The 72,089-nt window shown below is 39.3% G+C and overlaps 1 long non-coding RNA gene across 1 annotated transcript; it reads right to left on the bottom strand.

Moving 5' to 3' along the window:
* Positions 1-28,964: 28,964 nt before the first annotated feature.
* LOC118719969 lies at positions 28,965-48,967 on the bottom strand. Its single transcript, XR_004988326.1, has 3 exons — positions 48,877-48,967; positions 40,643-40,647; positions 28,965-28,993 (listed from the first exon to the last, which is right to left on the bottom strand). It is a non-coding gene; the product is annotated as an uncharacterized LOC118719969 (long non-coding RNA).
* Between the last annotated feature and the right edge of the window lie 23,122 nt (positions 48,968-72,089).

Below are 72,089 nucleotides of genomic sequence, written 5' to 3'. Positions count from 1 at the left end.
ATTGGCCCCCCCCCATGCATACCCTCTCTCCCCAGAGTTTTGTGTCCATTGGTTTTACTTATATGCATATACAAGTCCTTCAGTTGATCTATTATCTCCCCCAGATCTCCCTACCCTCCCTACTGTAATTTGACAGTCTGCTTGTTGCTTTACTGTCTTTATAGCTATCTTTTGGTTCATCAGTTTATAATGCTCTTTATTATCCATAAATGAGTGAGGTCATGTGGTGTTTCTCTTTCATTGACTGGCTTATTTCACTTAGCATGATGTTCTCCAATTCCATCCAGGTTGCTGCAAATGATGAGAATTCCTTCTTTTTTATGGCAGCATAGTATTCCATTGTGTAGATGTACCATGGTTTTTGGATCCAATCATCTGCTGACGGGCACCTAGGCTGTTTCCAAATTCAGGCTATTGTAGATTGTGCTGCTATGAACATAGGGGTGCATATATCCTTTCTGATTGGTATTTCTTGTTTCTTGGGATATATTCCTAGGAGTGGGATTACTGGGTCAAATGGGAGTTCCATTTTCAGTTTTTTGAGGAAACTCCACACTGTTCTCCACAGTGGTTGCACCAGTCTGCATTCCACCAACAGTGCACGAGGGTTCCTTTTTCTCCGCAACCTCGCCAAGACTTGTCATTTGTTGATTTGTTGATGTTGGCCATTCTGACAGGTGTGAGATGGTATTGCATTGTTTTTTTGTTTTTGTTTTTTTAAAATATATTTTATTGATTTTTTACAGAGAGGAAGGGAGAGAGATAGAGAGCTAGAAATGTCGATGAGAGAGAAACATCGACCAGCTGCCTCTTGCACACCCCCTACTGGGGATGTGCCCACAACCAATGTACATGCCCCTGACTGGAATCGAACCTGGGACCTTTCAGTCCATAGACCGACGCTCTACCACTGAGCCAAACCGGTTTCGGCTGCATTGTTGTTTTGATTTGCATCTCTCAGATAATTAGAGACTTTGATCATGTTTTCATGTGCCTTTTGGCCTTCCTTCTGTCTTCTTTTGAAAATAATCTATTTAGGTCCATTGCCCATTTTTTTTAATCGGATCATTCATCTTCCTTTTATTTAGTTGTATAAGCTGTCTGTAGATGTTGGAGATTAAACCTGTATCAGAGGTAACATTTGCAAATATGTTCTTTCACACAGTGGGCTTTCTTATTGTTTTATTTATGGTTTCTTTTGCCATGCAAAAGCTTTTTATTTTGATGTAGTCCCATTTGTTTATTTTCTCTTTAGCTTCCATTGCCCTAGGGGCAGTATCAGTGAAGAAGTTCTTTTGGCATATGTCTGAGATTTTGCTGCCTGTGGATTGCTCTAGTATTTTTATGGTTTCCCGTCTTATGTTTAAGTCCTGTATCCATTCTGAGTTTATTTTTGTGTATGGTGTAAGTTGGTGATCTAGTTTCATTCTTTTGCATGTATCTGTCCAATTTTCCCATCACCATTTATTGAAGAGACTGTCTTGACTCCATTGTATATTCGTGCCTCCTTTGTCAAATATTAATTGAGCATAGTGATTTGGGTTGATATCTGGGTTCTCAATTCTATTCCATTGATCTATATGTCTGTTCTTGTGCCAGTACCAGGCTGTTTTGAGAACAGTGGCTTTGTGATACAGCTTGAAGTCTGGTATTGAGATCCCTCCTACTTTACTCTACTTTATCAGGATTGCTGTGGCTATTCGGGGTCTTTTATTGTTCCAAATGAACTTTTGGAGAGTTCTTTCTAGGTCAGTGAAATATGCCGTTGGTATTTTAATGGGGAGTGCATTGAACCTATAGATTCCTTTAGGAAGTATGGACATTTTGATGATGTTGATTCTACCAATCCATGAACATGGTATGTTCTTCCATCTGTTTACATCTTCCTCTATCTCTTTTTTCAGTGTCGTGTAGTTTTCAGAATATAGATCCTTTACTTCCTTAGTTAAATTAATTCCTAGGTATCTTAACTTTTTTGGTGCGATGGTAAATAGAATTGCTTTTTTAGTCTCTGTTTCAGTAATTTCACTGTTGGTGTATAGAAATGCCATGGATTTCTTGGCATTAATTTTGTATCCTGCTACATTGCCAAATTCATTTATTAAGTCAATTAGTTTTCTAATGGAGTCTTTTGTTTTTTTTTATGTACAATATCATGTCATCTGCAAATAAGAATAACTTTATTTCTTGTTTTCCAATTTGGATGCCTTTTATTTCCTCTTCTTGTCTAATTGTAATGGCTAGTACTTCCATTGCAAACAGGAGTGCGAGAGTGGGCATCCCTGTCTTGTTCCTGTTCTTAGAGGGAATGGTTTTAGTTTTTGCCCATTGAGTATGATGTTGGCTGTGGGTTTATCATATATAGCTTTTATTATGTTGAGGTATGATCCTTGTACACCCACCTTGTTGAGAGTTTTTATCAGGAAAGGGTATTGGATTTTATCAAATGATTTTTCTGCATCAATTGATATGACTATATGATTTTTATCTTTCATTTTGTTTATGTGATGTATCACGTTTATTGATTTGCAGATATTGCATCATCCTTGCATTCCTGGAATAAATCCTACTTGGTCATGGTGTATGATCTTTGTGATGTTCTGCTGGAGCGTATTTGCTAAAATTTTGTTGAGGATTTTGGCATCTATATTCATGAGGGATATTGGTCTGTAATTCTCTTTCATTGAGTTGTCTTTATCTGGTTTTGGTATTAGGGTGATGCTGGCTTCATAGAAGGAGTTTGGAAGTGTTCCTTCCTCTTGGATTTTTTGGAATAGTCTGAGGAGGATAGGTTTTAGTTCTTCCTTGAATGTTTGGTAAAACTCTTCTGTGAAGCCATCTGGCCCTGGGTTTTTGTTTGCTGGAAGCTTTTTGATGACTGTTTCAATTTCTTCCCAAGTCACTGGTCTATTGAGATTTTTAGATTCTTCCTGATTTAGTTTGGAAGTTTGTATTTTTCTAGGAATATGTCCATTTCCTCCAGGTTGTTCAGTTTGTTGGAATAGAGTTGTTCATAGTATTTTGTAACAATCCTTTGTATTTCAGCAGGGTCTGTTGTTATTTCACCTCTTTCTGTTCTGATTTTGTTTATCTGAGTCCTCTCTCTTTGTTTCTTGGTAAGCCTGGCTAGAGGTTCATCTATATATCTTGTTTATCCTTTCAAAGAACCAGCTCTTGGTTTTGTTGATCTTATGTATTGTTTTTTTGGTCTCTATGTCGTTTATCTGATTTTTGTTATTTCTTTCCTTCTGCTTACACTGGGCTTTTCTTGTTGCTCTTTTTCTAACTCTTTGAGTTGTAGAGTTAGATAATTTGTTATCATTTTTTCTTGTTTTTTTTTTTTTTTTTTTTTTTTTTTTTTTTTTTTTTTTTTTTTTGCAATAGGGATATGAACTTCCCTCTCAAAACTGCTTTTTCTGTGTCCCATAGATTTTGGATTGTTGTGTTTTCATTGTCATTTGTTTACAGGATGTTTTTAATTTCTTCCTTGATTTCTCTGGTAACCCAGTCCTTGTTTAATAACATGCTGTTTAGTCTTCATGTGTTTGATTTCTTTGGATTATTTTTATTGTAGTTAATTTCCAGTTTTATGCCACTATGATCTGAGAAGATACTTGATATGATTTCTATCTTCTTGAACTTGAAGAGACTTTGCCTATGTCCCAAAATGTGGTCTATCTTTGAGAATGTCCCATGCGCACTTGAGAAGAATGTATATTCTGTGGCTTTGGGGTGGAATGTTCTGAAGATGTCGATTAATTCCATCTGGTCTAGTGAGTCATTTAGGATTGATATTTCTTTGCTGATTTTTTTGTTTAGATGATTTGTCCAAGGGTGACAGTGGGGTATTAAAATCTCCTACTATGACTGTTTTGCTATTAATCTCTCCCTTAATGTCCTCCAGCAGTTTTTATTTTTAATGTATTTGGGTGCATATATATTTACCAGGGTTATTTCTTCTTGTTGGATTGCTCCCTTTAGTATTATGAAGTGGCCTTCATTATTGTTATGTCCTTCACTCTGAGATCTAATTTGTCAGATAAAAGTATTGCTACCCCAGCTTTTTTTTCATTTCCATTCTCCTGGAAAACCTTTTTCCATCCCTTCATCCTCAGTCTGTGTGCATCTTTTTTTCTGAAATGGGTTTCTTGTAGACAACAGATATATGGGTCTTGTTTTTTTTTTAATCTAATCTGTTACCTTATGTCTTTTGATTGGAGCATTTAATCCATTTACATTTAAAGATATTATTGATACAATAGATACTCATTTGATGCCATTTTTATTCTATACCCCTGTGTTCCTTCTTTGCTTCCTATTTCTTTATTTTTACAGTAGTCCCTTTAGCATTTCTTGCATTGCTGGTTTGGTGGAGATAAATCCCTTTAGTCTTTTTTTTGTCTGTGAAGCTCCTGATTACACCTTCAATTTTGATTGATCACTTTGCTGGGTATAGTATTCTTGGATTCAGACCCTTCCTTTGCCTGACTTTGTATATATCATTTCATTCCCTTCTGGCCTGATGAGTTTCTGTTGAGAAATCAGTTGCTAGTCTGATGGAGGTTCCTTTATGTAACTTTCTGTCTCTCTCTGGCTGCTTTTAAGATTCTTACTTTGTCATTGTTGTTTGCCAATTTAATTATAATGTGCCTTGGAGACTGTCTTCTGGGATTCATTTTGCTTGGGACTCTGTGAGCATCTTGGATTTGTGTGGGTTTTTTCTTCTCTATCTCAGGAAAGTTTTCTGTCATTATTTCTTGAAATACGTTTTCCATGTCTTCCTCAGTTTCCTTTCCTTCTGGAACCCCTATTATTCTAATATTGTCTTGTTTTGTATTGTCCCAAAATTCCCTTAGGCTCTCCTTCTGCTTTTTATTTTTTTTCCCAGAAGCTGCTCTAATTGGGTATTTTTTTCCATCTTGTCTTCTAGCTCAATGATGCGGTCCTCTGCTTCTTCTAGTCTACTCTTGATGCTTTCTATTGAGTTCTTCATAGTAGCGATGCCATTTTCATCTCTTCTTGGCTCATCTTCATTTCCTCTTGGTTCTTCTTCAATTCCTCTTGGTTCTTCTTCATTTCCTCTTGTTTCTTATTCATATCATCAAATTTCTCTTCCATTCTTTTTAGCCATCCTATGATCATTACTCTGAATTTTTGCTCTGGTAGGTTGCTTGCCTCTAACTTGTTTACTTCCTTTTCTGGTGATGCCTGCTTTTCTTTCATGTGCGGGCTATTTCTTTGTCTCCCCATGGCATGGTCTCTCTTTTCAGGATGTCTGGTTATGTGGTATTCCTTCTCCTTTCCGTGGGTGATTGAAGAACTCCCTTGAATACATGTGTTTGCGCCGATTGAGGCTTCACAGCTGCTCGATGGTCTCCTCTGCTGTGGGTTTTCCAGGCCTCAGAGAAGATCCTCCTTTCCTGGTAAGATGGCGCAGCCTTCCCTCTGAGCCCGTAGCTCTGGGAGAGGTCTCCTCCACTGCAGTGCTGGCTGTTTGGTCAGGAAATCCTGTCCAACGGACCCCTCCTTACCTTTCTTTAGAGTTCTGCTACCCCTTAGCTGCCAATCAATATTCCCTGAGCGACTCAGATGCTGCTTCTATCTGTTCTGGGACCAGGGTCAGAACAAGTCTATCTGTTCGGCCGCCATCTTGTTTGTCTGATCTCTTTTGCCCATTTTTTTGAGTGGATTGTTTATCTTCCTTTTGTTAAGGTATATAAGTTCCCTATAAATTTTGGAGATTAAACCCTTATCTGAAATAGCATTGGCAAATATGTTCTCTCATTCAGTGGGCTTTCTTGTTGTTTTGTTGATGGTTTCTTTTGCTTTGCCTTTTATTTTGATGTAGTCCCATTTGTTTATTTTCTCTTTAGTTTCCATTGCCCTAGGAGCTGTATAAGTAAATATATTGCTATGAAGATGTATGATATTTTTGCTGCCTATGGAGTCTTCTAAGATTTTTATGGTTTCCTATCTTACATTTAAGTCCTTTAACCATTTTGAGTTTGTTTTTATGTATGGTGTAAGTTGGTGATCTAGTTTCATTTTTTTTGCATGTATCTGACAAAATTTCCCAGCACCATTTATTCAAGAGACTGTGTTGACACCATTGTATCTTTTTGCCTCCTTTGACAAATATTAATTGAGCATAATGGCTTTGGGTGTATTTCTAGGTTCTCTGTTCTGTTCCATTGGTCTGTATATCTGTTCTTGTGCCAGTACAAGATAATTTTGAGAACAGTAGCTTTCAATGTCCTTTAGTTTTTTTAGTACATTTTTTTTTTACCTCCTTGGTTAAGTTTATTCCTAGGTATCTTATTCCTCCTCTATCCCCCATGGTAAATTTCTGGGTTTTCATTTTGTATCCTGCTACTTTACCAAATTCATTTATTTTTAAAAATCTATTTATTTTTATTGATTTCAGAGAAGGGAGAGTTGTAGAGGGATAGAAACATCAATGATAAAAAAGAATCATTGATTGGCTCCCTCTTGCATGCCACACACTGGGGATCAAGCCCACAAGACGGGCATGTGCCCCGACTGGGACTCAAACTGGGACCTCCTGGTTCATAGCTTAACCACTGAGCTAAGCCAACTGGGCTGAATTTATTTATTAAATCTCACTTAATTGGGCCATGTTTTGTGTCCATTCAGTTACCCTATGTCTTTTGATTGCAACATTCAATCCATTTACATTTAATTTTATTATTGATGGAAATTTATTCATTGCCATTTTAATCCTTTATGCCTATGTTTCTCTCTCTAGTTCTTGTTCTCATTACAACATCCTTTTAGCATATCTTGCAGCACTGGCTTTGTACTGATATACTCCGCTGGCCTCTTTTTGTATGAGAAGCTCTTATTTCACCATCTGTTTTGAAAGATAGCCTTGCTGGGTATAGTAGTCTTGGTTTTAGAGCCTTGCTTTCCATTACCTTGAATACTTCATGCCATTCCCTTCTGTTCTGCCGAGTTTCTGATAAAAAATCAGCTGTCTTGTGGGAGCTCCTTTGTATGTAACAAATTTATTTTTCTCTTGCTTCCTTTAATGTTCTCTCTTTTTCTTTAATCTTTATCATTTAAATTATGATGTGTCTAGGCATGGGTCTGTTTGTGTTCTTCTTGCTTGGGACTCTCTGTGCCTCCTGAACTTGTGTGACATTTTCCTTCACCAGGTTAGAGAAGGGAAGTTTTCTGTCATGGTTTCTTCATATGTTCTCTATTCCTTTTTAACTTTATTCCCCTTCTGGCACTCTGAGATGTGAATATTGTTACATTTCATGTTGTTCCACAACTCCCTTAAGCTGTTCTGAGATTTTTACTTGTTTTTTCCTTTTGGTTCTCTGATTGAGTGATTTTTTTTTTCTATTCTGTTTTCTAATTCAGTGGGTCCTCAACTTCTCCTAATCTGCTGTGTATTCCTTCCAAGTTGTTATTTATTAGTGCTATTATCATTATTTCTGACTGGTCTTTTTTTAATAATTACTATATCTTTTCTCATGCTGTTGAGCATGTTTCCCATCATTATTCTAAACTATATCTGATAAATTTCTTTTTTAAATAGATATTTATTGTTCAGATTATTACAGGTGTTCCTCTTTTTTTTTCCCCTCCATAGCGCCCCTACACCTGATTACCCACCCCACCCCATGCTCTTACCCCCCGCCACTATCTTCATCTGTAGGTGTAAGATTTTTATCCAATCTCTTTCCATACTCCTTAGACCACATTCCCCCTAAAAATTGTCAGTCCACTCCCTTTCTATGTCCCTGATTCTATTATATTCACCAGTCCATTCTGTTCTTCAGATTTTTTATATACTTGATTTTTAGATTTACTTGTTGATAGGTATGTATTTGATGTCATTTTGTTGTCCATAATTTTTATTTTTACCTTTTTCTTCTTCTTCCTCTTCTTAAAGAATACCCTTTAACATTTCATGTAATCCTGGTTTGGTAGTAATGAACTCCTATAGCTTTTTCTTGTCTGTGAAGCTCTTTATCTGACCTTCAATTCTGAATGATAGCTTTGCTGGGTAGAGTAATCTCTGTTGTAAGTTCTTGCTGTTCATTACTTTGAATATTTCTTGCCACTCACTTCTGGCCTGTACAGTTTCTGTTGAGAAATCAGTTGACAGTCATATGGGTACTCCCTTGTAGGTAACTAACTGTTTTTCTCTTGCTGCTTTCAATATTCTCTGTCTTTTGCTCTTGGCATTTTAATTATGATGTGTCTTGGTGTGGTCCTGTTTGGATTCCTCTTGTTTAGGGTTCTGTGTGCTTCCTGAACATGTAAGTCTATTTCTTGCACCAGGTGGGGGAAGTTTTCTGTCATTATTTCTTCTAATAGGTTTTCCATATTTTGCTCTCTTTCTTCTTCTGGCACCCCCAAAATTCGGATGTTGGTACACTTAAAGTTGTCCCAGAGGCTCCTTACATTATCTTCATATCTTTGGATTCTTTTTTTTTCTGGTTGGGTGTTTTTTGTTTCCTCATATTTCAGATCTTTGGTTTGATTCTTGGGGTATGTTGATCTACAGTTGAGTTTCTGTATATTCTTTATTTCAGACAGTGTATGCCTAATATTTGACTGGTCCTTTTCCATTTTTTTTTTTAATTCTCATTAAGGTCCTTGAAGGTTTCACTAAGCTCCTTGGAAGTCTCATCAAGTTTCCCAACGGTTTTTAGAAGATTCTTGAGTAACCTTATAAATGTGGTTTTGAACTCTATGTTGTCCAGTAGTTTGCTTTCCTCCATTTCTTTCATTAGTGACATGTTTCTGTGTCTCTACATTTTGGCTGCTTACTTGTGTTGATGGAGTGGCTTTGTGTGGTAGGTGACCTATAGGGGCCAATAGCTCAGCCTCCCCAATCACTTGAGTGGACGCTCTTGATACACCCCTTTGTGGGCTGAGTGCAAAGTCTTGGTGTAGTTAAGCCTTGATTGCTGTTGGTATACTGGGAGGAATTGACCTCCAGGTAAATTGGCTGTGAGGACCTGCTGTTTTTATAATGGAAGAACTGCTACACTGTGGAGACACACTTATGGTGCAGGACTTGTTTCAGTGGGGCTTTGGTGCTCACTGAGTCTGCCTCTTGAATGTGTCCCTTATGGATGTGAGGAGTTGAAATTTGGTGTCTCACACTGACCACTAGGTACACTGGCTTCTGGATCTCCAATGGGGTGCAGGCCAGCTACTGTCTGAGGCCATCCTGCAGGAGCTACAGTTTTCTCCTCTTTGGGGTTTGGAGGCTTTACAGCTGTCTTACCTGGGTTGCAAGTTTGCTAGGTTAAGCTGCAATAGGGAAGGCCATTCATATGCAAAAGCCACTGCTTGATGCTAGGTTGGGTTTGTAGGTTGTGTGGGGCAGGTCTCAAGATGTCACCAGGCTAGGGTATGGCAAACAGCAATGGCTGCCTGCCAGCAGTACTGGCGCCTCCAACTGTATCCCCATGTCCTGTGCTCCAGAACAGCAAACAATTATTTCTGCGTGCAGCTCTGTAAACAAGCCACCCTCAATTTCTGACCTGATGGCAGACAGTCCAGCTTCTCCCAGTAGGAGTTTGGATCTCCTGCATCTCCCCAGAAACTGGATTTCAGAGAAATCAGGAGCTTGTCTCCCTTCGGGTTGAAGAAAGCAATGCCTGCTGCCAGCCTGGTTGACCCATGCCTCCGTACCTCAGCTTTTCAGCGCTTGTGCACTGAATGCTTTTTTCTCTTTCCTTCTAGTTGTAGAACTTCCACTCAGCCAACTTTCCCGTGATTCTGGGTGATAGACATTTTGTCTTATAGTTGTAGTTTTGAAATTGTTGTGCAAGGCAGCAATTTAGGTGTTTACCCATGTCACCATCTTGGATCCTTCCTGATAAATTTCTTATATCCATTTCATTTAGCTCTTCTTATGTAGTATTCTTTTGTTCTTTTATCTGGGGCTTGTTTTTTATTTCCCCATTTTGGCTGTCTGTTTGGGTTTTTGTCTATGTATTAGGTAGATCTGAATCCCACAGAACACCTATTATATTATAAAATATTAGGCCAATCCACCAAGCCTGGGATATTTAGAAGCTCTAACTAATACATAGAAATAAACACAGGGAGGCTGCCAAAATGAGGACACAAGGAAACACATTCCAAATTAAATAATAAAACTCCCAGTCTCTAGTGCAGGACAAAGTCAGACTCTGTTTATAACTCACCCTGCATACCCTATTTGGAACTATAAATAATCTTCAGCCTATGTCTCCCTTTTATGGTGATGGCTATGTTTGGAAAGGGCCAAGGTTATCTTCCTAATCTCTGATTTTATTCTCTGCTTTATCAATGTCACTCTCAGTAATAAAACCTTCATTTCATATAATGTATTCTTTACTTCTGACTGGTTCCATTTCATGTTTCCTAGTTCCATCTTTATGTTTTCTGTCTCTGTTGAAATTATCAGTAACTTCAACTACTCTTATTCTAAATTCATTGATCATCTTTATGACCAGTATTTTGAACTCTACATCTGATAGATTGTTTGTCTCCATTTTGTTTAATTCTTTTTTTCAGGAGTTTTGTTTGGGATATGTTTCCTTGTCTCCTCATTTTGGCAGCCTTCTTGTGTTTATTTCTATGTATTAGTCAGAGTTCCTAAATCTCCAGGGCTTGGTAGATTGGCCTAATATAATAGGTGTTCTGTGGGGTCCAGTGGCACAGCCTCCTTGATCACTCAAGCTGGGCACTGTGTACACCCTTTTGTTGCATTTGAACCTTGATTGATTTTGGTATGTCATCGGGAGGGACTTATACTCAGGTCTATCAGCTGAAAGTACTGGCTGTGACCACCACCTACTGTGAATGATGAACCCACAGAACAGGACTTACTCAGAAGGGCTCTGATGCCCATTGAGTCCACTCCTTGAGTGTGTCACTTGTGGAGGTGATTGGTGGTGCTTGGATGTGGTTTGAAGATGAACATTAGGTATGCTGTCTCTGGAGCCTCCCAGGAGATTCAGAACATGACCAGCTTGCCTCCTTAATTCTGCTTGGGGCCACCTGATATGAGCTACAAAGTGAACTGCAGATGGCTGCTACTTTTGCTGAGCTTGAAGGTGTTCAGGCAAGACCAAGCTGTGAGTTAAGTCTAGATGCTGCTAATGCCAGGCCTAAGGCCACTTACCAATAGGTACAGGGCTAGCTGAGGTAATATACTGCTCATTTTAGGAAAGTCTGAAGCATGAGCCAAGACAGGCTATTGGTGTGGAAAAGTCATTTTAAACTACTTGGGTGGGCCCACTAGTTGGGTGTTGCAGGTTCTCAGGGAATCACCAGGTAGGCAAACATTGTGAGCCAGTTGGGTAGAGACTCATACATGGCATTAGCTTGCCAGTTCTGTTGGGGGTGAGCTCAGAAAAGGACCAATGGTCTCTGTCAGCACCTATGTCTTGGAGAAGGCTGTGCCCAAGCTCTTGCCATGATACCAGACTCCCCATATGTCCTTGGGTCCTTTCAAACTTCTGCTCCAGCAATGGAGCTCAAAGGGAGTGAGTCTAAATAAGTACATGAGTGGGGCCTTTAAGAGGAACTCCTGGGGCTCCATCTGCCCTCCATCTCACTCAACCTCAATGCCTGCAGGTTTTTATAGCTAAAAGTTATGAAGACTTCTCTTCCTGGCACTGGAACCCTGGTCTCAGATTCCCTGCTTGGGGCTGGGACTGTCGCTCTTCAGGGGAAATTGCCAAAGTCAAGATATCTTTCCTGATTTTTATCTGCCACAAGTGGGTGTGGGAACAGCCAGTTCGAAGTCTCTTCCCTTCCAGGCAGTCTAGATATGGCTTCTTCATTAATTCCATAGTTTTAGGACTTTCATTCAGGTGGTTTTGATTAATGGTTGTTCTGTAGTTTAATTATAATTTTTCTGTGGTTGTGGGATGAGGTGAGTATTGTTTACCTATGCCATCATCTTGATAATAAGTGACCTCATTTCTTGTTTCTCCATCCTCCTTTCCTATGCTGTTTCTTACTCAAAATATTGTATAAGTTCTTGTAAATTTTTTGAGAGAGAAATTTGAGTAACTCCAAGATAATTTGGGACCCTGTAAAGTTTTAAAATTCCAGGGCAGGGGATTATTTCTATTGAAGATCTAGTTGCAAACTCCAACTTTTATAACTGTAGCTAAATTTGCCACAGTGACAGCATCTTCCAGGTACATTTCTATGTGTTTTATCTGTTCATGGGCTAATGAAGTGCTGTTTTTAAAACTGCCTTAGCTATTGGAGCTCTCTGAAGGTAAAGTGAAAACATTCATTTGACTTGAAAATGAAGTTCCAAGACCTGGGTTTATTGTTACTCTGTCACTTTTGGTGTATTCTGGGAGAGAGCGAGTCACTTAAAATTTTCTGTACCTCAGTTTTCCAATTTATAGTTAACTAGAGGCCTGGTGCATGAAATTCATGCACTGGGGGTATGTGTATCTCAGCCCAGCCTACACCCTCTCCAATCTGGGACCCCTGTGGGATCGGGCCTAAACTGGCAGTAAGACATCCCTCTCACAATCTGGACCTGCTGGCTCTTAACCACTCTCCTGCCTGGCTGCCTGATTGCCCTAATCACTCTGCTTGCCAGCCTGATAGCCCCCTGACCACTCCCCTGCTGGCATGCTTGACACCTAACTGCTCCCCTGCCAGCCCAATCATCCCCAATGCCCTCCTCTGCAGGCCTGGTTGCCCCCAACTGCCCTCCATTGCCGGCCATCTTGTGACAATGTGGGAGCTGCCATCTTGTGATGACGTGGAGGTAGCCATCTAGTGACGCCAGGGCATGAGGGTCAATTTGCATATTATGTCTTTATTATATAGATGATGGTGAAGGGTTAATAACCATCACTATGTCACTTCACTGGGAATCAGAGTGAGATAATGCATGTGAAAATGCTTGTGAACTGGAAATAGCCGTAAAAACAATCTCATAGTTATTTCCTAGTATTATGGGAAATCCCCCAGGGACCTATTCAGCAGCTGTTTCTGACATTTTCCCTTTATCTCTTCAGGGACCAACTATCATTCAAGACAAGAAGGGAAACTTACTTAAACATTTTATTTTGGAGCCTAATCCTTTAACCTAGCTTCACCACCCATACTTTCAAAAAATACATGCAGGATTAGATTTTGTCCAAAAATTGGAAGCAAATAAAGCATGTTTTTAATGTTTCCAACTCCCCTTTATCTTTTAACTAGAAGACCAGTGCACAAAATTTGTGCATGGATAGAGTCTCTAGGCCTGGCCAGTGATCAGGGCTGATCAGATTCCCTGCCTCTCCACCTCCTTTTTCCCTCACTCCCTCAGTGCCCTGCCACTGCTGCTGGTCACCTGTCATGTTCCGCACTGCCCCTGATAGTCAGCGCACATCATAATGAGCAATCGAACTCCCGGTCTCCTGGTTGAACTCCAGAGGGGACACTTTGCATATTAGCCATATATATATATATATATATATATATATATATATATATATATATATATATTTGTTTCCTCTTTATATTTTTACTTTTTAGCATCCAGTATCCAAAGAGAGTAGAGGATAGCAGAAGAAACTTTTCTGAGATGTTGTATGAACTAATGGCTAGTAATGTAAACTCTGGAGGTAAATAGATCTGATCTGAATCTTGGTTCCAACACTTACTAGTTGTGATTGTGGACAAGATATCCAATTTCTTAGCTACTTATATTTCTGGACTGAAAAATTTGGCCAATAATTACACTACTTTATGGGGTTGTTATAAGGCTTAAATGCAATAGTGCCTTGCACAAATTATGTTTTCAATAAATATAACTTTATTTTTATTCACACTATGGTTGTGCTCACTCAGATTTATTTATATTTTAAAGTTACCAAACAGGAAATAGACACTGTCCCAAAGAACAACTTTGGGTTGGAGCGTTAAAGATTCATTCTAATTGTAACAAAAAATAAGCAAATGAACAAATGTATAAATAAATAAGTATATATATTTCAGACAAATATGCTTTTAAAAATTTCCCACATCTTAGCCTTGCTGATTTGGTGGTTTGTATAAATTAGCCCTTAGGCAATATTGGGCACAAATTTGAACAAACACAAAATATTTATTTTTTTCAATGGTATTTCCACACTTTTTCCAATCCATATCTTTTTGGTGATTTTAAAAAACATTTGCCTACAGATGATCAGAATGCTTTATTAGATATTGGTTATCTCCTAATACATATGAGTAAACCTGTTCTTTCCAGAGTGCTCTAAACACTGAATGTTTGGTGCCTAGATTGGCTGGTCAAGGCTTTGACCTTGACTAAAACAATCTTACAAAAATAGAGATTTTCCCCCCGCTATTCAGAAAATAGAACATATGGGATGTATCTCATAGGGCTAAGCTGGATCCCTAGATGTATAATAGATATGGTATGAATCAAAAAGCTTTGCTTAAAATCATGATTTTTAGCATGGAACACACTTCTATGGATCAACCTCAAATTCACTTTGTCATTTTACAAATTTCCTTTGATTCCATTAAATTGTACCTGACAATACATTTCTCAACCAGTGAGAAAAAATTTTAGCAAAGTTGTGAAAAGGGACAAATATGTGGTTATTGGTCAGTTGAACATTTTCTTATACAAGAAATATACTTAATAGTATGAGAAGGAAATGCTTATCTGGTGTTCGCATACTCAAACTGATCACACCTTTGTCACATTTATTAACACACAGTATAAGCTATTGTCTTTTAATTTCTCATTGTTGATCAAATGAGGACTATTAAAAGTACTTAAAATGGTAATATATTATAACATTCTGATATTATTATTTGTTATTAGCTTAGTGCTTGGTTGTGAAATGCTCTTGTTAGAGACTGTTGAATTTGATTTTTTTGTGTGAAGATACTATTGGTATCCTTCCTCCCCTAACATGTTTCTAATGCCCACCTTGATTACTAAATAAAGCATATTCTTAAATCTGCTCTGACTATTCAATCTCAAGGAAGCCTTGAATCCAATATTATTGATATTTAAACAAATAAACAAACAAGAAATCATCAAGAGTAGTCTGAATGGCCAAGACCGGTTTGGCTCAATGGATAGAGCATCGGCCTGCAGACTGAAAGGTCCCAGGTTCGATTCCGGACAAGGGCATGTACCTTGGTTGCGGGCGTATCCCCAGTAGGGGGTGTGCAGGAGACAGCTGATCGATGACTCTCTCTCATCGATGTTTCTAACTCTCTATCTCTCTCCCTTCCTCTCTGTACAAAATCAATAAAATATTGAATATATTTAAAAAAAGAGTAGTCTAAATGGTACCTTGTTTCCCCAAAAATAAGACAGTGTCTTATATTAATTTTTGCTCCTAAAGATGCCGTAGGTCTTATTTTCAGGGGATGTCTTATTTTTCCATGAAAAAGAATACGGTACACATTTATTGTTAAATGAAAATAAAGGAAATTTATTACCTGTATACGGTACGGTAGTACGGTAGTTGTCAACACAAACCAGACAAACTGTGAATCCTATAGTATCAAGAATTTACTCATGTCATCATCTTCTGGAACATCATCATAACAATCCAATTCCTGAATTTCCTGGTGAATTTCTTGTGACTCCATTTCTTTTAGAATCAGTGGACCAAATCTCTCATGTTTAGCCTGGGGGGGGGGCTTATTTTTTGGGGGATACCTTATATTTCACTCAGAAGGAAACCTGTAAGTAGGTCTTATTTTCAGAGGCTGTCTTATTTTCGGGGAAACACGGTAGCTGTGAGAGTTTATCTTTTTGTTCCTGAGATAGCACATTTTACTCATTTTGGGTAAACTGTCAGTTTTAATCAGGAAGTGCTGATAGCATTATATGCAAATAGTCACTCCATGTTGCATAACTGTTACCTTCTTTCAGATTTTAAGAGTGTGTCAGATAGTCTTTTTTTTTTTTCAGATAGTCTTGTACTTAATAGTACTTAGGAGAACCTGTCAGAAGAACATTTTAAACAAAGAAGAAAAGGGTTTAGAATTCTAAAAGTCTCTCTTCCACACTGTGTATGTCTTCTTGGGGTATGGTTTATCTGCCAAACATGTGAAATTAACTCTAAATTTGCCAGTCTAGCAGGGTCAGCCCTGAAGAAAATTAAGGAATAAATGAGTTTTATTTACAAATTCCCTCTCCTCTCCTCTCCTCTCCTCTCCTCTCCTCTCCTCTCCTCTCCTCTCCTCTCCTCTCCTCTCCTCTCCTCTCCTCTCCTCTCCTCTCTCTATTAATCTTTGCTGTCTAGGCATCCAATTCTTCTCTTCTAATGTAGATAAAGTTTCAACTGTTTGAAGGAAAATGGATCTGAGAAATCACTAACATTTCAGTGTAATACATTTAAATTGTTCTTTTCTGAAATGTCTTTATTTTATTTTAGTTGCATGAATTACAAAATATCAATAAGAAAAATAAAATCAATAAAAAAAATCATCCATGATCTCACCACGGTGAATTAATCCACTTTTAACACACACACACACACACACACACACACAAACATATATATATATATATATATATATATATATATATATGTATATATATGTATATATCTTTATTGATTAAGGTGTTATATATGTGTCCTTATTCTCCCGTTATCCCACCATCTCCCCCCCTCATGCCCTCACCTTTTTTTTTTTTTTCATCAAAATGAGATCACATTATTATGGGAACCATGCCAGTTCCCCAGATAGTCAAGGCCAGTGGGAGCACAAAGGCCTTGTTATCAATACACCAGAATGGCCAAAGGCCGCTCTGGGCATGTACCTAAATGAAATGTTCAAGGACTTTGAGCCTGGGAATCCTAATCAGACTAAGATACCATGAGCAGGTGCAAGGACACATGGTGCAGTGTGCCCTTCTGTAGCAAATATGATTGATGAAACTATTGGCACAAAGACTTCTTTGTGTAAATAGTACACATATAATACCTTAATAAAAAAATTAAAATGTAAAAAAAAAAAAGTAGGTTACTGACTAGGTAGTTGGCTGGAGTTGTCTGGAATCGGTTGAGGATGGAGTGAGAAGTCTGCTAGAGAGAGCAGCTAGGATGGAGTGGGTTGTTAATGAAAAAAAACATTGAAACCTGTAAAGAACTTTTGTGAGTTTGTTTGAGCCAAACTGTCGACATATGCCAGGAAGCAGAACCTCAATGGATTGAGATAATGCTCCGAAGAAGGGCGGGTTACATTTCTATTTATACATTGCAGTCAAAGGAGGGACATGGGTGGGTTACATGCAATTCATTGGTGACGGATTAAGGAGGCAGAAGAAAGCAAAGTGATGGGAAACCCCTAGGATTGGCTAAAAAGTAAAATGATGGACGTGTACTTAGGTGAGTGCAGGAACAATTAACATGATAAGTGGTATCTGTCCTGGAGCCCGCCACATTTGGGTGTGCCCCAGGGGCTCCAGAAAAAGGGAAGTTACAAGTTAACCAGACGTCTCACAGACATGTTATCTTAGAGGCAAAAGGGCAAATGGGCTCAGTAAAGAAGATCTAAGTTGATCTTTGTCAGGGAAAATATCAGCTTAGGACATGACTACCTACTATAACCTGTTTGTAGTTAAATATTTAATTTTCAAACCATTTTTTGTGGTATTTCAGGTCTCTGAGTTTGCAAGACTGCCACGCAGGCCTCCCCTGAGCTTGTCAGGTTAGCATGTGCTCTTTTCGTCCACAGGATAAAGACGTCTGCTAGAGAGAGCAGCTGTGCAGGAAAGACAGAAGCTGCTGAACTGGAGATCTCAGATACCACTACAATGTGAGGTGGCAAATCTAGGAGGCAGCGTGTGGCTGCTCAGATAATAGTTGTCGGTACAGAGACTGATGCTGCTTTATGAGAAAGATATACCAGTATATTCACCACTCGATGTCCAACTGCCTGCCTGAATGGACTTTGCTGTGAGGAATGTTCTTGTCTGATGGCTCTATGGCCACTGGCTTCAACAATAAAGACTCATTCTTATACACCTACAACTTCCACATCTCCTTCACCATCTCACAAGACCCTCTGCCATGCTCTGACCAGACTCAGAACAACTCAGAGCACCAGAGCTCAAGCAGAGCTCCTGCTGCGTGCTCTGACAAGCCTAATAATAAAAGCCCAGGGCTGTAACTTGAAACAAATGCTGAGCAACCTGGAAGTCAGTGCTGGGTTGCCATGGCAACCTTCACAGCCAGTGCCACATGCTATGGGATTCACTGGTTGGTTCCCGCCAGCCCACAGGAGACTGACAAGCTGCAGCTGGTGGAATGCAGTGAGCCCAGGCCGAGGTGCCCTGCGATCACGGGGAGAACAGGCCAGGCCCAGTCTCCCTGTGATCACAGGGCGAACAGGCCAGGCTAAGCCTGGCCAAGCTGCCCCGCAATCCCAGGCGAAGAAGCCGCTCTGCTGACCAACCTGCACTAGGGACCTATTCAGGCGCGTGGCTGGGAGTCCGGGGCCTCTAGCCTGCAGCCAGGGAAGTCTTCCTCTCCCCAGAGTTAGGGGCACCAGTGCAGGTCTACCCAATGGCCTAGATCCTGATTGTGGGGGTGAGTTCCTGCAGGCTGGGGTTTGATCCCCACACATTAGCAGTAGGAGAACAGCGCCTTTGTTATTGCTGTGAGTCCGCATTTTAATTGGACAAATGCCCAGCATCCCGGGTGCCAGTGTTGTGGGCGACCCGCGAATGACGACCACCAGTCAGCATCTGGAGCTCTGCCTCCACCGGGTCTTGCCGGCCACAACACCAACTTAGCAAAATCTTTTAGGAGGAGAATTCTGTCTGGGTTTCCTCAAATTCCCTCAGCCCCTACTCACTCCTTTGTAAAGGCACAGAACAAGTGAGGCCCTTAAATAAAAATCAGAAGTCTCCAGCAACGGTGGGCCTCTCTCATCACAGTCATTTGGACTGGATGGCATTTGAGTATTTGTCTAGGCACCATGACAGAGAAACACAAGCTCAAGTCATGATCTCAGCCCTTAAAAAATTTCACAATCTTATTAGAGTGGGTGATAAAAGCACAGTAATAACATTAGAATGTAAGGCAACAATACAGAGAGGAACAGAGGCAATTGCTAGGATGATTTTCCAATAACTAGTACAAAGAGTATGTGTTATGAATTAAATAAAAAAATATGTGTGGAAGTAGCTGCTTCATGAGTATGGCATCCCTTCCTATTTTAAAGGAAGCTGAGTTCCATGTGAACTGTGTACTATGCTATGATATCTGAGACACAGGACAAGGGAGGCCCTAAGTGTACTATGCTTTGATATTTGAGTCATTATTTATTGTTCAATGTGAGTTATTTCTATATGCTTCAGTTTTGTAATAGTTAAATTTCTAGAATAATACATCTTGCTATAAAATATTACTAGAAGATCAAATGATCAGGTGACATTTATTGTTATTTTCTATAAATGAACACAATCTCTGTAGGTCTCCCCATCTGAAATATTCAGATGGGGAGACCTACAGGCTTTATTACAAGTGAGGCTTACTATCACAACCCAAATTTGTTGCTTAGAAAAAAAGCAGGGAGCCAACTGGAAACTGAACCAAATATAAGCCCATGAAGGGCAAATGTAAATTGGATAAGCTTTGCTATTACAAGAGCAAGAAGAAAAAATTCAGATGCAAGAATGAAAACCACATTGCATCCACTCTAAGTAGCTGTTAAAAAAAAAAAGAATGGTATACTATGAAAATACTTAATACAGATTGTAAAAAAAATACAAAAAATACAAAAATACAAAAATACAAAAAAAATACAGAGTAGGTGATATTTCAGTTAATTTTTTTTTTTTAAATGTGAAGAGGTTAGCTAGATAAGAAAACAGTGTAGGGGTCCTGAATTGCAGAGGGTGCAGGTGGGGCTGAGGGACCCCTCTCAATGTACAAATTTTGTGCACCAGGCCTCTAGTTATATATATTGTGTACAACATGTTATTTTCATTTAGCATTGTTTATCAACCTGTTATTTTAATTTATCAATGTATTATTAATTTGTGTTGATAACATTAAATATATTCTTTCTAAGTTTATTTTCATTTAAAATTTTTTTATGGTTCTAAACCATTTGTAGACAACCTGATTTTGGACCATCTACAGAGCAACTTCCTTGCTGTAATACAGTTAGACCTCCATATAAGGTTCATAGGAAAAAACCACCTAAGATAAAAACAAACAAAAAAAATAGAAATGGTATATGTGTTTGTCTGAGGAAAGAACAGGGGAAAGTAACCATTTGTGGAATAATGACTGAATTCCTCTAAATTGGAATCCTGCCCAGGAGGAATGGTATGGCAGTGCTACAGAGCTTGGGTTGGCCTCACAGAGCTGGTACCTCCACGTGCCCCTGCTGTGCACCAGGATATTGTATAGTCAGAGAGCTCTTCCCAGAAAAAAAAGGCAGAAGGGGATGACCCCCTTTCTAGTCACATAGCATAGTGGAGAACTGGATGCTAAACTTCTTTAAATTAAAATTTTATTTTGGGGTCATTGTAGATTCACATGCAGTTGTAAGAAATAATATATAGAGAGGTTGTATACTTTTACCCAGTTTCTCCCAATGGTTACATCTTGCAATACTATAGTACAATATCTCAACCAGGAGATTAACACTGATACAGCCAGATAGAGAACATTTCCATCACCATAAAGATTCATTGTGCCCTTTTATAGCCACATCCACTTTGTTCTTGCCCTCATCCCTCAATCTCAGGCAACCATTAATGTTTTCAACATTTTATAATTTTGTCATTTAGACAATGTTATATAAAGTGATATCATACAGTATGTAAACTTTTGGGAACAGCTTTTTCTAACTCAGCATAATTTCCTGCAATTTCATTGAAGTTGTTTATTAATAGTTCAACCCTTTTTATTGCTGAGTAGTATTTCAATGTTTTGGATGTGCCACAATTTGTTTAAATCATTTACCTGTTGAAGGACATTTTGGTTGTCTCCAGTTTTGGGTTCTTTAAAATAAAGTTGCTATGAACACTTGTGTACCAGTTTCTGTATGGATATAATTGTTCATTTCTGTGGGATACATGGCTTAATGTGGGATAAAACTAGGGAGAATCAACATCTTTACTATGTTTAGTTTTTCAATCTATGAACAAGATAATGTCTCCCCATTTATTTATTTCCAGGAAATTCCATTTAGTTTTAATTAATTCAAATAATCTAATCATTGCATTTGTCAATTATTTGTCGATAATTTCAACAAAGCTGAAAACCACTTACAGTTGCACGTGCCTCGTGGCTAACCACGTGGGACAGCGTGTACGTGGCACACGGGGATCCACACAGAGGCATCGGCACATTTTCCCCGGGAAGGGCCAGGCTCTGAGACCAGATGGTCTCTGTCACCACTGCTCCGCTCCACCTGGTAGCATGAGGCAGCCACAGGCACTATGTACACAAACAGACATGGCTGCATGCCAATAAAACTTTATTTGCAAAATCAGGCAAAGGGCCAGAGTTGGCCTGTGAGCTTAGTTTGCCGACCTCTGCCCCCTAGCTGGAGGATGTTGGGGTGCCCTTGTCGGTTCCCTATTTATTTAGATATTTTTTTTATTTCATCAGCATTTTATTATTTTTAACACATATATCCTATACATGTAATTTTAGATTCACACATAAGTACTTAATTTTGTTTGGAGTAATTATAAATGGTATTGTGTTTTAAAATTTCATTTCAATATATTCATTTTTAATATACTAGAGGCACTGGGGAGAGTCCCCTCAGCTCAGCCTACACCCTCTCTAATCTGTGACCCCTCGGGGGATGTCCGACTGCAGTTTAGGCCCAATCCATAGTATTTTTATGGTTTTCTGTGTTATGTTTAAGTCCTTTGTCCATTTTGAGTTTATTTTTGTGAATGGTGTAAGTTGGTGGTCTAGTTTCACTTTTTGCATGTATCTGTCCAATTTTCCCAACACCATTTATTGAAGAGATTGTCTTGACTTCATTGTATGCTCTCCCCTCCATTGTCGAATATTAATTGGCCATAGTGGTTTGGGTTGACTTCTGGGTTCTCTATTCTATTCCCTTGATCTACATGTCTGTTCTTGTGCCAGTACCAGGCTGTTTTAAGAACAGTGGCTTCGTAATACAGCTTGATATCTGGTATTGAGATCCCACCTACTCTGTTCTTCTTTCTCAAGATTGCTGCAGCTATTCAGGGTCTTTTTTTTTTAATTTTTTTATTCCAGATGAATTTTTGGAGAGTTCATTCTAGGTCTTTGAAATATGCTGTTGGTATTTTAATGGGGAGTGCATTGAATTTATAGATTGCTTTGGGTAGTATTGGCATTTTAATGATGTTGATTCTACCAATCCATGAACACTGTATGTTCTTCCATCTGTTTATGTCTTCCTATATATATTTTTTTCAGTGTCCTGTAGTTTTTTGCATATAGGTCTTTTACCTCCTTAGTTAAGTTTATTCCTAGGTATCTTAATTTTTTTGGTGCAATGGTAAATGGGATTGCTTTTTTAGTCTCTCTTTCTGTAAGTTCAGTATTGGTGTAAAGAAATGCCATAGATTTCTTGGCATTAATTTTGTATCCTGCTACATTGCTGAATTCATTTATTAAATGTAATAATTTGTGGTGCATCTTAAGGGTTTTCTATGTACAGTATCATGTCATCTGCAGATAAGGACAGTTTTACTTCTTCTTTTCTAATTTGGATGCCTTTTATTTATTCTTCTTATCTGATCACAATGGCCAGTACTTCCAGTACTATGTCAAATAGGAGTGGTGATAGTGGCCATCCCTGTCTTGTTTCTATTCTTAGGGGAAATGGTTTTAGTTTTTGTCCATTGAGTATGATGTTGGCTGTAGGTTTGTCATATATGGCTTTTACTATGTAGAGGTATCATCCTTCTATTCCTACCTTGCCAGAATTTTTATCAAAAAAGGATGTTGGATTTTGTCAAATTCTTTTTCTGTGTCAATTTATATGACTATGTGATTTTTTACCTCTCAATTTGTTTATGGGATGTATCACAGTTATTCATTTGTGGATATTGTACCATCCTTGCATACTCAGGATTAGTCCTACTTGGTCATAGTATATGATCTTTCTGATGTACTGCTGGATCCAATTTGCTAGAATTTTGTTGAGGATTTTGGCATCTATGTTCATGAGGGATATTGGCCTGTAATTCTCTTTTATTGTGTTGTCTTTATCTGGTTTTGGGGTTAGGGTGTTGCTGGCTTCATAGAAAGAACTTTGTAGTGTTCCTTCCTCTTGAATTTTTTGGTATAGTCTGAGGAGGATAGGTTTTAGTTTTTCCTTGAATATTTGTTATAACTCCCATGTGAAGCCGTCTGGCTCCAGGCTTTGGTTTGCTGGGAAATTTTTAATCACTGCTTCAATTTCTTTCATAGTTATCGGCCTATTGAGATTTTTAGAATTTTCTGACTGAATTTTGGAAGATTGTGTTTGTCTAGGAATATGTCCATTTTCTCCAGGTTGTCTAGTTTGTTGTAATAGAGTTGTTCATAATATTTTTAAATAATCCTTTGTATTTCTGTGGGGTCTGTTGTTATTTTGCTTCTTTAATTTCTGATTTTGTTTATTTGGGTCTCTCTCTTTGCTTCTTGGTTAGCCTGGATAGAGGTTCATCAATCTTGTTTATCCTTTCAAAGAACCAGCTCTTGGTTTCATTGATTTTTTGTATTTTTTTTATCTCTATGTCATTTATTTCTCCTCTGATATTTATTATCTCCTTCCTTATGCTCACTCTGGACTTTTCTTGTTGCTCTGTTTCAAATTCTTTGATTTGTATTGTTAGATTATTTATTACCATTTTTCTTGTATTTTTAAAGTAGGCCTGTAAAGCTATGAACTTCCCTCTCAGGGCTGCTATCATTGTGTTTCATAGATTTTGGATTGTTGCATTTTTATTGTCATTAGTTTCTGGGATGTTTTTAATTTCTTCTTTGATCTCTTTGGTAACCCAATCATTGTTTAATAGCATGTTATTCAGCTTCCAAATGTTTGAGTTTTTTGGATTGTTTTTTATTGTACTTTATTTCTAATATTATACCATTGTGGTCTGAGAAGCTGCTTGGTGTCATTTCAATTTTCTTGAATTGGGGAGACTTTGCTTGTGACCAAATATGTGGTCTATTTTTTAAAATGTCCCATGTGCACTTGAGAAGGATGCATATTCTGTGGCTTTGGTGAAATGTTTTGAAGATGTCAATCAATTCCATCTGATCTAGTGAGTCATTTAGGATTGTTGTTTCTTTGCTGATTTTTTTTTGTCTTTTTTTTTGTCTAAAGGATTTATCCTGTAGTGTCTGTGGGGTATTAAAGTCCCCTACTATGACTATATTGTTGTTGATCTCTCCCTTGATATCTTCCAGGAGTTTTGTTATGTATTTGGGTGCTCCTGCATTGGATGAATATATGTTTACCATGGTTATATCCTCTTGTTTTATTGATCCCTTTAGTATTATGAAGTGGCCTTCCTATCTCTTGTTATGGCCTTCACTTTTAGGTCTATTTTGTCCGATATAAGTATCACTACCCCTGCTTTTTTTCATTTCCATTTGCCTGAATGATATTTTTCCATCCATTCATTTTCAGTCTGTGTGAGTGTTTTGTTCTGAGGTGGGTCTCTTGTAGTCAGCATATATATGTATATACATATATATATATGTCATTTTTAAAATATTCAGCCACTTGATGTCTTTTGATTGGAGCATTTAGTCCATTTATGTTTAAAGTTATTAAAAAGGTACTTGTTTGTAGTCATTTATATTTTTGTGCCTGTGTTCCTTCTTACCTTTTTATATCTTGTTTTTACAGCATTCCCTTTAGCATTTCTTGCATTGCTGGTGATAAACTCCCTTAACCTTTTTTTGTCTGTGAATTTCCTGATTTCCCCTTCAATTTTGATTGATAGTCTTGCTGGATAGAGTATTCTTTTTTAAAAAAAATTAATTTCTTTATTGATTAAGGTACCACATATTTGTCCTCAATCCCCCATTCTAATCCCCCACCCCCCATTCATGCCCCCACCCCCCTATTGTCCTTGACCACTGGTTAGGCTCATATGTGTGCACATAAGTCCTTTGGTTGATCTCTCCCTTTTATTCCCACCCTCCCATTGAGGTCCAACAGTCTGACCCATGGCTCCTTATCTCTGGGTCTGTTCTTGTTCATCAGTCTATGTTGTTCATCATTTCCCCTAGATGAGTGAGATCATGTCCTACTGGAAATATACTTATAAGAATAAAAAATGAGACAAGCAATAATCATTATGCTGAAAGGCATATGAATCAGTCTGTAATGAGCTTCTTTCTGGGCCACCAGTTCTTTTGAGACCCAATTTCAATGTCAAACAGTTCATTATGTGTACATGTCAGCAATGATATTTCAGTTCTGGATGGTTGGCAAACGGTGGTAATGCAGGTGCAACCCTCTCTGGTTTGGTCCGGGGCAACCTACACAGCTGCTGACTGGTATTATGGTAAGGTGTCATCAGCGACTTCCATCTCTGGACTGCTTCTCTTCTGTCTTCATGGTTGGAGTAGTCCTGTCAATTCCTCTCTGTTGCCAGAATCCACATGGTCTTGGAGTTGTTTTCTGAAAATATACAAACATATCCTTGACCAAAAGTTAATAAAGGAATATTTTCTATAAATTTGACTTGGGATCCTTTTTCATTTTTTGCCCAAATGATTTTCTTCTGGCTTGTTTTGACACCATGTGTGTTTTTCATGGGTGTCTTGCTGATAGCATTACAAATAATTTTCTACATGTAATTTACTTTCAGGATATTTTTCCTTACATGATATTCTTCTACTTCCCCCTTTTTTTGATTTAAATATTAGGAGGCTTTTGGAAATTTTATAATGTAGTCTTGATAGCTTTTAAATTTATTTTTTTGCACTATAATATGACTGCTTTAGGTTCATTTCCTGTTGTGAGATTTTATCCTGAGATGAACTACCAATAAAAATTTTAGTTAACACTTTAGGAACAGCTTTTTGTCAAGTGCAATTAATTTTTCTAGGATATTTACTTATTTCAATTAGCCAATTTAAATTAGCCTGAAAACTTGTCTACTATTTTACTGTCAAATTTATTACTCTAAGACAAGCTTATTTTACCATGTAAATATTAGGGAAAATGATTATTTGCCTTCTTGTGTAGGCCCTGAGCATTCCTGGTGATAGGCTGGATTTAGATATAAAAAACCCACTTCCCCACAGCATGTTTACAAGACAACTCAAACAAGTCTTGTTGTAGTGCGAGGGCAGCTGCTGTCAGCCAAGTCTCTGTCTTTTACCCGGGTCCCGATTTGAGCTGGGCATGGGAGGTTAAGCAGCCATGGGGGCAGGAGACTCCCTCAGCAGGGGTGAGGTTTCAGGCTCTTGCAAAGTTTTTGGGGTGAGGGTCTGTGCCCCACCTCGGTTGACCCCCAAGTTCTTTCCTAATGGCCCCTCTTTGACTGTGCCTGTCTTAGGTTGTTCCTTCCCTGAGGAATCTTACCCATCACTGGCTAACCAGCCATCCTCTGGGGCCAAACAGGTTGATGTGAGGTTCAGTTCTGTCTCCTTGGTATCCTATGGTCCTGTGGCCTCCATGTCCAGCTCCTGCCTTAGGATTCCCATGCCTGCTGGCAGGGCCCCAGCACTGATCACATATCTTGGGGAACCCAGGTTTCTTCTCAAGGGTGGAGAGAATATTCTTGGATTCAGTCCTTTGCTTTGCAATACTTTGTATACCTCCTTCCATTCCCTTCTAGCTTGATGTGTTCTGTTGAGAAATCATTTGATAATATGGTGGGGGAATCCCTTGTAAGTAACTCTGTCTCCCTCTTGCAGCCTTTAAGATTCTCTCTTTGTCATTATATTTGCCATTGAAATTATGACATGTCTTGGTGTGGGTCTTTTGGGATTCAACTTGCTTGGGATTCTGTACTTTCGTAACTTTTTTCTTCCTCATATCTGGGAATTTTTCTGTCATTATTTCTTCAAATAGATTTTTTAATTCTTGCTGCTCTTCTTGTCCTCCTGGAAGCCCTATCATATGTACATTACTTTGTTTTGTGTTGTCCTAAAGCTCCCTTGGGCTCTCCTCCTTCTTTTTAATTTTTTTTCTTCAGTTGCTGTTTAGATTGAGCTTGTTTCTCTACCTTATCTTCTACATCACTAATTCGGTCCTCTGCTTCTTCTAGTCTACTGTTGAAACCTTCCATGGTGTTTTTGATTGTGGCTATACCACTTTTCATTTCTTCCTGATTCTTGCATAGGTTGTTGATTTTCTCATCCATCTGGTGAATGTATTGTACAATCATTACTCTGAATTCCTTTTTCTGTCATGTTGCATGCTTGAATTTCAGTACTATCCTTTCTCGGTGACTTCTCAATTTCTTTCCTCTAGGGATAGTGTCGTCTCCCCATTCTGACTATCACCAGAAAGTTCAAACATTGAATTGCCTGGGCCTGAGCCATGTGCAGTGGAAGCTTCACACCACCTACGTGTCACTGAAGAGCTCTGACACTAAGATGTGTGGATATTGTAGTTTGGTGGGAACCAAGCTCACCCAGAGTCAGCATTACCAGTGCTCAGTGTGGCCTCAGGTGTGCACCTAGAATCAGGGACCCTGCCTGTACGGTGCTGAAACAGGGACCCTGCTGTGGTGTGTGCCAAAAATCAGAGCCTCCTAGCGCATGCCAGGAGTCAGAGTTTCCCTGTGCTTGCACCAAGAATTGAGTATCAGATTCTCTGTTGCTTAGTGTGTCTTAACGCTGAGAATCAGGGTCCCTGTGTGCACATGCACCAAGAATTGGAGTCACTGGCTCTTAGTGTGAATGCACTGAGAGTCAGGGACCCCAGGCACATGCGATAAGAAACAGGATCAAGTAACTGTTACTTAGTGCTGCCTCCTGCCTGGAGAATTGGAGACCCAGTCAGCTTGGGGGACTGGGTTGCAAAGTAGCACTGTGTCAGCAGAAGGTCCGCTCCTGCGCTGCGGAAAACAGATTTCTGTGTGTGCTTGCCCAGAATCAAAATCAGGTGGCACTGCTACCCTGCATGGGCTTCGGGTTTGGTCTCCTGATTGCGTTGCAGGGAACAGATTCCCAGTATCTGTGCACTCCCAGGCTCAAATTCCTGTAGCAGAACTGTGGCTCATGCTAGGGGATGGTCTATCAGTTACTATGGTACTGCCTGGGAACCTGCAGGGAGAGGGATAGGCTCTGTGACTCACAGAAATCTGTGGCCGAGATGTCTGGATTCTTGGAGTCTGTGGGTCTGTAGTTATGCTCTCAGGTCTCTGTCCCCAGTGGCTGCAGGGTCCTGGTTTGTGTCTGAAACGTGATTAGGTGGTGTTGAGGCCACAGTCTTAGTCTCAAGCAGCTCTGTTTCTCAAGGTGGTGTGGTCTCTGTGCCTGCACTGGCCTCCCGGAGTGTCTGCATTGGGAGTGGGGCTCCTTCATCTAAAACTGCCCAGTTTGGAAGCCCATTGGAATATCTGAAGAGTCTAACTGTTCTTAGGTCATTCACACACACACACACACCCCACATGTTCACACACTTCTTTATCACTCCCTCACTCTCTTACACTCTTTCCCTCCCTCCCTTCCTGCCAGTGGCCATCTTCCTTCCTCTAGCAAGTTTTCTAATACTTGCTCCTCTTCTTGTCCTTCTGGCACCCATAATATATGGATATTACTTCATTTCATGTTGTCACAAAGCTCCTTTAAGCTCTCCTCCTGCTTTTTAATTTTTTCCCCCCTGCAATTGCTGTTCAGATTGGATGTGTTTTTCTTCCCTGTCTTCTGACTTGCTAATTTGGTCCTCTTCTTCTTCTAGTCTACTGTTGAAACATTCCATCATTTTTTTTTGTATTTATATCATTCATTTCCTCTTGATTCTTACATAGGTTGTTGATTTTATGACTGGTTTAGAACCTGTATGACCCTTACTTTGAATTCTTTTTCTGACATATTGAATGCCTGCATTTCATTTTGTTCCTTTTTTGGTATTTCCTCCTTTTCTTTCCTTGGGGAGGTTGTTTCTTTGTCTCCCTATTTTCACTTTCTCTTTCTGACCCTGGGCACCCTGCTTGGGGTTTGAGAGGTTGAAGACCCTATCTGGGCAATAGTCCAAAAATCATTAGCCCAGAGCCTGGTTCCTCCTTGAGTCTCATGCCTTTATTGTCTCTGCTCTGAGTTGTATCCCCTTCTCCCATGGATCTGGTCCCTCAGTTGTCTTCTTAAGATGCTCAGGGTGGTGGGAGTGTGTGAACGATTATTCTAGTGTGCCACTCTTTGTGAGGACCCAAAGTCCTCTGGCATACAATTTGCTGTGTAACCTTAGCCCCTATGACAGGTTGGCACCCTAGGTCCCTCTGTTAGTGCACTTGCACCTTGGTCCTGTGGTTCCTGGTTGGGTACATCGGCTTGTCCCAGTTCACCCTGGCAGTGTTCTCCTATGGCCTGGAGTGGGGCATGTACTGGATTGCTCCTGGTAGCCCCTGAAGGATTGTTCCAGGGGCTAGGGAGAAGCAGGTGCAGGTTGCCTTGGGTTGCACAGTCAGAGCTCCCTTGTGGCCCTGAGTAAGGTGGGCACTGGATTGCTCTGGGTTGCCCCTTCTAGTCTGAGGTGGAGCAGGGCAGGTTGTTCTGGGTCACACAGTCCATACTCTCCTATGGCCTAGAGTGGGGAATTGTCTGGGTTGCTCTGGTAGCATGTCCTGGGTCTTGGGGTGGACTGTGTGCTGGGTGTCTCTGGGACAGGCTGTCAGTATGGTTCTGTAATCTGGGGTGGGGGTAGGGAATAGGGAATAGAATGCCCACTGGCTTGCACTCACTGCAGGGTCTTGGAGCCAGATCCTAGGAAGCTGGGTAAAGCAGGCTGGTGAGTAGGCCTGGTGCAGGAGCTCACTCTGGCAAGTGCTCCCTGCAGATGTCTGGGAACCTTCTGGGAGGTATTACACTGCCAGGGCATGGTGGTGGTTCCACATGGGTTATGGCTGGCAAGTGGCATTCTCTAGGTATCCTCTGCCCTTCCTTATTGAAAATTGTCTCCTCAGCTGTGTCTAATTTGTTAATTCAGGGTGTATGTTCTCTGATTTAGTTATACTTCTGACCTGGCCCTAGGAGGAGGTGTGTGGCACTGCTGCCTATTCAACCGCTATTTTTTCAGTCTTGGTATTTTATTTTTTGATGCAATTGTAAATGTGATAGTTTTCTTAATTTCTCTTTCTGACAGTTAATTATTGGTACATAAAATATAACAATTTTTGAATATTAATATAGTATCCTGCTGCTTTACTTAATTTATTTATCAATTCTAATACGTTTTTATTGGCATCTTTAGGGTTCTCTCGAAGTAGTATCATCGTTATTTAATACAGGGTTTCTGTTAGACATAGTTGTAAATAATCTAACTGATGTAATTTCCATACAGGCAAGAGGCAATCAGATGTTTTAATTGGATTAAATGTGTTGTCTATGAGATTATTATAAAAAATTATCATGCAACCAAATTAACAAAATATATATTATTAACTAGAGTTGGGTTGTTTCTGAAGAACCATGACCTTCATCTAATATTAGAGTCATCTACTTTGAAATGATAAGAGTATAAATAGATCATTAGCTATTTGAATTATGCAGTAGAGAGCAAATAAGGAGAATTCCAAGTAAAGGAACATGATTCTAACAGATTAGTCATGAATAGAGAAGAGATATTAGGAAAAGCAATAAGAAATATTCCCAATTTCATTAGAATATTTCTATGCTAGTAATATTCTCTTTAATAATCATGACTGTAGGTTCAAGGCAGTAATTTGGGTTCCAGTTCTTTCAGATATTATTTATAATCTAAGCTAGAGGTCCAATGAAAGAGTTGCAGACAACCCTCCTAACTTTCCTGAAATAATGAGATGGAAAGTTTTAGCATACTATTTATAAGTGCTGCTGACTGATGACATAAATATAGAGGAATGTGAGAAATGTATTTATTTTTGAAAGTCGAAGGTCAATTTTGATTTATTTACCAATGAAGTACAGCATACTCATTTCTGTAGACTGCTCCGCTTTCTCTAATCTTTTCAATGTTTACTGCCTACCCATTTACTGTTTTTGATGATTTCCTCATTGTTTGACTTGACAGTAGCTGATTTCAACATTGGGTGGCCTTAATCCCAGTATAGTGTCTTCTCATTAGGCAACTGGATCCTTGCCTATTTCAGTATGTGGACTTAATATTGGGTGGGGTATATATCCAATTACTCATCAATCTGTGAATATTCTTAATCCCCCCTCTCCCATTTAGTTGCTATTTCTGCATCGAAATTTTATTTTTACACATTTACCCCTTTAACCAAAAGTTATTAAATATTTTTTTAATCCTCAGTCAAGGACATGCTTAGAGAGAGGAAGAGAGAAATGGAGATGGAGATGGAGATGGAGATGGAGATGGAGAGGGAGAGGGAGAGGGAGAGGGAGAGAAGAGAGAGAAGAGATTAATTTGAGATAAAAACATGGATTGGCTGCCCTCCATATGAGCCCATGACTGGGATTGAACCTGAAACCAAGGTATATGCACTGATACAAAATTGAACCATCAATCTTTTGGCAAACAGGATGATGCTCAGCCAACTGAGACATCTGGCTAGGCAGAAGTGAGTGAAATCTTAACATTATGACATGCCAAAGAAATCTTTGCACTATTGATTTAAGAACTTAGTCAAATTATATTTTTAATCTTTATAGTTGAAAGTATTACAGATGTCCCAATTGCCCCACTCCACCCAATTTCCACCCCACCCAGAACTTCATCACAAAATTGAACCATCAATCCTTTGGTGCACAGGATGATGCTCAGCCAACTGAGACATCTGGCCAGGCAGCAGCGAGTGAAATCTTAACATTATGACATGCCAAAGAAATCTTTGCACTATTGATTTAAGAACTTAATCAAATTGTATTTTTAATCTTTATTGTTGAAATTATTACAGATGTCCCAATTGCCCCACTCCACCCAATTTCCACCCCACCCCAGAACTTCATCACCCTATTATCTGTGTCTGTAGATAATGCATATTTTGATTTTTGGATTCAATTATTGATAGCTTTCTATTGCCATTTTATTGTTCATATTCTTGTTCTTGTTATTCTTGTTCTTGTTCTTCAAGAATGACCTTCAGCACTTCAGTTAATACTGGTTTGGTGGTGATGAACTCTAGTTTTTTTTTTTTGTCTGTGAAGTTCATTATCTGATTCTCAATTCTAAATGATAGCTTTTCTGGATAGAGTAATCTTAGTTGTAGGTTCTTGCTATTCATCACTTTGTATATTTCTTGACACTCCCTTCCGGCCTGCATAGTTTCTGTTGAGAAATCAGCTGGCAGTCATATGGATGCTCCCTTGTAGATAACTGTTTTTCTCTTGCTGTTTTTAAGATTCTCTCTTTATCTTTTGCCCTTGAGATTTTAATTATGATGTGTTTTGGTGTGGTCCTCTTTAAATTCCTTTTGTTTGGGATTCTGTGCACTTCCTGGACTTGTAAGTCTATTTCTTTCACCAGGTAAGGGAAGTTTTCTGTCATTATTCCTCCAAATTGGTTTTCAATATCTTGCCCTCCCTCTTCTTCTGGCACCCCCATAATTTGGATGTTGGTACACTTGAAGTTGTCCCAGAGGCTCCTTACACTATCTTCATATTTTTGGATTCTTTTTTTCTGGTTGGGTTTTTTTTTGTTTCTTCATATTTCAAATCTTTGACTTGATTATTGGGATCTTCTAGTCTGCTGTTGAATCTTTGTATATTATTCTTTATTTCAGTGAGTGTATGCTAAATTTCTGATTGGTCCTTTTTCATATTTTTGAGGGTCTCACTAAATTTCTCAGAGGTTTCTAGAAAATTCTTGAGTAACCTTATAACTGTGGTTTTGAACTCTATATCCAGTATTTTGTTTTCATCCATTTCTTTAATTTGTGACTTGTTTTGTTGTCTCCACATTTTGGCTGCTTCTTTGTGTTTGTTTCTATGTACCAGGTAGCTTCTAAGACTCCTTGAGTTGATAGAGTGGCCTTTTGTGTTTGGTGTCCTATAGGGCCCAGTGGCTCAGGCTACCCAGTCACCTGAGGTGGATGCTCTTGGTGAACCCTTTTGTGGGCTGTTTGCCCAGTCTTACTATAGTTAACCTTTGATTGCTGTTGGTATCACTGGGAGGGATTGACCTCCAGGATAATTGGCTTTGATGATCATTTATGTTTACACTGGAAGATCTGTTGCATAGGAGACAACCTTATGGGGAAGGACTTGCTTCAGTAGGGCTTTGGCACTTATTGAGTCTGCCCCTGGAGTGTGTTTCTTATGGATGTGAAGAGTTATAATCTGGTATGGTCTCACTCTAACCACTGGGTACACTGGCTCTTGGATCTCCAAGGAGGTGCAAGGTCAGCCACTGTCTGGGGCTGCCCAGCAGGAGCTACAGAAATATCTGCAGATTTATTCTCTTTGTATGGGGTTTGGAAGTGCCCAGTTGCAGCCCAGCTGTGAAGCAAGGCCCCTGCTGCTGCCACCGCCGGGCTTTGGACCTCTTTTGGAAGCTCTTGGGCTCTCTGACCCAGCTGCAGTTTGACAGGTTTTAGGCAAAAGACAGGTCATTCATATGCAAAAGCCTCTGCACACAGCTTGTGGGGTTGTAAATTGGATGGGGTGGGTTCTCTGGAAACCACCAGGGTGGAGCAAACAGCAATAGCTACCTGTCAGCCCTGAACCAGAGAAGTCCCCAGTTCTCCACATCCTGTGCCTCCATGCAAGAACAATGATTGTTGTAAGCACCTCTAAGAGAAAGCCGCCCTTGAGTTCCTGTCCCAATGCCAGACAGTCCAGTTTTTCCCTGTATGTGCCTGGGTCCCCCAGAGTCTTGCCCAGTACTGGAGTTCAGAGCAAGTGGGAGCTTGTATCTCCCTCCCAATTAAAAGAGCAGCACATCCAGGTGCCAGCACTTTCTGTGCCTCTGCATCTCTTACCAATCTCAATGTGCTTTCTTCACCTCTCTACTTGTGGAACTTCCACTCACCTAGCTTTCCTGTGGTTCTGGGTGGTAGTTGTTCTGCTGTTTTGTTGTGGTTTTGATGTGGTTGTGAGAGGCAGCACAACTTGGTTCTCCTTGTGTAGTGTGTTCTTTAAGTGTCAGATTAAGTTGGTGAATATTTAGATCTTCTCTATCATTACTAATGTTCTGACTACTTATTATATTCCATATAATAAAAGCCCAGAGATTAAATGGTGGAATGATGAGGGGCTTCTCTATCTCCTCTTGCTCCTGAGGGGCAATTGGGGCTGTCAGCCACCTCTCACACCTGCTGTCAGTGATGGCTCCAGTTGCACCTGCTGCTGGTGCACTGTCAGCAAGTGTGAGCAGGGCTGGAGTGGTCAGCGCATTGGAGAGGCAGTGGCAGGAGCAAGGCTGCCAGCAGACAGGGGACCACGGGCCCTAGTGGGAGAGGCCAGGTGGGTGTGTGGAGGATGGGCAGAGACCAGCTCCTGTGCCCACCACAGCCTTGCGGCCCACAGTTTCTTTCAACTTGCACGAATGTGTATACTGGGCTCTTATTTTGATTATAAAAGAGTACCATAGTACAAAATAAAATGACATAAAAAAATGAAGTGACATGCCTTTTTTTCTTAGCACTGTTCCATGTTCACTCAGTTATCAATCCTTTTCTCTACCACATGTAACTACTTTTTTTTTATTAATCTTTCTATAGTTAAAAAAAATAAAAACACAAGCAAATATTAAGCTATATTTTAAGTTTTTATCTTCACATTATTGAAACCAAAATGTATCATTTTAAAGATGCTATGCTGCACATTTTTTTGTTCACTTAATTTATCTTACAGATATTTTTATAGCAACATCTTGAAGGCTTTCTCACCTATGTCCACAGCTTGTCTACTCTATTACATGGATGTGTCATAATTTATGTAACTAGTCTCCTATTAACAAGTCTTCTATTGGTGGACATTTGGTTGTTTTTAATCTTTAGACATTACAAGTAATGCTGAAAACAATATAATTTTGATAGTTTAATTATTTTATGTTATACATATAGCACTACTTATTTGAATAGTTGCATATTATTGAATAGTCTTTTAAGTATTTTGTTATAACCAATGCTACAATCAACATTATTGCACTGACATCTTTGTGCATTTCTATATTTTTCCAAAATAAATTCTTAGAGACTGTACTATTTTGTATTATTTATTACAATAGCTTTACTGTGAACTCCTTGAAAGAAAGAACTTTTTGTGTGGACAAATTTTGGTTCAAGGATTCATTGACTATAAGGAGTAAAAAAAAATTGCTATACTCCTCAGCCTATTTCCATAGAGAAAATACCTATATCTGAGAACAATGAAAGTAGGGAGCCTGGGTAGTCATGCTGAGTCACTCTTCAATTGAAGGCAAGGAATACAGGGAAGCTAGGAGTACAGGCAAGCAGTGGAGAGAACTAAAATTGTGTTCCCCCACCTCTTACAGGGACAATAAATACCATACCAATTGGTACTAGAGGAGGGAAAATAAAGCATATGGGGATTCGTGACTAAAACTCCTCCCCTTGTATACAAAGTTGTTATCCATGACAATCCATTAGTAGGTCATGTGTTTAGAGTTGTTTCTTTAGTTGTGAGAATGAAATACCATTCCCCATTAGTGACTTTAAAAAAAATAAATGTTTGTTGTTCAGATTATTAGAGTTGTTCCTCTTCCCCCTCATAATTACCCTCCACCCCATTCCCACCCTCTCTCTGCCCTTAAACACCCCCCCCCCCCCCACACACACACTGTCCTCATCCATAGGTGTATGATTTTTGACCAGTCTCTTCCCGGACCCCCATAACCCATTTGCCTTGGGAACTATCTCCCTTTCTATGCCCCTGATTCTATTATATTCACCAGTTTATTCTGTTCATTGAATTTTTTACTCATTTAATTTTTAGATTCACTTGTTGATAGATATGAATTTGTTGTCACTTTGTTGTTCATAATTTTTATCTTTAGCTTTTTATTCTTCTTCCTCTTCTTAAAGAATACCCTTCAGCATTTCATATAATACTGGTTTGGCAGTGATGAACTCCTTTAGCTTTTTCTTGTCTGTGAAGCCTTTTATCTGACCTCAATTATAAATTATACAATAGCTTTGCTGGGTAGAGTAATCTTGGTTGTAGGTTCTTGCTATTCATCACTTTGAATATGTCTTACCACTTCCATCTGGTCTGCATAGTTTCTGTTGAGAAATCAGCTGACAATTGTTTGGGTACTCCCTTGTAGGTAATTTACTGTTTTTCTCTTTTTGCTTTTAATATTATCTCTTTGTATTTTGCTCTTGGCATTTTAATTATGATGTGTCTTGGTGTGGTCCTCTTTGGATTTCTTTTGTTTGGGGTTCTGTGTGCTTCCAGGACTTGTAAGTTTATTTCTTTCACCAGGTAGGGAAAGTTTTCTGTCATTGTTTCTCCAAATTGGTTTTCATTATCTGCTCTCTCTCTTTTCTTCTGGAACCTCCATAATTGAGATATTGGTACACTTGAAGTTGTCCCTGAGGCTCCTAACACTATCTTAATATTTTTGGATTCTTTTTTCTTTTCCAGTTGGGTGTTTTTTGTTTCTTTGTATATGAAATATTTGACTTGATTATTGGTATCCTCTAGTTTGTTTCTGGATCTCTGTATATTATTATTTATTTCAGTCAGTGTATGCTTAATTTCTGATTGGTCCTTTTTCATATCCTTTAGGGTCTAACTAAATTTCTTGAAGGTTTCTAGAAGATTCTTGAGTAACTTTATAACTGTGTTTTTGAACTCTATATCTAGTAGTTTGCTTTCCTCCATTTCTGTCATTTGTGACCTGTTTCTTTGTCTATGCATTTTGGCTGCTTCCCTGTGTTGATAGAGTGGCTGTGTGAGCTAGGTGTCCTATAGGGCTGAGTGGCTCAGCCTCCCCAATTACCTTAGGTGGACATTTTTGGTGCACCCCTTTGTGGGCTGTGTGCACAGTCTTGTTGTAGTTATGCTTTGATTGTTGTTTTTATCACTGGGAGGAATTGACCTCCAGACCGTTTGGCTGTGAGGATCAGTTGTGTCTGCGATGGGAGAACTTCTGTGCTGGAGACATCCTTATGGGGCAAGACTTGCTTCAGTAGGGCATCGGTGCTCACCGAGTCTGCCCCTTGAGTGTGTCTCTTATGAATCTGAAGAGTTGTAATCTGGATGATCTCACTGTCTACTGGGTACTGGCTCATAGATCTCCAAGGAGGTGCAATATCAGCCACTGCCTGAGGCAACCCAGCAGGAGCTACCGAGAGATCTGCAGATTCCTCCTCTTTTTTGGGGGTTTGGAGATACCCAGATGAGGCCCAGTTGTGAAGGAATAGAAGCTGCTGTCAAGCCTTGGGCCTTCTTTTGCAAGCTCTGGGCTCTCTGATCCAGCTGCAGTATGTTAGGTTTCAGACTGCAAAGTGCCAGGCCATTCACATGCAAAAGCCTCTATGCTTAGCTTGGATGGGGTTGAAAATTGGGTGGAGTGGAGAATCACCAGGGGAGAGAAAACAATGGCTGCCTGTCAACCCTGTCCCAAAGAAGTCCCTGGGTCTCTGTGTCCTGTGGCACTGTGCAGGTACAGTGATCGCTGCAAGCACTTCTGAAAGAAATCTGCCCTCACATTCTGGCCTGATGCAACATAGTCCAGTTTCTCCCTGTATGAGTCTGGGTCTCCAGAGTCTTACCTGAAACTAGAGTTCAGAGCAGTTGGAAGCTTGGTATCCCTCCTAATTGAAAAAGACAAGAGTGTACTCAGTTGCCAGACCCTTTCTGTGGGTGCCTCCATACCCGTGCACTTCACTTCTGTGCCTCTGCACCTCCTCCAAGTCTCATCGTGCTTTTCTCTTTCCTTCTAGTTGTATAATTTCCACTCAACCAGCCTTCCCGTGGTTCTGAATGATATTTGTTTTGTCTTTTAGTTGTAGTTTTGAAGTGCTTGTGTGAGGCAGCAAGTTCAGGTGTTTACCTATGCAGCCATCTTGGTTTCTCCCCCATTAGTGACTTAATATATTTCACTAGATGCCTGGTGCACGGAATTCATGCACTTGGGGGGAGGGGTGTCCCTCAGCCCAGCTTGAGCATTCTCATAGTCTGGGAGCCCTTGAGGGATGTCTAACTGATGGTTTATGCCAGCTCCCCACTAAGCTGGCAGTTGGACATCCTTAGTGCTGCCACAGAGGTGGGAGAGGCTCCTACCACCACCTGTCATGAGCCTGGCTTCTAGCTGAGTGGTGCTCCCCCTGTGGGAGCACACTGACCACCAGGGGGCAGTTCTTACATTGAGCATCTGCCCCCTGGTGGTCAGTGTGCATCATAGTGACTGGTTGTTTAGCTGTTTGGTCCATTTGCATATTTTATTATATAGGATTGACTTTTTATAGAGAGGAAGGGAGAGGGATAGAGCGTTAGAAACATCAATGAGAGAGAAACATTAATCAGCTGCCTCCTGAACACCCTCTACTGGGGATGTGCCCATGACCAGAATTGAACCTGGGAATGTGCCCACAATCAAGGTACATGCCCTTAACTGGAATCAAACCTAGGACCCTTCAGTCTGCAGGCTGACACTCTATCCACTGAGCCAAACAGGCTAGGGCCCCATTAGTGACTTTTGACTCATTCTTGGAAGATGGTTGACTGGAGTTAAAATGTAAATGATAGCCCTTCTGGTGTGGCTCAGTGGTTGAGCATCGACCTATACACCAAGATGTCACTGCTTTGATTCCCAGTCAGGGCACATGTCCAGGTTGCAGGCTTGATCCCCAGCCGGGGGGGGGGGGGGGGGGGGGGGGGCAGAAGTCAGCTGATTGCTGTTACTTTCTACCTCTCCAGTCCTCTCTCTCTCTGAAAATCAACAACAATATATTTTAAGAAATGTAAATGATGGGAGAAAAGACAATAAATCTTAGTATCTTAAGCAGCAAAATCCAGTAATCAAAATTATCTGGGTCTAAAGATAGTAGAATATGTCAGTAGCATGTCAGAGTATTCCTATATAAAAGTATAGGAAAGTGTTGGTCTAGTATTTTTTAAGCTTTAGCCCTAGATGCCTTGATGGGTACATGATAATATAAATAAAGGCATCCTGGAAAAATTATCAGACAAAATAAATAAGCTTGAGAAAAATATAAATAAAACCCCTTGCTTTTTGTAGATTTGTGAAAAAATAAATAAAAAAGAAACTCAACTTCTGCTGGCAAAGTATTTGTCCTAAATGAAGAAAACCATTGTAGTGCAGAGGGGCAGAGAAACTTAAATTCTATTTTGCACCAGAGGTATGTAATCAAATTTTCCTTTTTCTGAGCATTGAGAATGTGATACCAGGTAACGTTATTTAATAACTGTTTTAATCTCTGCATTGTTTTTAAATCCCAGTAAGTGCCATTTGGATATACTACTAGGGGAAATGGTGGGTAGGCTGTTGAAAACCTGCAGCAGAGTTTCTCTTTTATTTTTAACTTTTATTTATTTATTTATTTGTTTATTTATTTATTTATTTTTCAGAGTTTCTCTTTTATTTGTTGAATATTCCTCCTGGTGCCTGATCTCTATCAAGTTTAGCGGCACTTTTATCACCTAACAAATGGAGCTTCCTGACCTAACACAGTGACATTTCAGATATCTCAGGAACAATGAACAATCAAATATGGTAAAGGTTTGCTACTGTTTAACAATTCAAAAGAAGAAACAATTTAAGTGTTTCTGGCAAGCTGACATTTCTTGTAAATGGTGCTAAGAGAAAACTGGAGTGCTGCCATTGGCCATTTAACTGTAATCAAGATTATATAACATGTAAACCCAGAAGGCTTCCAAAATACAATTAAAGGTTTCTTGGCTGTTTGTGCCATTTTATCCTGTAATTTGTGCTGTTTATAATTGCTCTTTATATCTACTAATGACTTACTGTGGACATTCTCCTAAAATTCAATATACAGCTTACTTTTTTTCTTTCAATTTTATTTTTTATTACAGTTTCCATTCAATATTATTTTGTATTAGTTTCAGATTTATAGCATAGCTGTTAGACAAGCATAAATATTTCAAAGTATTCCCCCAATATTTCAGAACCTAGCTGGAACTATATAAAGATATTACAATTTTATTGACTATTAGAAGCCCAGTGCACAGATTTGTGCACCAGTGGGGTCCCTAGGCCTGGACTGTGGGGATTAGGCCAAAACAGGCTCTCTGACATCCTCTGAGGGGTCCCAGATTGTGAGAGGTTGCAGGCTAGGCAGAGGGACCGCACTGGTGCATGATCAGGGCCGGGGAAGGGACCACAGGAGGACTCTGGCCCATCTTGCCCAGTCCTGATGGGCCAGACCCCAGCAGCAAGCTAACCTACTGGATGGAATGTCTGCCCCCTGGTGGTCAGTGCATGTCATACTGACTGGTTGAATGATTGACCAGTCAGTTATATTAGGCTTTTATTATGTAGGATAATCTCTACATCCCATAACTACTTTGTAACTACCAACTTGTATTTCTTAATCCCTTAACATTTTTCACACTGTCACCCAAACCCCTCCTGACTGGAAACCATCAGTTTGATCTTTATATGCATATGTTTCAAACTTGTTCATTTTGTATTTTTAAAAATTAAATTTAATTGGGGTAATATTGGTGAATAGGATTATATAGATTTCAAGTATACCTTTCTCTGATACAAATCTGTATATTGCATTTTGTGCCCACTACCCCATATCAAACCATCCTCTATCACCATATACTGGGACCCCTGCAATCCCCCGCTCCCAACCCTATCTCCTTCCCTTTGGTAACCAGCACATGGTTGTCTGTGTTCTTGAGTTTCAGTTGTATATCTCCCATATGAGTGAAGCCACATGGTTCTTAGCTTTTCCTGATTGACTTCTCTTAGCATAATATTCTCAAGGTCAATCCATGTTGTCGCAAATGGCAATATTTCATCTTTTCTTATGGCTAAGTAGTATTCCATTGTATATATGTACCACATCTTCTTTATCCAATCGTTTTATTGAAGGACACTTTGGTTGTTTCCATGTGTTGGTCACTGTGAATAAAACTGCAAAGAACATAGTGGTGCATATATCTTTGCAAGTAAACATGTTTAAGTTTTTGGGTAGAAACCCAGGAGAGGGATTGTTGGGTCACGTAGTAATTCTAGTATTAATTTTATGAGGAATGGCCAGACTGTTTTCCATAGTGGCTGTATCAGTCTGTATTCCCACCAGCAGTGAATGAGGGTTTCCTTTTCTCCACAACCTCACCAGCACTTGTTATTGTCATGCTGATAATAGCCATTTTAACAGGCATGAGGTGATATCACATTGTAGATTTGATTTGCATTTCCCTAATAGCTAGTGAAGTTGAACATCTTTTCATATAACTATTGGCAGTTTGTATGTCTTCTTGGGAGAGGTGTCTGTTCATCTCCTCTGCCCATTTGTAAATAGGATTGTTTGCTTGTTTGGTGTTGAGTTGTATGAGTTCTTTACTTATTTTGGATATTAAGCCTTTGTCTGAGCTGTTATTTGCAAATATATTCTCCCATTTGGTCTGTTGCCTTTTTGTTTTGCTGTTGTTTTTATGTGCAGAAACTTTTTAGTTTGATATAGTCCCATTTATTTTGCCTCTATTTCCCTTGTCTTAGGAGTCAAATTCATAAAATGTCTGCAAACAAATGCCTATTTTTTCTTTTCTTTAAAACAATATATTTTCTTGACTTTTTACAGAGAGGAAGGGAGAAGGATATAGAGTTAGAAACATCAATGAGAGAGAAAATTTCATCAGCCACCTCCTGCATAACCCCCGCCCCCCAGGGATGTTCCTATAACCAAGGTACATGCTCTTGACCAGAATCGAACCTGGGACCACTCAGTCTGCAGGCAAAGCCAGCCAGGGCTATGTTTTCTTTTATGTAATTTATTGTTTCAGATTTATATTTAGGTGTCAGATCCATTTTGAATGAATTTTTTACACACAGGGACAAGCTGTAATCAGTTTTGTTCTTTTGAGATTCCACATATTAGTGAAATAATTTGATAATTGCCTTTCTCTGACTAACTTATTTAATTGAGCATAATACCTCCTAGGTCCATACATGCTGTCACATATTTTATTATATTTTATAACTGAGTGATATTGCATTGTATTGGATATATATGTACCAAAATTTTTTATTCACTCTCTATTGATGGACATTTGGGTTGCTTCCATATCTCGGGTAATGTAATAATGCTGCAATGAACACAGGGATGCACATATTCTTTCAAATTACTATTTTGGGTTTTTGGATATATACCCAGAAGTGGAATCATTGGGTCATAAAGCTATCCCACTTCACATATTTTGAATACCCTCCATAATGTTTCCCATAGGGGTGGTAGAAGTCTTTATTCCTACAAATAGCGCACAAGGGTTCCCTTTTCTCCACATTCTCGACAACATTTTGGTTTGCTGATTTATTGATGATAGTCATTCTGACAAGTTTGAGGTAATATGTCATTGTGGTTTTAACTTGCATTTCTTTAATGATTAGTAACATTGAGCATTTTTCACATGCCTATTGGCTATCTATAGATCCTCTTTGAAGAAATGTCTATTCAGGCCCTCTGTTCTTTCTGTGTTTTGTTAATCCTCACTGAGGGTATTTTTTCCATTGATTTATAGAGAAAATGGAAGGGAGGGAGGGAGAGAGAATGAGAAAGAAAGAGGAAAGAGAGAGGGAGAGAGATCAATGTGAGAGAGACACATTAATTAATTGCCACCAGCATGTGCCCTGACCGAACCGACAACACAGATATATGCTCTTGACTTGGGAATCAAACCAGTGATCTTTTAGTGCACAGTCCGCTACTCTAACCACTGAGGACACCAGCCATGTAAATACTTCCAAATTTGTTCTTCTTTCACAAAATTAATGCAGCTCTTTGGGTCTTTTATGGTTCCATATAAATTTTTGGATTATTTATACTAATTCTGTGAAATATGTTATGGTTATTTTGATAGAATTGCATTGAATGTATTGATTGCTTTGGGTAGTATGGATATATCATTGATGTTAATTATTTCTATCCTTTAGCACAGAATGTAATTTTTTGAGTATAAGACTTTCACTTCTTTCATTAAATTTATTCCTAGGTTGTTGTTGTTGTTGTTGTTGTATGTGTGTGTGTGTGTTTTCCTTGTTCATTTTGTTCATTAGATTCTAAGTATATGTGAAATCATATGGTACTATACTTGTCTTTTTCTGTCTGGCCTATTTCACTTAGCATAATGCTCTCTCAGTTCATTCATGTCGAAAGGGATAGATTTCCTACTTAGTATTCTACTGTGTACACTTCTTTGGTTAAATTTATTTCTAGGTATTTTATTTTTTATGATGCAGTTGTAAATAGGATTGCTTTCTCAGTTTTCAAATTTAAATACTTTATTGTTTAAAGTACTACATATGTCTCATTTTTCCCCATTGACCTCTCCCCGGCCACTCCTACCCCTCAGCACATGCCCTCACCACCCTACTGTCTGTATCCATTGTTATGTTTATATGCATGTATACAAGTCCTTTGGTTGATTTCTTGAACCCCCCTTCCCTGACTTCCCTATGAGGTTAGATGGTTTGCTCGACGCTTATATGTCTCTGGAACTATTTAATTTTTTTTTCTTTATTGATTAAGGTATTACAAATGTTTCCGTATCCCCCCTTACATCCCTCATTTCTTCGTTCATGCCCTTGCCCCCTGGTGTCTGTGTCCATTGGTTAGGCTTATATGCATGCATAGAAGTCCTTTGGTTGATCTCTCCCCCTTACCCCACCCTCCCCTACCTTCCCACTGAGGTTTGAGGGTCTGATTCATGCCTCTATGTCTCTGTTTTTGTTCATCAGTTTATGTTGTTCATCATATTCCACAAATGAGTGAGATCATGTGATATTTAGCTACCTCTGACTAGCTTATTTCACTTAACATAATGCTAGCCAGTTCCATCCATGCTGTTGTAAATGATAGAGTTCCTTCTTTTTTATAGCAATGTAATATACAACTGTGTAAATATACCAGTTTTTTTTAATCACTCATCTGCTGATGGGCACTTAGGCTGTTTACAAATCTTAGCTATTGTAAATCATGCTGCTATTAACATAGGGCTACATATATCCTTTCTATTGGGTGTTTCTGATTTGGGGGGGTATATTCCTAGAAGTGGTATTATTGGGTCAAATGGAAGTTCCATTTTTAATTTTTTGAGGAAAATATATACTGTTCTCCACAGTGGCTGCGCCAGTCTGCATTCCCACCAGCAGTGCACAAGGGTTCCTTTTTCTTCACATTTTTGCCAGCACTTGTTTGTTGCTGATAGCCATTCTGACGGGTGTGAGATGGTACCTCATTGGTGTTTTGATTTGCATCTCTCAGATGATTAGTGACTTTGAGCATGTTTTCATATGTCTCTTGGTTTTCTGTACGTACTCTTTCAAAAGGGGTCTATTTAGGTCCTTTGTACATTTTTTGATTTGATTGTTTATTTTCCTTATGTTAAGTTGTATGAGTTTCCTATAAATTTTGGAGATTAAAACCTTACCAGATATAACATTTGCAAATATGTACTCCCATGTTATGGGCTCTTTCATTGTTTCATTGGCGGTTTCTTTTGCTGTGTAGAAGCTTTTTATTTTGGTGTAGTCTATTTGTTTATATTCTCCATAGTTTCCATTGTCCTAGGAGCTGTATTAGTAAAGATAAATATATATATACAACATATGTCTGATATTTGGTTGCCTCTGGATTATTCTAAAATATTTATGCTTTCCCATCTTATGTTTAAGTGCTTTATCAATTTTGAGTTTATTTTTGTGTACGGTGTAAGTTGATAGTTAGTTTTATATTTTTGCATGTATCTGTCAAATTTTCCCAACAACATTGGTTGAAGAGACTGTCTTGACTTAATTGTATGCTCTTGCCTCCCTTGTCAAATATTAATTGAGCATAGTGGTTTGGGTTGATTTTTGGGTTCTTTGTTCTGCTCCATTGCTATATGTTTGTTCTTGTGCCAGTACCAGGTAGTTTTGAGAACAGTGGCTTTGTAATACAGCTTCATATTGCCGAATTCATTTATTAAGTCTAATAATTTTTCAGTGGAGCCTTTAGGGTTTTATATGTACAGTATCATGTCATCTGCAAATAAGGACAGTTTTACATCTTCTTTTCTAATTTGGATACTTTTAATTCTTCTTCTAGTCTAATTGATATGGCTAGCACTTCCAGAACTATGTCAAACAGGAGTGGTAGGAATAGTTTTAGTTTTGGCCCATTAGGTATGATGTTGACTGTAGGTTTGTGATATAAGGCTTTTATTACATTGAGGTATGACCCCTCTATTCCCATTTTGCTGAGTTTTTTTTTTTAATCAATAAAGGCTGTTGAATTTCGTCAAATGCTTTTTCTGTATCAATTGATATGACTATGTGATTTTTATCTCTCAATTTGTTTATGTGATGTATCACGTTTATTGATTTGTGGATATTTTACCATCTTTACATCCTTGGGATAAATCCTACTTTGTCATGGTGTTTGATCTTTCTGATATACTGCTGGATCCTATTTGCTAGAATTTTGTTGATGATTTTGGCATCTATATTTGTGAGGGATATTGGCCAGTAATTCTATTTCTTTGTGTTTTCTTTATCTGGTTTTGGGGTTAGGGTAATGCTGGCTTCCTAGAAAAAACTTCGTAGTATTCCTTCCTCTTGAATTTTTTGGAATAGTCTGAGGGGGATAGGTTTAATCAGGCATCTTCAAACTACGGCCCGCGGGCCACATACGGCCCGCAGAGGAGTCTGATCCAGCCTGCCAGGTTTTTTGGGCAGTGAGCGCAGCCGAGGTGTTACAGTAGGAATTAGTAGTTCATATAGTCTGGCCCTCCAGCTCTCTGAGGGACAGTGATCTGGCCCCCACTTTAAAAAGTTTGAGGATGCCTGGTTAATTCTTCATCGAATGTTTGTTAAAACTTCCTTGTGAAGCCGCCTAGCCCTGGGTTTTTGCTTACTGAAAGCTTCTTGATGACTGCTTCAATTTCTTCCATAGTTATTGTCCTATTGAGCTTTTCAAATTTTTCCTTATTGAGTTTTGGAAGGTTGTATTTTTCTAGGAATTTGTCCATTTCATCCATGTTGTCTATTTTGTTGAAATAGAGTTGTTTATTGTATTTTTTTTAACAATCCTTTCTATTTCTGTTGGGTCTGTTGTTGTTTTGTCTCTTTTTTTTTTTTTGAGTCCTCTCTCTTTGCTTCTTGGTGAGCCTCATCAATCTTGTTCATCCTTTCAAAGAACCAGCTCTTGGTTTAATTGATTTTTTGTATTGTTTTATTGTTCTCTATGTCATTTATTTATGCTCTGATCTTTATTATCTCCTTCCTTCTATTTAAATATATTTAAAATATATTTAAAAAATATATATATTTTAAAATATATTTTATTAATTTTTCTTACAGAGAGGATGGGAGAGGGATAGAGAACTAGAAACGTCGATGAGAGAGAAACATCGACTAGCTGCCTCTTGCAAACCCCCTACCGGGGATGTGTCCGCAACCAATGTACATGCCCTTGACCGGAATCGAACCCGGGACCCTTCAGTCTGCAGACCGACGCTCTACCGCCGAGCCAAACCGGTTTCGGCTAAATATATATTTTATTAATTTTTTACAGAGAGGAAGAGTGGGGGATAGAGAGTTAGAAACATCGATGAGAGAGAAACAGCAATCAGCTGCCTCTTGCATACCCCCTACTGGGGATGTGCCTGCAACCAAGGTACATTCCCTTGACCGGAATCGAACCCGGGACCTTTCAGTCCGCAGGCCGATGCTCTATCCACTGAGCCAAAGCGGTTTCGGCACTCTGGATTTTTTTTGTTGCTATCTTTCTAATTCTTTAAGTTGTGTTGTTAGCTGATTTACTACAATTTTTTCTTGTTTTTGAGGTAGGCTTGTAGGGCTATAAACTTCCCTCTCAAGACTGATTTCATTGTGTTCCATAGATTTTTGGATTGTTGTGTTTTCATTGTTATTCAGTTCCAAGAGGTTTTTAATTTCTTCTTTGATCTCTTTGGTAACCCAATCATTGTTTAATAGCATGCTATTCAACTTCCCCATGTTTGAAATTTTTTTATTGCTTTTATTGTATTTTATTTTATTTCTAATATTATGTCATTATGGTCTGAGAAGATGCTTGATATGATTTCAATCTTCTTGAATTTGAGGAGACTTTTCTTGTGACCCAATATGTGGTCTATTATTGAAAATGTCTTATGTACACTTGAGAAGAACATATATTCCATGGCTTTGGTGAAATGTTTTGAAGATATCAATTAATTCTATCTGATCTAGTAAGTCATTTAGAATTTCTGTTTCTTTGCTGATTTTTTTGTCTAGAGAATTTATTCAGTGATGTCAGTGGGGTATTAAAGTCCCCTATTATGACTGAATTATTGTCAGTCTCTAACTTGATATCTTCCAGGAGGTATTTATTTATTTATTTATTTATTTAATGCATTTGGGTGTTCCTGCATTGGGTGCATATATGTTTACCATGGTTTTATCATCTTGTTGTATTATCAATCGCTTTAGTATTATGAAGTGGCCTTCCTTATTTCTTGTTATGACCTTCACTGTGAGGTCTATTTTGTCTATTTTGTCAGATATAAGTATTTATACCCCAAGGTTTTTTTTTTTTTTTGTGTGTGTGTGTGTGTGTGTGTGTGTGTGTGTGTGTGTTTCATTTCAATCTGCCTGAAAAATATTTTTCCATCCCTTCACTTTCAGTCTGGGTGAGTCCCTTGTTTTGAGGTGGGTCTCTTATGGACAGCATATATGTGGGTCATGTTTTTTTTTTTTTCCCCCATTCAGCCACTTGATGTCTTTTGATTGGATTATTTAGTCTGTTTATGTTTAAAGGTTTTATTGATAGAGACTTGTTTGTAGCCATTTTTATTTTTTGTGCCTGTGTTCCTTCTTCCCTTTTTATTTCTTTTTTACATCAGTCACTTTAGCATTTCTTGCATTGCTGGCTTGGTAGTGATAAACTCCCTTAGCATTTTTTTTTTCCTGTGAAGCTCCTTATTTCCCCTTCAATTTTGAATGATAGCCTTGCTGGATAGCATATTCTTGGATTCAGTCCCTTGCTTTGCATCACTTTGTAAATTTCCTTCCATACTTTTCTGGCCTGATGTGTTTCTGTTGAGAAATCATTTGATAATGTATTGGTAGATCCCTTACACTTAACTTCTGTCTGTATCTTATAGTCTTTAAGTTTCTCTCTTTGTCCTGAGCATTTGCCATCATAATTATTTTGTGACTTGATGTGGGTCTTTTTGGGTTCATCTTGCTTGAGACTCTATGTGCTTGTCTGACTTTTTTTCTTTCCAACATCAGGGAAGTTTTCTGAAATTATTTCTTCAAATAGGTTTTCTAACACTTGTTCCTTTTCCTGTCGTTCTGGCACTCCTATTATTCATATGTTGCTTCAGTTTATGTTGTTGTATAGCTCCCTTATGTTATCCTCTTGTCTTTTAATTTATTTTTCCAATTGCAGTTCATTTTGGGTGTGTTTTGCTTCCCTGTCTTCTAATTTACTAATTTGGTTCTCTGCATCTCCTAGTCTACTGTTGAAACTTTCCATGGTGTTTTTCATTGAAGCCATTTCACTCTTTATTTCTCCTTGATTATTACATAAGTTGTTGTTTTCATCCATCTGGTTTATTAACTGTATGACCATTTTTTTCTGACATATTGCATGCCTCTGTTTCATATAGCTGCTTTTCTGGCGATCCCTCCATTTCTTTCCTTTGGGGGTTTCTTTGTTTCTCCTTTTTACTCTGGCCAAATTAGGTGTTGAGTCATGCAAGGGTTGCTCCTCAAGTGACAGCAGCTCCTCATGCAGTGGCTGCTCCTCAGTTGTCAGCAGCTCCTCTGGTGGTCGCTGCTTACAGCACTGGTGGCTCCTCTGGCTGGTGAGTCAAGCTGCTCACATAGCTGCTGCTTCTCGGATGGGGGCAGGCTGCTCACAAGGATGCTGTTCCTTGAATGGGGGTAGGCTGCACACAACTGCTGCTCCTCGGGAGCAGGCATGACTGGTGGCTCTGGGCCCAGCAGTGGGTGCAAGCAGCAGTTGTTGTCCCAGACTGCCCCTCAGGAGGAGGGGGAGGCTGAATAGCCCTGAGAGGTGATCAGGGCTGGCAGCCACCACTCACATCTGCTGATGGAGCTGAGGAAGCAAGGCTGGCAATGGGCACTAGCAGCGGGTGCAAGCGAGGCCAGTGCCAAAAGCATGTGCAAGCACCAGTCATGACCATGGCTTGCAGTAGCAAAGAATTTTCAGTAACTACCAGAGGCTCTCCCCAATGATAGCGACTGGCACCTGCCTTAGTCTGGAGCCCCTGATCCACCACCCCACTGCAGCCGATGCCCACGATGTTCCATGCTCTGCTGCCTGCACTGGGAGGAATTGACCTCCAGGCCAATTGGCTGTGAAGACAATCAATCTGTGTGTCATAGTGACTGGTTGTTTGTTTGGCCATTTGGTCTATATATATATATGTGTGTGTGTGTGTGTGTTTGTGTGTGCGCGCGCGCACACGCATGCTTTCTTGACATCACCCATCATTTAAGAATTTTCATCCTATGTTCCATCTCTTTACAATATTACTCTCAACTAGAAAGTAACTGGTTTCAGGTTCTTAATTTCTGAAATAAATCTCAGTGTGTAATGTGTGTTATCTTCTATGGTTAGGTAGATGATCTCATAGCTTATTCATCAAAGAAAGGTGTGTTTACTAGTAGCTGGGAAGATATACAGGCAATGTAATAAAACTTTTAACCCTTTGCAAAAAAATCATTCAACAAAGCTTAATTGTGAGGAACCAAGATGAAGGCATAGGTAAATACCTGTACTTGCTGCCTCTCATAACCACATCAAAACTACAACTAAAAGACAAAACAGCTATCATCCAGAACCAGAGGAAAACTGTCTGAGTGGAAATTCTACAACTAGGAGGAAAGAAAAAAGCACCTTGAGACTGGTAGAAAGTGCAAAGGTGTAGAGGTATGGAGGCGTGCACAAAACTGGCTGGCATCTGGGTGCACTGTTGTTGTTTTTTCAATCGGGAGGGAGATACAAGCTCCAGATTGCTCTGAACTCCATTTCCAGGCAAGACTATGGGTACACAGACTCATATGGGGAGAAACTAGAGTGTCTGGCACTGGGCCAGAACACTAGGGCAGTGTTCTCTCAGAGTTGCTAGCAGCAATCATTGTTCCTGCATTGGGACACAGGGTGCAGAGATGTGGAGATGTGGAGATGGCTGACTGGCAGCCATTGCTGTTTGCTCATCCCTGGTGATTTTCTGAGATCTAGCCCCACCCAATTTATAACCCCACCCGAACTATGCACAGTGGCTTTTTCATATGAATGGCCTGGCCTTTCTCAGCTTAACTTAACAAACTGCATCTGGGTCAAAGAGCTCAAAAGCTTCCAAAAGAAGGGGCAAGGCTCTTGGCAGTAGTAGCCTGCCTTGCTTCACAGCTGAGCCTCATCTGGACACTTCCAAACCCCAAGCAAAGAGGAGGAATCTGAATATCTCATTTTTTTTAAAGTGAAAGAATTAAAATATATATATATTTTATTGAATTTTCACAGAGAGGAAGAGAGAGGGATAGAGAGTTAGAAACATCGATGAGAGAGAATCATCGATCAGCTGCCTCTTGCACACCCCCTACTGGGAATGTGCCCACAACCAAGGTACCCCCTGACTGGAATTGAACCTAGGACCTTTCAGTCCGCAGGCCGATGCTCTATCCACTGAGCCAAACCGGTTTTGGCTGAAGATCTCATAGTAGCTCCTGCTGGGTGGCCTCAGGCAGTGGTTGACTTTGCATCTCCTTGGAGACCCAAGAGCCAGTGTACCCAGTGGTCAGTGTTAGAACACATAGATTACAACTTTTCACATCCATAAGTGACACATGCAAGGGACAGACTCAGTGAGCACCAAAGCCACACTAAAGCAAGTCCTGCCCCATAAGGGTGTTTCCTGCATATCAGTTTTTCCATTGTAGACACAGATTGTCTTCACAGCCAATTGTCCTGGAGGTCAATTCCTCCCAGTGATACCAACAACAATCAAAGCTTAACTGCAACAATATTGTGCACACAGCACACAAAGAAGTGCACCTAGAGTGTCCAGCTCAGGTGACTGGGGAGGCTGAGCCACTGGGCCCCATCGGACACCTAGCACACAAGGTCACTCTCTCAACACAGGGAAGCAGCCAAAATGCAGAGACAAAGAAACAGGTCACAAATGACAGAAATGGAGGAAAGCAAACTGACTACTAGAGTTCAAAACCACAGTTATAAGGTTACTCAAGAATCCTTTAGAAACCTCCAAGGAACTTAGTGAGACCTTCAAAGATCTTGGTGATAATGCAAAAAAAAAAAAAAAAAAAAAAAAGAGTGGATGGACAATTCTTGGGGGGAAGGGGGTGTGGGGGTGCGGGAAGAGTTTGGATAAAAATCTTACACCTATGGATGAGGACAGTGGCATGTGCTACGGTGGGAATCAGTTGAGGGGATTTATAGGGATAAAAAAAGGAATATTTATAATAATCTGAACAATAAAGACATATTTAAAAAAACAAAAACTGAATACTTAATTGTACAAAGCATAATTGTTCTTATGTCAATTTTCCAGATGAGGAAACTGAGGCTTAGTCCAATGATAATACTTCCCAGAAGTGGCCTGATTGCATCAGAGAACCTATTATAGGTCTGTTTTTAATCCAGTGTTACTTTTCTGCCTGTGCCTGATTATGACTTTAAATAACTTACAGTATATCATTAAAGAGTCATTTCTGTTAGGAATGTAAAGCATTTTTGGTCTTTTCAATTGCCCTATCAAATGATTAGTAGACGAGAGCACATCCTGTTATGGTCAACTAATTATTAGTAAGGATTAATTGACAACCCAATTGGAGCAAAAATCAATGAATGTGGAATATGTACCACAAAAGAGGTATACGTATACACATTTATCTATGTGTGTGTATGAGTACACTGTATGTATGTCTACTATCAAGGGAAGAAGTTGGTAACATCACAGAAGCAACCAGAGGAGCTAAACTGCACAGCTCATGGCGAAGTGTGCAAAGACACATATTTATTACCCTAGTAGATTTGTTGGATGACGATATTGCAGCTGCTGTCTGTGTGTCTGTGTATGACATTGAATCAGAAACTGCTGCAATTTAGAATAATTTTTGAAATTCCCTTCCATATCCTGGGTCTCAGCAGCCTTTTTTGACTTGTGTGTATATTCTATAGTCACAGTAGCCTGATTGCTCTGATACTTTTGTCACTCCATGATCTCTCAAATATAACCTGATTTTGAATGGAGAGATTAAGGTCCTAAGAGCAGGAAAGAAAAGGTCTATCCTTTATGCATTTACTATAATCCCCATATCCCACTTTGTGGTCTTATTTTTACTCCATTTCAGACTTCTAATGATTTTGTTTTTCCACCTCTACTCTTATGCAAGTCTTAGGCAAGTAGGACTTTGGTGAGAGTGATATTTTTGTAACTGACACTTTTATGCAACTGATTATTAGTTCCTTGGTTTCCTCTCTGGCAAACGAAGATAGTAGAGGGGTCTACATTCTGATGTTCTGTATCTTGGAAAGAGATACAAACCTCAGTCAATGGGGAAGAAAAGATGTGTATAGCAGGCAGAAGGACCCATATCTCCTCAAACCTGAAATCAAAACAGCTTTTTTTTCTTAATTTGTTTATTTCTGTCATAAAGCTTTGTAAGAAATGTACAGTCAGTCTCATGATTAAGATAAGCTCAAATGGGCTGAGGTCAGCTATGGGTCTTGCATAGCCTCTTTGATTCTGGGAAGGAAGAGGAAGAGGGTGGTGAAAACAACAATCACCCTTTGGTGATTATGAGAAATTTCTTCCTCTTGGCTGAGACTTTTGCTTTGACAAAGAAAAAACAAACCACAATATCTTTAATATATTCTAAAGGAAGTTTCAATCAAGTGCAAGGTGTGGGTTTTCTATTTTCTCTCTTAAAACTGGAACTGAAAACTATTTTCTGGTGATTAAATGGGACACTTTCTTTAAAAATGATGGCAATTACCTTAAGAGATGTTAGGAAGTTTAAAAGAGAACTTCTTGAACTCTATTAAAGAATTTAGATGTGTCTGTCAGATACATATTTAAAATAAACATCCTCAAACCTCCTAAATTAAATAAAAACTCCAAGGGATCCAATATGGTTTAATTAAAATGTACTTAACTTTAGTATATGTGCTACAGACCATGAAATAGGCCTAAATTTAAATATCACTTATTGAATAACTTGGCATAAAAGGTCACAGTACTTGGACATGCATTCCTTTATGAGGCAACTGAAAATTTTGTACAAAAACAAAATATATTTAGGCCTCATGAGATTTTGTTATGAAACTCAGGAATAAATCACACTCTGTATCAACTAGCCATTAATTTGATGATGAATAGAAAGGACAAATTAGGCTGGGACCGGTTTGGCTCAATGGATAGAACGTCGGCTTGGGGACTGAAGGGTCCCGGGTTCGATTCCGGTCAAGGGCATGTACCTTGGTTGCGGGCATATCCCCAGTGGGGGGTGTGCAAGAGGCAGCTGATCGATGACTCTCTCTCATCGATGTTTCTGGCTCTCTATCTCTCTCCCTTCCTCTCTGTATAAAATCAATAAAATATATTTTTTAAAAAAAGAAAGGACAAATTAGGAATAGTGAAAAATGAGAATAGTAAAAAACAATTTAGTGGAAATCATTACTAGAAAATGAATGAGATATACAGACCAGGGTACAGGGACACCCATATTATTGCATTTTGAAGCCTGAGACCATAGATTCCTAGGCAGCCTGAAAATTTATGGCTTAGATTTTGAGAACAGATTGTTTAACACAGGAAGATTAGAAACCTCAAGGCTTTTTCTGAACAAACTACTGTCATTATAACAAATAAATAGACATGCCTGTGGATGAAGTGTAAGACACTTTATTTGTTCCTAGAGGAATCATTACTTGATTTATCTATTATTTGGATTAATGCAGGTGACAAGGAAGAAAGCAACCATAATAATTGGTCAGTTACAATCCTAAATTTGTAAACTCTATCTTCAAAAATACCAAATAAGAGTGACATCAATGAGATGTCAAACTAGGAAGCTTCAGGCTCTTGTTCTTCAATGAAAATACAAAATAAACAACTAGAAAATTATTAGATAGCTTTATAAGATTTCTGGAAATCAGTAAAAGACGTACAGGAAGCAAGCAAACGCCCATTCAGTAAAAACCCCTATTCAAAATGGTAAGGTATTCTTTGGTGATTTTTATTAACCCTTGTTCCACCAATTCACCAAATCCCTTAACCTGGTATAGTACAGTTTGGAGGAAGCATAAGCCAGATTCCTAAAGTCCTTCCATGAATTGAAGAGAGCATAACAAACTGAATATGCAACTTACTAACCTGTCTGTAGGCTAAGGGATCAGCCTTTGTGTCAACTAATTCCAAAATTAAGAAAATATCTTAAGACAAATAATAAAAATACAATATACCAAAACTTAAGGGATGCAGCAAAAGCAGTAAATTTATAGCTGTAAATGTTTGCATTTTAAACAAATTATCTCAAATCAACAACTTTATATTTCAAGGAACTAGGAAAAAACAAACAATTCAAAGCTAGAAGAAAGAAGACAATAATGATTAGAGTGGAGATGAAAAAAAATAGAAAATCAATAGAGAAAATTAATGAAAGATCAACAAAATTAATGAAACTTTAGTTAGATTGACAAATAAAAAGAGGGATAACTCAAATAACTAAAATAAAAAAATGAAAGAGTGACCTTACTACCAACTTTACAGAACCAGATGGCTTAGCTGGTGAATTCTACCAAACATTTAAAAGAGAATTAATAATAATCCTGATTTTTTTCCCCAGAAACTGAAAAGAAGAGAAAAATCTCAAACTAATTTTGTAGGGCCACAATTAGTTTGGTGCCCAAACCAGACAAAGAGCCTACAAGAAAGAGCCAAAGTTTTTTATGAATATGATTGCAGAAATCTTTGATCAAATAGTAGCAAAATTAATTCAACAGCATATTTAAAAGATTAAACATTGTGATGAAGTGGGATTTATTCCTGAAATGCAAGGATGGTTAACTGTATGAAAATAAGTCAATGTAACGCATTACATTAACAAATGGAAATGCCAGACTGTGCACATAAGGGAACAGTAGCAGGATCCCATGCATCTACAACTGACAGCTTTGGGACCCCGAGCTACAGCACAAGGGGCCTCTGCTACCACCACAGACACTCTCTGGGCACAGCTCCAGCTTGGAGGGTGCGCCACCTTAAAAAGTTTACAAGGTCCTCCTTGGGGGATGAGGGAGGAGCAGTGGATAAATACTAAGCCTAGCCACCATCTGGACTGACCCTGTCCTGGTCTCCAAGCTCACAGAGGTCACAACTCAGACCCTCAGACCTGCACACCTGCAACAGATACCTGCAGGGCCTCTATGTGCCTGGCATGCACCCTATTTGAACCCATGCACCCAGCAAGACCCAGCCTGGACACTGTACCACTGTGGTTCAACCACTATTGACTTGGCAGGGTTCTTGCCCTTGATGTGTACTCAACCACTGTCACCACTACTGTGCTGCCACTACAGCCTTAAAGCTCAAATGCTCAGCCCCAGTGCCAGGGCTTGGGGACAGGAACTGCGCTTAAGGGCGGGAGGTGAATGTAGCCTTCCTTGACATGGACCTATTGAACTAAGGACCTGAAAAGACTAAAAAGGATGCAGATCTGTAGATGAGACAGGAGGGTCTGAGACTGTTAGAGGAGGCCTCAAGGGCACTGGCTGTGGAGACTGCAGACTGAGTGAAGCAGTGGAAGCCTGGGGTTGAAGTCCCTGGATAGAGTAGCGCTAGCACCCCACCATTGTGCAGCCTGGGAAGCTCCTTTGACCAGTGGGAGGGGCCACACAGTAGAGCTCAGGGACAGCCTACATTGGAGGGGTCTGAAGGACACACTTAACATTGAATCCAGGGGGACTCTATTTCTTGAAGGAACTTGTTGTGGTGAGTAGAAAGGGGGCTGGACAATAGGTCCAGGAAGAAGATAAGCCCTGCCCACCATACATATCTCTGTTTGCTCTCTTCTCTTTGATTCTGTTCAATTTTTTGCCTATTAATTTTACTTATTTTATTTTGTTTTTGTCCTTTTTCTCATTTGTTTCCATTTTAATTTTCTATCTCTTATATCCATTACCACTACATTTTAAATTCATTATTATTATTTCATCTATTTTCTGTTTCCTTTTCTTGTTTCCTCCTATAATAATTCTTTTATCTTCCTCCTTGCTCCAATATAACCATTTTTTTTGGGTCTTCTTTCTTTGTTTTACTTTATATCCCCTCTAAGTCTTTGGTTGCATGTCTTTTAGTATTCTTTATATTTTTTTCTTTGCTTTGTTTTCTGCTTTTCTTCCTGCTTAGTCTTTCCTGTAGTTGCATTGTGCAGGTTTATTTTCATGATATTTTTGGTTTGGTCTTGTTGTGTCTTGTTCGGATCTGTTAGCACCTCTATAAAAGCTGGCATGACAACATTGGGGTTGAACATCACTGGCAGAAAGTTGGAGGAGAGATACCTCTCATGAAAGGGACATCAACAATCAAGTCCCAATTACAACAGAAGAGTCCAAATAATGCACACAAAGGGCATTCCTAGAGCATTCAGCACAGGTGAACAAAGAGGCTGCACCAGTGAACCTTCAAGACATTCTCATCATAAAGCCATCCCACAAAGACTGGGAGGCATAACAGCTTTATCTAATACACAGGAACAAATACAGAGAGACAGCTAAAATGAGGACAGAAAGAAACAAACTCCAAACGATTAAAAAGAAGGAATGTTCAGAAAAAGAACTAAGTGAAATGGAGATAAACAACCTATCAGACAGAGTTCAAAACAATGGTTATAAAGATGCCTAAGGAAATTAGTGCAAATTACAACAACTTGAAAAGAGAAACAGAGGCCATGAACAAAAACAAGACAGAAATGAAGAATGATATATCTGACATTAAGAACACACTGGAGCACTAGCTGGTTTAGCTCAGTGGCTATATCGTCAGCCTGCGGACTAAAATGTCCTGGGTTTGATTCCTATTAAGGGTACATGCCCAGGTTCAGGCTCTATCTCCAGTAGGGGGTGTATAAGAGGCAGCCAATCAATGATTCTCTCTCATCATTGATGTATCTCTCTCTCTTTCTCTCTCTCTCTCTCTCTCTCTCTCTCTCTCTCTCTCTCTCTCTCTCTCTCTCTCCCCCCCCCCTCTTCCTCTCTGAGATAAAAAAATAATATATAATAAAAGACTAATATGCAAATCGGCTGAATAGCAAAACAACTGGTCGCTGTGATGCAAGCTGACCACCAAAGGGCAGATGCTCAATGCAGGAGCTGGCCCCTGGTGGTCAGTGTGTTTCCACAGGGGGAGCACCACTCAGCCAGAAGATGGGCTCACCACTGGCCTGCTCTCTGCCTAAGCTGTCAGTTGGACATACCCTGAGGGTTCCCAGACTGTGAGAGGGCACAGGCCTGGCTGAGGGACCCCCCTCGTGCCCAAGTGCAGAGTGCCTCTAATATGCTGCATGAAAATTCTTGCACTGGTGGGGGGGGGAGTCCCTTAGCTTGGCCTGCCCCCTCTCATAGTCCAGAAGCCATCAGGGGATGTCTTACTGATAACTTAGGCCTGCTCCCCATGAGGAACATGCTTAAGCCACAGTCTGGCCTTCCTCTGTGGGAGGTGACCAGGTTGATCAGGGGAAGGTGCTGCCCCCATTACCCCAGTGCTGCTGCCACTGCTGAATGCAGCAGCTGCAAGGCCTGAGCCCTGAGCCCATGGCTGCCATGAGCCCCAGGTCTTGCAGCCACCGAGGTTCATGGTTGTCTGATCCCTGGACCTTGCAGCTGCCTGAGCCCATAGCTGCCATGAGCCCCAGGCCTCGCAGCCACCAGGGCTCAAGGCTGCTGTGAGCCCCAGGCCTCAAAGCCGCTGGGGCTCAAGGCTTCCTGAGCCCATGGCAGCCTGAACCCTGGGCCTCACAGCCACTGTGGCTTTGTCTGGATGGATATTCAGATAGACACCCGGAAGATGTCTGCCCTAATTAGCATATTACCCTTTTATTAGTATATATATTATACACTGGGATCCCACTAGCAGTGTATGAGGGTCCCCTTTTCTCCACATGTAGAAAACATTTTGGATTTTCCTAAAAAAATTAAAAATGGAACTTCCATTTGTCCCAGTGATTCCTCTTCTAGGAATATATCCCAAGAATTCAGAAACAATCATCAGAATGAATATATGGATCCCTACGTTCATAACAGTGCGATTGACAATAGCTAAGATTTGGAAACAGCTTAAGTGCCCATAAGTAGATGAGTGGGCTAAAAAACTATGGTATTATAGATCAATACAATGTAATACTATACATCTGTAAAAGAAAAAGAATTCTTTCCATTTGCAACAGAATGGTTGGACCTACAGAGCATTATGCTAAGTGAAATAAGCTAGTCAGAGAAAGATAAGTATCATATGATCTCATTCAAATGTGAAATATAATGAACAACATAAACTGATGAACAAATACCGTATTTTCCGGCATATAAGATGACCCCCTAATTTTACAGTTAAAACATAGGTTTAGGCCTACATTCGCTGTGTAAGACTACCCCCCACTTCCGAGGCAACACCAGTTCTTTTTTTAATTAAATTTTTAATGAATAACATTTTTCGAACATACCATAATATACCGTACATTGATACGATAAATGGAATGTCTCTTCACAAATGGCAATGCCATGAACTTGACCGATTTTCTGGCTCGAGTTGGAAAATTCGTTTAGCGGCATATCGAGACGTTTTTCAGATATACTCGGCGTATAAGACTACCCCCGATTTTCGGTTGACTTTTTTTCGTTTCAAAAGTCGTCTTATACTCCAGAAAATACAGTATATAAACAGAGACTGTTAAATCTTGGAGGGAAGGCAGAGGGTTGTGTGTGTGTGTATGGAGAAATCAACCAATGAACTCATATGTGTATATGCATAACCCATAGACACAGACAAAAGGGTGGTGAAGGCCAAGGGGAAGAAGGTGGGAGAAGTCAATGCGGGGAAAAGGGAACATGTGTAATACTTTCAACAATAAAAATTTAAAATAAAAAAAGGAAAAAAATACACTGGAAGGTATTAAAAGTAGATTGGATAAAGCAGAGGATGGAATCAGTGCTTTGGAAGATAAGGTAGAAATAAATACCCAATTAGAGCAGCAATTAGAAAAAAAAGAATTAAAAAGCAGGAGGATAGCTTAAGGGACTTCTGGAACAACATGAAACATAACAACATTGTCATTATAGGAATGCCAGATGGGGAAGAAGGTGAGCAAGGATCAGAAAACCTATTTAAGAAAACAATGACAGGAAACTTCCCCAACCCGGTGAAGGAAAATGTCACACAAGTTCAGGAGGCACAGTGTACCAATCAAGACGAACCCAAAGAGACCCACACCTAGACACATCATATTCAAAATGGCAAAGGTTAAAGAAAAATAATCTTAAAGGCAGCAAGAGAGACAGAAAATTACCTACAAAGGAGTTCCCATTACAATGTTAGCTGACTTCTCAATAAAAACACTTGAGGCCACAAGGGAATGGCATGAAGTGCTCAAAGTAATGAAAAGCAAGGGTATAAGTCCAAGACTACTGTATCTAGCAAGACTATCATTTAAAATTGAAGGTGAAATAAAAATCTTTCCACACAAGAAAAGGGTAAGAAGCAAATTGCAAAAAAAAAAAAAAAAAAAAAAAATGTTAAAAGCACTGCTTTAAGAAGAAAAGGAGAAAGAGGGTCATAAGCATAAAGAAAAAAAATGGTAGTAAATAAATACCTATCAATAATAACCTTAATGTAAATGAATTAAATGATCCAGTCAAAAGACATAAGGTGACTGAATGGATAGGAAAACATGACCCATATGTATGCTGTTTACAAGAAGAGACCCACCACCTAAGAACAAAACACACACACAGCCGGGACCGGTTTGGCTCAGTGGATAGAGTGTCGGCTTGGGGACTGAAAGGTCCCGGGTTCGATTCCGGTCAAGGGCATGTACCTTGGTTGCGGGCATATCCCCGGTAGGGGGTGTGCAAGAGGCAGCTGATCGATGACTCTCTCTCATCGATGTTTCTAACTCTGTATCTCTCTCCCTTCCTCTCTGTACAAAATCAATAAAATATATTAAAAAAACACACAAACAAACAAACAAAAAAACACACACACACAGATTGAGAGTGATGGGATGGAAAAATATATTGCATGCAAATGGAAAGGAAATAATTCAACAAGAAAATATAAACCTTATAAACATATATGCACCCAATATAGAAGCACACAAGTTTATACAAAAATTCTTAATGGATTTTAAGTGAGAGATTAATAGCAATGCAGTCATAGTAAGAGACTTCAACACCCCACTTGCACCACTGGATAGATCTTCCAGACAAAAAATTAACAATGAAACAGGGGTCTTAAATGTCACACTGGATCAGATGGACCTAATTGATATTTACAAAACATTCCACCCAAAGCATCAGAATATACATCTTTCTCTAGTGCACATGGAACATTCTCAAACATAGACCACATGTTAGTACACAAAAAAGCCTATACAAATTTAAAAAGATTGATATAATACCAAGCATCTTCTCAGATCAAAATGGCATGAAGTTAGAAATCAACTACAATAATAATAAAAAAAACACACCTCAAAACACTCAAATACATAGAGACTAAATAGAATGTTATTAAACAATGAATGGGTTTCCAATAAGATCCAGCAAGAAATTAAAAACTTCCTTGAAGCAAATGAAAATGAACACACTACCATGCAAAACCTATGGGACACAATGAAAGCACTCCTGAGAGCTAAGTGCATAGCATAATAGGCTTACCTCAAGAAATAAGAAAAAAAACACTATCTAATCCTACAGCTAAATGGATTAGAAAGACAACAGCAAGAAAAGCCCAGAAGGAGTAGAAGGAAGGAAATAATAAAGATCAGATCAGAAATAAGTGATACAGGGAATAAAAAAGCAGTACAAAAAAATAAAAGAATCCAAGACCTGGTTCTTTGAAAAGATAAAAATGATTGATAAACCCCTAGCCAGGATCATCAAGAAACAAAGAGAATGGACCCAAACACATAAAATCAGAAATGAAAGTGGTGATATAACAATGGACAGAACAGATATATAAAGGATTGTAAGCAAATATTGTGTACAACTATATGCCAATAAATTGAACAACCTGGGTGAAATGGACAAATTCTGAGAAACATATAAACTGTTAGAATAAAAAGTCATTAAAATGTCCATACTACGCAAAGAAATCTATCGATTCAGCCCTAACCAGTTTGGCTCAGTGGATAGTGTTGGCCTGCAGACTGAAGGGTCCCAGGTTTGATTCCGCTCAAGGGAATGTACCTTGGTTGTGGGCACATCCCCAGTAGGAGGTGTGCAGGAGCCAGCTGATCAATGTTTCTCATCGATATTTTATTTATTAATTAATTTAATAAATCTCTATTGCTCAGATTATTGCAACTGTTTCATGTCCTCCCCCCCATAGCTCCCTTCCACCCAGTTCCCACCGCATCCTCTGCCCTTACCTCTCCCCATTGTCCTCATCCATAGGTGTACAATTTTAGTCCAGTCTCTTCCTGCACCCCCACACCCCTTTCCCCCTGATAATTATCAATCCACTTCAACCAACAGCATGGTTGGAGCTAAAGAGCATTATGCTAAGTGAGATGTCAGTTAGAGAAAGATAAATATCACATGATCTCACTCATTTGTGGAATGTAATGAACAACATAAGCCATGAACAAAAACAGATCTAGATTCAGAGAAGCTTTGATCAGATGCTCAAACCTCAGTGGGAAGTTAGGGGAGGGTGGGTAAGAAGAAAAGATCAACCAAAGGACTCTTATGCATGCATATAAGTATAAGCGATTGATACAGACAACAGGGGGTGAGGGTGAGGGCAGGACTGGTGACAGGAGGGACAATGGGTGATAAGGATACATTTCTGACACCTTAATCAATAAAGAAAAAACAACAACCCTGGTACATCCACACAATGGATACTATGCTACTGTAAAAAAGAAGGAAGTGTTGAGGGAGACACAATGGCGGTGCAATAGAAGGACATGTCCAGAGCCTTGTCCCAGAGCAAATAGAATGAGCAACTGAAACAAATAACATCCAATCGGAATTGGAGAAGGGGACTCAGCAGGTGAGACAGTTTGCAGCCGGGAAGGGCAGAGGACCCCGGGAGAAAGGTAAAATCAAGAATCTGGGCAGGAAAGTCTGGCAGATCTCTGAGCCCAGAGGGTCAGAGGGAACCTGCACAGCACCAAGCCACATCCGTGGGGACCGGTACAGCGACTGACTGTGGAAAGAAGGGCCACAGGACTGCGGGACCACAGGGGATCCTAGATCTGGGTCCACAGGCACAAAAGGCTGACCAGAGGGTGCAGCCTGAAGGGCTGGCAGGACCACACAGCACTGGCAGGAGAGGAGCACAGAGGAACCATCTTTTCCCTCTCTGTGGCCTGAGCCGTTCTTCACTGGACTTACTTCACAGGACTTTTCGGATGCAGACACTTGCCTGGGCCTGAGGTGAGGGAGAAGGTGTGGATTCTTCCAGCTTGAGTAGGGAAGGGGGTCCAGGAGAAGTGGCAGGGAGTCTGGTGCTGAGTCATGTCTGAGCTTGGACCCGGGAGCCATTTTGTCCTGAAGAGATAGTCCGTCCCTCCAGTTTCCAGGCAACCAATACAGACACTCCCAGATCCCACCCTGAGTGGCACAAAGGATTTAAAAAAAAATCTGAAAAGTCCCTGAGAGTCCAAAGGGACTGGCCTAAACAGAGAACTTCAATCCCAGCAACAGGAATTTGAGAAACAGTACAGTACAGAAAACTGGGATCTTAAGCCAGCCAAAGGAATGACACTTCACTTTTTAATTTTTTTATTATTATTTTATTTTTTTCTTCTTTTTTATTTGTTTCCGTTTTTCTTTGTTGCTTTATTTTCTAATTGTTTTCACATTATTTTTTCCATAATTCTACTTTATTTTATTTTTATTTTCTATTTTTTAATTTTTATACCATTTTTCAAATCAATATATTATTATTATTATTATTATTATTATTATTCAGAATTCAGTATATTATTTCCCCCCATTTTTTAAATTAAGGTATTATATGTGAACATATCTTACCATTGCCCCCCACCCCACTCCCTTATATGCCCTCACCCCCCATGTTTTGTGTCCATTGGTTATGCTTATATGCATGCATATAAGTCCTTCAATTATCTATTACTCCCTCACCTCACCTTAAACTTCCCGTTGTAATTTGACAGTCTGTTTGATGCTTTCTTGCCTCTGTATCTATCATTTGGTTCATCAGTTTATAATGTTCTTTATTATCCACAAATGAGTGAGATCATGTGGTATTTTTCTTTCATTCACTGGCTTATTTCATTTAGCATAATGTTCTCCAATTCCATCCAGGTTGCTGCAAATGGTAATAATTCCTTCTTTTTTATGGCAGCATAGTATTCCATTGTGTATATGTACCATAGTTTTCTGATCCAGTCATCTGCTGATGGGCAAGTAGGCTATTTCCAAATCGTAGCTATTGTAAATTGTGCTATAAATATAGGGGTGCATATATTCTTTCTGATTGGTGTTTCTAGTTTCTTAGGATTTATTCCTAGGAGTGGGATTACTGGGTCAAATGGGAGTTCCACTTTTATTTTTATTTTATTTTATTTATTTATTTAAATATATTTTATTGATTTTTTTACAGAGAGGAAGGGAGAGAGATAGAGAGCTAGAAACGTCGATGAGAGAGAAACATCGACCAGCTGCCTCCTGCACACCCCCTACTGGGGATGTGCCCTCAACTCGGGTTCATGCCCTTGACCAGAATCAAACCTGGGACCTTTCAGTCTGCAGACCAACGCTCTACCACTGAGCCAAACCGGTTCGGCCCATTTTTATTTTTTTGAGGAAACTTCATACTGTTCTCCACAGTGGTTGCACCAGTCTGCATTCCCACCAACAGTTCATGAAGGTTCTTTTTTCTCCAAACCCTTGCCAACAATTGTTTGTTGATTTGTTTATGATAGCCATTCTGACAGGTGTGAGATGGTACCGCATTGTTGTTTTGATTTGCATCTCTCAGATAATTAGTGACATTGAGCATGTTTTCACGTGTGTCTTGGTCTTCCTTCTGTCTTCTTTCGAAAAGATTCTATTTAGGTCCATTGCCCATTTTTTGATTGGGTTGTTTATCTTCCTTTTGTTAAGCTGTGTGATTTCTTGTAGTTTGAGGCTTAGCTCTGAATTCTTTCCTAGCCAGAACTCAAGTTCTGAGGTTGCTAAATCCAGGCCCAGTGCGACCCAACTAAAGCCTACAACAAAATCAACAGTCAAAATAGCCATAGACTCATAGAGGGGGCTGAAAGCTGTTGGGGATGGGGGTGGTGTGTTGGGGGGCTGGGTGAAGAGAGTGGAGGGATTGAGTAGAAAAGATAAAAAAACTAATGGACAGAGACAAGAGACTAATGCCCAGATTCTTGTAGTGATTGCAGTGGGAAGAGGAATGGAGGAGGTGGAAGAGGTTATAAGGGAGATAAATGGTCATGAAATTATCTTGCCTTGTGGTGGCGAACACACAATGCAGTGTACAGATGATGTGTTGTGGAATTGTGCACCTGAAACCTGTATAATTTTGTTAACAGTGTCACCCCAATAAATTCAATTTAAAAATCGCTGGTTTATTGTAATCCAGATTTTGCATCTCACAGTATAACCGGACAATCAAGGGGTTTGGGCTGCCTGTCACTACTTGAGCCAATAATGCCGGCAGTATGGGAGAACAGCAAATCATCCACAAAAATATTCTCTGCACCCCACCATAAGCCAGCTGCTTAAATTGGGTAGAAGGACAAAATTTGCATGGGAAAGTAAGATTACTGGCATGGCAAAGTAGGCATGGAATAATCATTACAGATTACAAATCATGCAGTCTAGGGGTCCGGGGACCAGATTACAGGTAATAGGGACTGGGGATTGTAAAGAGCAGGTGCCTCTGGGGCTAGATTGTTTCAACCACAAGGTAGTTCTTGGGATAGGAGGACGGACTGCATTCCAATGTTAGCTTCCATGTCTCAGGGCTTTCTCTAATCAGAACAGAACCATTTTGGTTAACAGAGCGTGATTAATTATTTCCTATAATTGTAGCTAGTCCCCAATATTCTATTACTGCCCCTAATAATAGCACGTTTGCAACTCTGTACAAAAGTAAAAACTGGATTATTTGCTATATGGCACAAATGCTAAACAAAGCACCTCGTTGATTCATTGTTTACAATTCTCAAATCCCATTAAAAAAAGGGCAAGTGTCTGAGAAAGAATAACTTTACAAAGATGGGGAACATTTAGAAAAGATGATCTAAAAACAGTGTATAGTTTTTAGTGGCTAAAGACCAGAGAGAGAATGTGTCTCTGGAGATTGTGAAACATGGTGGAAGGATCACTGCCAGCAGTCAGGAAGGAAATTTCTGGTTCCAATTTCATATGCTAATTTGCTATAAGACCTGCAACAAATCACTTTCCATTTCTGGGATTTGGTTTCATCATCTGATAAATGAAGGGGGTGGTAATGATTGGTGGCCTTATAAATTTCGTGGGTTGAAAAGTCTCAGAATCTCTGAAGGGCAAAATGTGTGTGCTTCAAAAAGAAAAATGTAGGCAATAAGTATGAGCCTGTGAAGAATGTAGGCCTAGACTGTGATAATTTGATTAACGAAGGCACATTTTGAGAAGTTGAAGATTAGAGGGTGACTTAATCTTCCAATAAAATTGGCAACAATTTTCTTGAGTCTTGCCAATCTGGACTTCAGAGAATTGTGACAGCTCTAATCTCTATATCTTTGTTTCTTTTCTATTACACAACTCCACAACCAGTCAGTTCCCACAGCATTTCTGGTACTTCTTTTTCTGTAGGTGAAGAGAGAGGACTTTGTGTATAGCAAGGGTAGGAGAATAGGGTAGAACCTACCTAGAACTCAGAGAAATAACCAATAAAATAACTATTGTTAGTTTTGTGGGACAAACTGGTGAATTTTAGACTGCCAGAAAGTACAGATGGAATGGGGATAGAGTTCATCGTTGATTAAATAATTGCATCCAATGAGCTGAATTTAATGGATCTATATTCACTGAGATAGATCTCTAATGCAATATGTCAGGAGGCTCTGTCCTTGACTTTGTCCTAATTCAACATTTTAATTGCTGACTTAAGTGAGGGGCATAAATAATATATTGCTCAAACACAGATGGTGCAAAGCTGGGAGGACAAGTTAATATATTTCATGACAGAAATAAAATCTAAAAAACTATCTTTGATATGGACTTATACTGTGCTTAACTAATGTGCATGGTGGAGAAAAGCAACTAAAACCTTTTGGTTCTTTATCCATTATAATTATTATTTTATGTCCAGTATAGTTAGGTCAGATAGTATCTTGGCAACAAAATGTGTGCATGTGTGTGTGTGCGTGTGTGTTAAGCTTGTTTAGGTCTGGGTTTGCGGGAACCCCTTTCACGTCCCGAGTGGTTCAGGGTTCAGGTTCAGAATTTGGGTTTGGATGAGGCTGCACACAAATGAGACTACCCTGTTTCCCCGAAAATAAGACAGTGTCTTATATTAATTTTTGCTCCCAAAGATGCGCTAGGTCTTATTTTCAGGGGATGTCTTATTTTTCCATGAAGAAGAATACATTACACATTTATTGTTAAATGAAAATAAAGGAAATTTATTACCTGTATACAGAATGGTAGTACGGTAGTTGTCAACACAAACCAGACAAACTGTGAATCCTACAGTATCAAGAATTTACTCATTTATTCAATGTCAATCATGTCATCATCTTCTGGAACATCATCATAACAATCTAATTCCTGAATTTCCCGGTGAATTTTTTGTGACTCCATTTCTTTCAGAATCAGTGGACAAATCTCTCATGTTTAGTCTAGGGGGGCCTTATTTTCGGGGGATGCCTTATATTTCACTCAGAAGGAAACCTGTAAGAAGGTCTTATTTTCAGAGGATGTCTTATTTTCGGGGAAACACGGTAGAAAAGTATTAATTTGGGAATATTGAGGGCCAGGCTGGAGCCCACCACTAGGGGGAGAACTATACCCCGCTCTGGCCTTCCTATCCCTTTTATTAAGATTTGGGATCCACCCATAGAGGCAGGCAATTCCAGTAATAGCCAATCAGCAAGGATTTACATAAGATTGATAGGTGGAAGTTGCTTCAGCTATCATTGTCTCAATTAGACAGTGAATGATTGGCTCTGGCCTTTCAGAGCTTCCAAGTTCCTTGTCCACACATCTCTGCTAGTGGGACAATGATCGGTTTCCGACATTGGTTATTTCACCAGATAGGAATTAATCTCCTAAACTAGAGAGTTGTGTAGAATTAACATATCAGACTTTTTCTTTGGATTTCTTGCAGGGATTTCCCATTGCTTAATGATTTGGGAAAAATATTTTACACTGTCAGATGATGGCATTATCTCTAACAAAACCAAAAAATTTCTATAAATCAGTATTTTTATTTAATTAATTACTCAAGATGAGAGCTTATTACGTCTAAAACTGAGAGCTATGGAAAAGCAAACATTCTTTCCTGTAGGACCTTCAAGCATGTGTGTAGAGAAGACCAAGCATTTATAAAAATTATCCCCATGCTACATGGTGATGAGTAATAGAGGCCAAATGAGAGGCACTGAAAATATAGCAGAAAGCCTGGAAAAGGAAAGGAAGAAGTAGTGATGTTACACAATTTGAGATGGCCAGAGAAGTCCTTCTGGAGGAAGTGAAAACTTGGTCTTTAAAAAAAAAAAAAAAAAAAAAAAATATATATATATATATATATATATATATATTATTGATTTTTTACAGAGAGGAAGAGATAGGGACAGAGAGCTAGAAACATCAATGGAAGAGAAATATCAATCAGCTGCTTCCTGCACACCCCCCACCAGGGATGTGCCCGCAACCAAGGTACATGCCCTTGACCGGAATCGAACCTGGGACCTTTCAGTCCGCAGACCGACGCTCTATCCAATGAGCCAAACCAGTTTCAGTGAAAACTTGGTCTTAATTTCAGTCAAATGGCCGAGGAACCCTGTTGTGTATATATACAGTATATAACCTTTCACACTTTGGGGTGCACTTAAGGCTTTGTGGAACATCGTAATACTTACACAAGATGACACAGGAAAATGAAGAAAGGAAACGTCACAGCCTAGAACTATTTGTAAGCCTGTCTACCAGGCCTACTGTAAAGGCTAATTTTGAAGTGTAATATATTTTTCAGTTTGTTCCCTTTCTATAGTAATGGAAACCACCTCCTGTTCTGTGTCTCCAGATGCTCTGTTCTGATAATTAGAGAACAAAGCTGAGAATACCACTTGGCTCTGGGACAGGGAGAAAAGAGAAGATGCCAGTTTGAGTATTGAAATAAACTAAGGGATCTGTTCACTAGTCAATCATGCCCTAGAGTAGGGTTGTCGAACTCAATCAGAGAAGGGGCCAAAATCTAAAATCCAGCCTAAATCTCGGGCCGAATGGTTTACTGAACAGTCATAAACTGTCACTGTGATGGAAACGCAGCGGAGTGCAGTGATGACAGCGTGGTACAGGCCACATTGCAAGGCCTGGCGGGACGGATTTGGCCCGAGGGCCTTGTGTTTGACACATGTGCCCTAGAGGCAGATCCTCAATGACAAACAAGTCAACTGTGAGCCAATAGCTGCCAGCAGTCTCTTCTCCAGAAGTTTGAGGATTATCCTACTTATATATGGGCAATATTGTGCATAGCAAGGTATTATATTGTCAGGCAGGGCAAGCCCTATGCTACCTGCAAAACCTTTCACTTCAATGACAATTGTATCTTCTTGAAAATGTTGATGAGCACTGAAATAAGTAATAGTTAGTGCATTTTAAGAAACTAAGTACTAAATATGTTCTAACCAAGGAATTATTTCCGGAAGGATCATGGCTACGAGTTCCCAAGCCTGTGACAGCACTCTGTTTCACAGTTTCAGATTTTCAGGCTATCCCATGCTTATTACACTAGGCCTAGCCCCTTAACCTCAACTATTTGCAATCTCATACTTAACTCCCTCCTTTGCCCTCATGGAAATAGTCTGGAACAGAGTCCATAAATGTAGGTTTGAGTTTTGGTTTTATCACTTGTCTTCAGTTTTCCCATCTGAAAATGAGTGCCTAGCTCATAGTGTTTAGTTGTGTGTGTGTGTGTTTTAATAAAATTGAATTTGGAGGTTAATGGGTTGCACAGATTATGAGATGAAGATGTTATTATTTAAACTCTATTGTGGAGGCTGGTAACATTTGGAAACTGCTCGTTCTTGAATAATCAGTCTGAAAAAACAAACAAACTTGTTTCCAGATTAAATGTCCTTACCCTCAGGGAAAGCCCTACTTTCTTTAGTGTCTGTTGTTTATGTTATTTCTCCCTGCCTGCCTCCTTATCTCATGGACTCATGGATGCACAAAGAACTTTCAAATTTTATGGTATCATATCCTGAAGACTCTTACTCTACGTTGAATTTTAAATTTTAATCTATTTTAATTACATGTGTATGTTTATTTTTGTATAGTCCGCCTCTTTTTATAGAGGATTTGAGGCAGCCAAGCTTTAACATGTTCCAAACCTTAGGTGGTGTTCAAAGCAATGAAGAATATATTCTTCAAGTCTTCCAAAGGAAAACAAAAAGTTGCTAATTTATGCAGCAAAAATAAAAGTATAATTTTTTTCCAGATTCCACAAAAGTTTATTAACAGCTGTTAATAAATCGGATATTTTTTATGAAATATGCTGTGAGCAAATTCATTACAATCCATGTAGATTGAACAGTTTACCCACTTCCAGCTAAGTATATCACAGAGAATAAGAGTTACAAAGAACATTTTGTCCTGTTGACATTTAGCTATACAGATCATTGTGGGAGTCTGGTTGGTTTCTCCACCATCATTTAAGTATAACATCTATTTTCTTAACTGTCTGCTTTTTAAAAAAGCATTGAGCACGTCTGTAACTAATTCTTATAAGCATGTATACAGGGTTAGTTGGGAAGAAAAATATGTAACCAAATTGCCAACAGATGGGAACATGATTTTGCCTTACATTTTTGTACTCCAATGTATTTATTGAACAATTAACTCTTATTACTTACCATTGCTAGTTAACAGATTTTCATATGTGTGCGTTTTTGTGTTCTTTCTGATTGGACTTTAAACTCATTGAGGGTAGGATGTCATGTCTTTACCTTGCATATCCCTATCATTTTTTTCTGTATTTACTACTGATTAAAGGCTGTATTTTCTTACTTGGAAGCCTAAATAGTACAGTCATTCCTACAACCTCTCACCAAAGTTATAATATAGAGTTTATGGTATACTTTGTTTTGTTTGGATAATCTGACTTAAAAATATATTAACTTGGCCTCATAAAATAATCATAAGCATTTCCTGTTTTTCTATAAGGACTCCCACGATTCAACTTGACAACTATAAACAGCATAGCTGCACCTAATCAGATTTCAGGTTGCTTTTGATAAATGCTAAACTTGCATATTTTTTCTTTGGTGTGGTTGGGAGTCACTTACCTCTACATCTGTCTGAGGTGACATGTGACTTGACATTTGCACGCATTTGCTTACACAGGGGTCTTTGAAGTGGTATTCCTGGCCCAGATAAAGAAAGATGGTTGTCTATAGAATTCTGAGCAGCAGTTGTCTGACTCAATTTCCTGTTCTAATGCAGTTCCCTCTGAGCTAAGGAATTCCATTTTTGCTGTACAAAGGCATGCAATGTTATGACTTTCTGTGCTAGGAAAAAGCTTCTGGTTTGCGTGTTTTTGTTTCTTTGTTTGATTTGTAAGTAAGTTATCTGGCATTGCCTCCAAAATGAACAAGGGAGAGAAGGAGATAAAAGAAATATACATATGGCTGATGGAAAGTATCCCAGATATGACTTGCCCAAGTTTGTTTTTGTATGTCTATTCCATTTGAACAAAGTGAGAAGGGATAATTGTCAAGCATTTATTTACCTTTTTATTATCTTTATTTTGTCCTGTATTTCATATTGTACTCAGTGCTCATATCTTTATTCTATTTATAAGATCCTTTTAAAAAATTTCTTTATTGATTAAGGTATTACATATGTGTCTTTATCTCCCCATTTCCCCCTCTCCCCCACAACTCATGCCCTCATGCCCCTGTTGTCTGTGTCCATTGGTTAGTCTTATATGCATGCATACAAGTCCTTTGGTTGATCTCTCCCCCTTACTCCCAGCCTCCCCTACCCTCCCTCTGATGTATGATGGACTGATCAATGCTTCTCTGTCTCTAGATCTGTTATTTGTTTATCAGTTTATGTTGTTCATTATATTCTATAAATGAGTGAGATCATGTGATATTTATCTTTCTCTGACTGGCTTATTTCATTTAGCATAATAGTCTCCAGTCCCAATCATGCTGTTGTAATTGGTAAAAATCCAAATATGCCATTGGTATTTTAATGGGGCGTGAATTGAATGTATAGATTGCTTTGGGTAGTATGGACATTTCGATGATGTTGATTCTACCAATCCATGAACATGGTATGTTCTTCCACCTGTTAACGTCTTCCTCCATTTCTTTTTTCAGTGTCCTGTACTTTTTGTATA

This window comes from Pipistrellus kuhlii, unplaced genomic scaffold (genome assembly GCF_014108245.1).
Source record: "Pipistrellus kuhlii isolate mPipKuh1 unplaced genomic scaffold, mPipKuh1.p scaffold_m20_p_16, whole genome shotgun sequence".
NCBI classification, from domain to species: domain Eukaryota; kingdom Metazoa; phylum Chordata; class Mammalia; order Chiroptera; family Vespertilionidae; genus Pipistrellus; species Pipistrellus kuhlii.
This window is presented reverse-complemented; position numbering and strand designations above follow the sequence as displayed.